This window comes from Pinus tabuliformis, chromosome 5_2 (genome assembly GCF_031772625.1).
Source record: "Pinus tabuliformis cultivar Carrire ecotype Pingquan chromosome 5_2, CPIR1, whole genome shotgun sequence".
NCBI lineage: Eukaryota > Viridiplantae > Streptophyta > Pinopsida > Pinales > Pinaceae > Pinus > Pinus tabuliformis.
Genome location: NC_142306.1, coordinates 620,856,842 through 620,928,930, shown reverse-complemented (window position 1 = coordinate 620,928,930; position 72,089 = coordinate 620,856,842). Strand labels below are relative to the sequence as shown.

Below are 72,089 nucleotides of genomic sequence, written 5' to 3'. Positions count from 1 at the left end.
TGTAGTGGGTGGATCTTCTCTCCTCGCTATCTGTCATGTGACTACTTGCTTTCCATCTTGATGGTTGTCTTGTGGGGTGATGTGGGTGATGATATGTTGAAGTTTTAACCCACGATATATTTTTCTTTAATTCACCCTGTTGTGGTGCCTATTGTGGTGTCTTCTTTTCCAATATGACTTCAACCACTGAACCCTCATCAGATGTGTCAGTACCAGTAACCTGTTCTGCTTCAGCCTCTGTTTGTATTTGATTATCGACCATCAACTGCTCATCATCTGATATGTCAGTCCCTGGAACATCTTCTGCGTCAACCTCCTTGGATTCTACCTGCTTATTAATGGGAATATCCTGTAATGTAATTTTCTTCTTTTTATACCATAGCTTCAGGAATTTCTTCTGCACATTAATATTGATTGTACCCGCAGATTCCATCCAAGGATATCCCAAAACAAGATCCATATTATCCATATCTGAAGCATAAAAATCACCATGAAGCACATACTTATCCATAGAAAGCTTCAAATCCTTATAGAATTGAACATCCTTATCATCAACCTGTGTATGCTCAATTTGTTTTGCTGGGACTTGCAATTTTTTTGTCAAATTAACACTAATAAAATGATGTTTACAACTAGGATTGATAGAAACAATGATCTTCTCTTTCTGAATCAATCCATGAATCTGCAATAAGGATATACCAGTAGGAAGTAACCCTTTAGGTTCCCTAGTTTCCTTCTTTTCTGTAAAAATAAAATCTTTGCTAGGCAATGTGACCTGACGAGCTAACTGGCAAGCCTCCGTCCACGTGGAAGGGTGGTGAAGTAGAACTTGAGCTTTGATGGCTTCTTTAAGACCGTTGATAAAACAGTCCTTGAAGAATGTATCTGTGAGACCCCTAGTGCGGAAGGCTAAGGCTTTAAAAGCGGTAATATATTCCTCCACTGTACCAGTCTGTCGGAGCTTAGTGAGACGACCCAAAAAAGAGTCTTCCTGTTCAAAGCGATCTAGGCCCGCCATCACAAAAATATTGGCGAAAAATTGAAATGGTCACAGATCCGTCAATATTGCTCAGAATCCCTATTATAACCTGTTTTTAGAAATGGAACAACCATTTTGCATCTGCCCATGTGATAGAAATCCTGATTCAGACACTAGAATTTCAGATCTGCGCTGCTACTCTCCCGGCGTCACCCAAAATTTCTGCAGAAAGAGCTGATTTTAAATCAGCGATATCTCCCTCATCCGGACTCCGATTCGACTGATTTTTTTTTTTTAAATCATGTGTTTTTTCACAAAGATTCCAGATCTACAATTAGATTTTGCAGATCTGGTGCCAAGATTTCTAGATCTGCGCCGCAAATTCGCTGCCCTGAAAATTGTCTGCAACCCCACTGATTTTTTTAAATCAGCGATATCTCCTTCATCCGGACTCCGATTCAACTGATTTTTTTTATTTTTTTTTTTGAATTTGGGTATTTTTTCACAAGGAATACAGATCTGCAATTAGATTCTGCAGATCTAGCACCAAAACGTACAGATCTGATATGCAAATTCGCCACCCAAAAAATCCCTGCAAAAAATATAAAAAAAAAATTCTCCACGGTTTGCCCAAGAAAGTGCTCTGATACCAATTGTTGTAGCTCTGATACCAATTGTTGTAGCTCTGATACCAATTGTTGTAGCTCTGATCCAAAAGATATATGATAACAGAAATAAACCCAAGAAAGAACAAGATCAAAATAGATAGAAATGATTCTCTTTATTATCAAAACCCTTATGGTAGGGCAACACCATACATTCACTCCTTAAGGAAGGAGAACACTCCACAAGCCATATGCCTGTTCATACAAGAATACTTCTCTTCATCTTCATATCTCTCCATGTGGAGTCTCTAGCCTCTATATAGGCCTCATACATACAATACCATACATCATTACCATGGTTTCCTCATACCATCAACTAATACCATGGGCCCATTACATTATTATTAACTACTTGTGGTCCCTTACATGACATGGGTTAACCACCTTATTTATTACTATGGCCCATCTTATTATTACATTATTACCTTGGGTACCACCCTTGGTACCCCATATTATCCCCCCTAGGTATATAACAGTTGCCCCCTCGAAGAGGCTGAATTCTAAGGCATTGATCTATCTTTTCTATCTTTCCTTGAGCTGGTTTCATAACAAAATTCTTGAATAATTGTTTAGAATTAATAAAGGAGAGATCGACCCTAGATAAGTAACCAATGGGCACAAGGAAGGGAATTTCCTATCACATAAATCCCCAAATGTATAATTGAGTAGATTATGCACAAGAAAAGAACAAGTAGGTAATTCAGACTTAATGCATAGATCAAAGCATATGATATGGGCTCTATTATCTTGAACCTAGGTTTATGTTAGAAAATTATATATTACAAACCAATGGAACACCTAAAATATTTCAGAAACAAAAACACAGAAAATGCATAAAGCAAGAGAGAGACACATATATACGTGGTTCACCTAATTTGGGCTATGTCCACAGAGAAGCAACCAGTCCTTCCTTGTATATTATCCATAAAATGAAGAGATACAATCTATAGCCGATCCGCTATAATTTCCTCTTTGCTCTCACACAGTCTCCAATCTATTTCTCGCTTAGAATACACATATATTCAGCTGTAATATAATTCCCTCATATATAGTGAGGGGTTTCCTTCTAGGGAAAAAAAACCATAAATTAAACACAACTTCTACTGTTAGATCATCTGCCTAATGAACGACCCAGATTGGCTACGAAATTACAATATCTTACAAGGAAATTTTACATCTATTTTTAGCTTTGGGGGTGCTACCCTCGAACTTTTGCTAAGGGGGGGCTCATAAAAATCGTTGTCATCCCCCTTGGCGGCAAACAAATAGATAATGTTTCTGCCCTGTTACGAACTGGGGTCCAATGCAGTGATACCTCTGAATAAAGAAGATAATCAGGCTCCACACCCAACAATCTCCCACTTGGAGACTAATTATAGCAACTCCACCGGTGCTTCATTTACTGGAGAATGACTCCACTTTGGAACTGGTTGTTTCTCAACTTCATCATCATACTTCAAGACCAATTGAAACTGAGTAGAATCTTAGTTTCTCCTTGGTTACAACTTTTGTAAGCATATCTGCAGGATTCTGGCTAGTGTGTATCTTTTCCAGCTACAAATGTCCATCTTCCAACACTGACAGTATGAAATGGTACTTGAGCTACATATGTTTAGTATTGGAATCTAATGCTGAGTTATTTTCAAGTTGAATGGCACTCTGGTTGTCACTGTATAACCTGCCCAACTCCTGCTTCTTACCCAATTCATTTAGAAACCTTTGTAACCAAATCATTTTTTTACTAGCCTCTGTAGTAGAAACATACTCTGCTTCTATCATTGAGAGTGCAACAACACTTTGCAATTTTGAAACCCAATTGACAGCTATTCCACCTACAGTAAACACATACCTTATGGTGCTCCTCTTGTTATCTCTATCACCTTCCATATCTGCACCAACATATACCTGCAGAGTAATGTTTGAACCACCAAAGCATAATGTTTGATATATGGTACCTCTCAAATACCTGAGAATCCACTTCACTGCCATCCAATGTTCTTTTCCTATATTTTTCATGTACCTGCTTACAACTCCCACTACATGTGCAATATCAAGCCTTCTACAAACCATTGCATACATTAAACTTCCAAGTGCTGATGCATATGGAACTTTAGACATATAATCCATTGCTTCCTAAGTCTTGGGACACATCTCCTTAATTAGCTTGAAATGGCTAACCAAAGGTGTAGAAACTGGTTTTGCATTGTGCATATTAAGTCTTTCCAACACCTTTTGTATGTACTCGCTCTAAGACAATGTTAATTTGTGATTTTTCCTGTCTCTAGTTATTCTCATACCAAGGATTTGTTTTGCAGCACCCAAATCCTTCATTGCAAATGAATTTGCCAATTTTCCTGTGAGCATATTTATTTCCTGCATGTTAGACCCTACAACAAACATGTCATCTACATACAATAATAATATAATATATCCTCCATCATTTTTCCTTTTGAGATAAACACAATGATTAGAGTGACATCTAGTATAACCTTGTTCAAACATAAACCTGTCAAATTTAAGATACCACTGCCTTGGAGCCTGTTTTAAGCCATACAAACTCTTCTTCAACTTGCACACTAGTTTCTCCTTCCCTTTGACCTCATATCCTTATGGCTGCTGCATATAGATCTCTTCCTCAAAATCCCCATGGAGAAAGGTTGTCTTTACATCTAACTTCTCAAGATGAAAGTCTTCTGCTACTACTAGACTTAAAATAGTTCCGATTGAAGTCATTTTAACAATAGGAGAAAATATTTCATCAAAGTGTATTCCTTTCTTTTGTGAAAACCCCTTCACCACAAGTCTAGATTTATACCTTTTTCTATCTCCATCTTCTTCCTTCATATTGTAAACCCATTTATTCTGCAATGTTGTTTTACCCGCAAGCAACCTGACTAAGTCCCAAGTTTGGTTATGTACCAAGGAGTCAAATCTCTTCTTTCATGTATGGCTCCCAGTGCTTCATGGTTTCTACCTGCATTGCTTCTTCATAATAGTTTGGTTCACTAGAATCAGTCAATAATACATAATATAATGAAGGAGAGAATCATTCAGGGGGTCTACTTATCCTGGTAGATCTTCTAACACCACTTTCAGGTGTTTGAGGTGTCTATTGCTATTGTGGTTGCTATTGTTTTTATGGATGTTGATCATTATTATTTTTAGGTACCTTTACTTTTTCTGTGATCTCATCAAGCACTATGTATTCTCTGTTTTATTTTTCCTATTTCTTTTCCTACATTTGGTCCTTATACGAAACCTTTTCATTAAATATGGAATTGTTGCTCCTAATGATTTTGTGATTTTCATAATCATATAAGCGATAACCACAATCATTAACACCATATCCAATAAAGGTACATTTCTTTTATTTTGCCTCAAGCTTTGTTCTATTTCTTTATTAATGTGGACAAAGGCTTCACAACCAAGAGTCTTTAAAAATGAGTAGTTTACCTTTTTACTTGTCCATGCCTCCTTTGGAATACCTCCATCCAGGGAACTTGAAGGCCCACTGTTTATTAGATAAACAATAGTATCTACAACATCTACTCAAAATTGTAAAGGCAATCTTGCATGAAATCTCATGCACCTTGCACGCTCCATGATTGTCCTGTTCATCTTTTCTCACACACCATTTTCTTGTGGTGTTCCTGGAATTGTCTTTTCTCTACGCATTCCATGCTCCGAATAGTACTTATCAAACTCTTTGCTAAAATATTCACCTCCATTTTATGATTTGAGACACTTCAACCTTTTTGCTGTCTCATTCTCAACCAAAGCTTTCCATTTCTTAAAAGTATCAAATACATTAGTTTTATTTCGAATACAATAAATCCAAGTTTTTCTGGTTACATCATCAATAAAAATAACATAATAGCAAGATCCACCGAGAGATGATACCTGAGAAGGTCCCCATACATCTATATGCACAAGCTCTAATTTTTCGCTCTTCTTTTCTTTCCCAACTCTGAGGAATTTGATTCTCTTTTGTTTTCCATAAACACATTTCTCACAGAATTCCATATCAACATGCTTCAAACTTGGAAACAAATTTCTTGAGTGAAGAATCTTCATCCCCTTCTCACTCATGTGCCCGAGCCTATGATGCCACAATGTTGTATCTACTCCTGTGGAGGTTAAAGCATGAACAAAATTAGAAATACCATTATATAAATACAATGTACCAACTTTTTCTCCTTTTGCTATTACCAAGACTCCTTTAGTGACCTTCCAAGTTTTATCTCTAAAATTAGTTACACAACCTTCACCTCCCAACCTCCCCGTTGAAATTAGTTTTTTCTTGAGATTTGGAACATGCCTTACCTCCTTCAATAGCCATTGGTTTCCATTCTATTGTTTTATGAAAACTTTACCCATTCCAATGATTTTATAGGGTTTATCATCACCCAAATGAACCTGTCTAAAATATCCTTGAACATAATCATGAAAATGTTTCCTATCAGGTGTGGCATGGAATGAGGCCCCTGAATCTACCATCCAGGCATCAATAATATTTTCTAAAGAAAGAATCAAAGAATCTTGTAACACATCACCTGTCACATTCACTTCATGATTGTCTTCTTGTTGCACATCTCCTTCTTTTCCCTTCTGAGACTTACAGTCTTTCTTCAGGTGTTCTTTCTTCCCACATTTCCAACACACTATCCCCAATCTAGACTTGGATCTAACTTTCATTGACTTACTGCGATATCCTGGGCTCTTTCCTCTTTCCATTTTTCTTTCCCTAGTAGCTCAAAGAATTACGTGATGTCTCATCGGGGTTTTCCATTGCATTTCCTCGCTACGGATTGCACCGACAACATCATCAAACTTTAAAGTACTAGATCTAGAGACAGAGTTACTAATGGCCATAACTAAACCATTCCAAATTTCTGGCAATGAAGACAGAAATAATAGAGCCCTAACTTCATCATCAAAAGTTACCCCTACAAAACATAACTGACTGGTAACCGTATTAAATTCATTTAAATGATCAGCACCAGATCCATCTTCTGATATCTTCATATTAAATAAACGCTTCATAAGAAATACCTTATTTGATGCCAAGGTTTTTCATATAATTTGGCCAATGTCGACATTAAACCCTCTATTGTCATTTCCATTGAAATATTAAAGGCTACCGACGTTGCTAGGCACAACCGTATTGTTCCAAGTGCCTTTCTGTCGAGAATATCCCATTCTGTGTTGTCATGCTTGTCGGCTTCTTTGTCTTTTTGCTCAATGATAGGTACATATCTTTCTGATACATATAATCTTCCATTTGCATCTTCCATAGTTGGTAGTTTTTGCCATTAAATTTGTTGACCCTAAATCTACCATCTTTTGCCATTGCTCCCACTTGAACTAGGAACCCTTCTCTCCTACGAGTTTATCAGTCAAATAGAACTTCGGCTCTGATACCAGTTGTTAGAAAATTATATATTACAGAGCAATGGAACACATAAAATATTGCAGAAACAAAGGCACAGAAAATGCATAAAACAAGAGAGAGACACAGATATATGTGGTTCACACAATTTGGGCTACGTCCATGGAGAAACAATGAGTCCTTCCTTTTATATTATCCAGCAAAATGAAGAGATACAACCTACAGCCGATCCACTGTAATTTCCTCTTTGCTCTCACACAGTCTCCAGTCTCTTTCTCACTCAGAATACACATTCAACCACAATACAATTCCATCATATATAGTGAGGGGTTTCCTTCTAGGGCAAAAAACCCTAAATTAAACATAACTTCTACCATTAGATCATCCGCCTAATGAATGACCCAGATTGACTATGAAATTACAATATTTTACAAGGCAATTTTAAATCTATTTTTAGCTTCGAGAGCATTGCCCCCGAATCCTCGCCAGGGGGGCTCATAAAAATCATCATTGCCCCGCCTGGAAGCAAAAAAACAAGCGGCATTGCTGCTCCATTATGAACTCGGGTCCAATGTGGTGATACCCTTGAAAAAAGAAGATAATGAGGCTCCACACCCAACAATTTAGATGTTAACATTCTTCCTAAGCAAACATGGGGGATGATGGGTATACCAAAATTGATTTATTCAACTATCCAACTAAGAATGGCCAACCTAACCAGAATACTTCATATTGGTAAAATGGTAGGGGTAGAAGTTAACATTGATGGAGTTAAGAGAGTTGTTGATTTTTAGGTAATAAGATTGTGGATGATACTAATCCTTATCCTATGTTACATAGGATCAACTAGGATTTTCACAATCAAATTATAATCAACCTAAAGAGAAGGAAGGTGATCTTTGAACCTGGGAATTTGAAGGTGGCAACACCATTAGATCCAACATAGGGATATCGGTATCTGGAATGGGTAAGGGATGGATTTAATGCAGAAGATATCAATAAAATTTATATGATTTCGTTCAAGGATGTCTATGTTGATCCAACTATTGATGGAGTGTTACGATGTCGAAGTGTTAATTCGTATGCATCAGTCAAATGAAGTTCTTAGAAATTGGTAGCACAAGTTTCATGAAGTATCCACAAGAAGATACACTTGGATTATCAATGCAGTGCACTAGATCTAAACAGTGGTATGTGATCCCTTGAAGTATGATGGAATGACAGACATATATACCTTTGTGAAATAATTTGAGTCATGGGTACCAGAGAAGCTCAAATTGTTGGCCTCAAATGTAGCTCTTAAAGTGACTCTTGAACAATGTTGGGTTGTGCACAAGTGAAGGATAGAGAACTGACAGACATGTAGATATTTGTTACAGATAAGATTTATATTGAATACAAAGAATGGGGGATTTAAATATGTTGTCCTAGAGTGTCCAACCACTAATCTTAAAGCTTTTGTAGCAACATGGACCAGGAAGAAGATATTAGAAGAAGAGTGGGTACATGGGTTTGTACATACACTAGACACTATCACCAAAAATTGGTGTACAAAACTAGAAGTGTGCAAAGGAACAATAGATTGGGGAGAGATGAATAAAAAATTCAAGGTGAATTTTAGCTTTGAATTAGATGATCCATCCATAGATGCAACATTGAAAATTGTTAAAGAGAATATTTTTAAATTAGGTGGTCATATTCTATAGAAATCAATACCATTGTATCTCACACACCGACACTCTCAACCTGTCAAAAAACTTATGGAAAGTTACAATGTCACAGAGGAACGCGAATAAGAAGATGACCCAAGGAATTTATAAATGCCAAAAACAAAAGGGGAGTGCATGGTAGTAGGTCAAGAACTCAAATTTGTGGATTATGCCAAGACTATCAAGATGCACAAAATAGACATTGGGATTGAAGAGAATCTAAAGTTTTCTATTATTGGAGACTCTTAGGATGAGAATTTTATCAATTTACTATATGAATATCGAGAATTGTTCCTAATCAATTTCTCATAAATGAAGATAATAGTGGGAGAACTCAGAGAAATGAAGATCCCGTCAAATCTTGATGTAGATCTAGTTAAGCAGAGACCTTACATGTTGAATCCAACAAATAAGAAGAAAGTGAAGAAATAATTATACATAATGTTAGAAGCAAGGATTATTGAACCCATAGAATAATTTGGATGGGCCAGTATAATGGTGGTGCAGGATAAGAAGACAGACAAAATCAAGATCTGGGTGGACTTAAGGAAACTGAACGATGCATGTGTACATCAACTATTCCCCACCCTATTCACGGATGAAGTGTTGGAGAATGTAGCAAGACAAGAGGCCTACTTGTTTACAAATGGATTTTCAAGGTACCATCAGATCAAGATCACACCAGAAGACATGCACAAGACTAATTTGGCAATAAAATGGGGATCATTCTAGTATATTGTTATGCCTTTTGGTGTGAAAAATGCACATGCAATATTTTCCAGAGCGGTGGTAGAAGTTTTCAAAGATTTCATATATAAATTCTTGGAGGTATATCTAGATGATTGGACAATGTTTATGTTATTAAAGAAACACATTGAATTTATGTCTCATGCTTAATAGATGTCAACAATTACAGTTCTCATTAAACTTGAATAAGTGCATTTTCTATTTGCAATTTGGTATTTTGTTGGGCCATGTGGTATGAAAGCAAGATCTACTAATCATCCCTGCTAAGATTGCATTTGTAGTAGATTTATCTCCACCAACATCAATGCGACAATTGCACTCAAATTGTTCAGAAATGGCAACAAGAAATTCTAGTTTAATTTGTCCTTGAATTAAACTGTGAATTAAAATCGAATTCTATTCTCATAGCAACTTGTAAATAGTTAATTAAGTTTAATTGACTTAGATTAGGAATTTCAAGTCGAAAGTCTTTCTATAGTAATATATGTGTTCTCCCTAAATTTTAGGAGTCCAGGATGAGTTTATTTAAGTTGTAATTAGATAACTCAATTTGACTGAGTTATAGACAATTAAACTAGTTCTAACTGTCTGTGGAACTAGTAGAGAATTATTAGTGAGTTGGTGCACTGGTGCATCCTCAGTGCTACTCTAGCTAACTGGAGATTCACTTAAGAGAAACTCATGCGTGTCAGTTCAAAGAATGACCCAATTGAGACTAGAGTGCAGGGACAATGTACATTAAGTTGTAGAATTATCCGAGTTGTACAGATCATGCATGCAATCAAAAGAGGACCTAGATTTGGATTGTGTAGTTATGGAAGAAGTAATTCCTAGTTAAATATGGGTTATTCCTCTCAGAAATTGTGCAAAGAAATAGGGGCTCAATAGGGAGCAGAAATTGACTAAGTGTTGGTCAATGTGGGCTTGTGAAGTAGAGAGTTGATCATACTTGTGCAAATTTTTTCTTGAGAGAACAAGCTTTGTATTATCACTCAGATTTCTAATTAATGAAATAGATAGTCGAGGTTTTGAGAAGTGGATTTCCCAAGAGAAACAATTGTGTAATGTGTCTTTTATTATCTTCCTCTTGTAGATTATTTTTTCATTGATCTATTGGTTTCTATTGTTTAAAGAGTAGAGTAGATTCTTGTCTTGTGTTTTAGTACATTACATGAGCTATGAATCTATAGGAAAATCTACATGGTATCAGAGATGAATACATTATACTAGAGGATCTTTCAAAGTTTTGAGTTTTGGGTTACAAGTGAAATTCGAATTTTCAATACATACTTTAGGATTAGCAGATGGCGTTCTATGGTTTACAGCTTGAGTATGCCTTGGAAGGTAACTCAAATTATATAGCCTCGAAGGATAGAATGGAGGTTGTGCTTCAGGATAATGGTTTTAAGGAATTCATTGATCAATAAATTCCTAAGAAAGAAACATTATATGAAAAAAATCTAGTCGAATGGAAGAAGTGTGTGGCAAAGACGAGGTAGATAATCCTTGAGGGAGTTCGAGACCACATTGTCTCCAGTATCCATGGAAAAGAAACTTTGTATGCTATGTGGAAAGCATTAATAGACCTATTTCGGAACAACATTGACCATAGGAAGTTGGAACTAAAAGACAAACTTCGAAAAATCAAGATGGATAAAGGCGAGACCATTCCAAAATACTTGACCAAGTTCAATCACTGTCATGATGAGCATGGAAGCGTTGGAATTGTTATCACTCAATGTTTTTCCCTAGAAGTTTTTAGAAGAAGTAAAAGACCGAGGTAACTACAAACCAATCTTTTAAGTATAGGCTCTAGCCAACCTATGACTCAAAGAGGGCTCTCTCTATATAATTTAGCTTTGTTTGCTGAGATTTTAGGCTAGTTCTTAAAGTTCAGGGGGTTTGGATTTGTATTGGAAGTTGGATGGTGGAATCCTTACACAGATGGATAGAATGATGTCTCTAGCTATTGGGCTATGGAGTCAAAGAAGCGCAGCAGAACTGGGATTAAATCATTAAAGGGAGTGTGTATAAATTCTCACTGTAGATCACCTGATAATGCAATGCACTAAAGCAAAATACTTAATCTACTTCTACAATCAAACTTTGCAGAAGCTTAATAAATTTGAGTAAGATCAATCGAAACACATATAAAAGAGAAGAAGAAATCATACACATGAAACACAGAAGAATACTCTGGGGAAAGCCTCAACTAAAAACCCCGCTATCTGTATTATCATACTAGTGGAAATATCTCAATATTACACAAAACTTTAGCTCACAAGCTATCCAACCCTTAGTACAATACCTCACTGCTACTCATAGACAGAATAGACAACACATATGCCTTCCTTTAGTCTTCCAAGCCTCCTATTTCCTTGCGCAGTTTCTCTTGGGTCCTCTAGCTGCCCCCTGTGTGAATAATCCTTTCACACATAACAATAACCTCTGAAATAAGTGCGCAATCCTGAAGGAGATAATTCCTTCTGCATGGATGAGTTTCCTATATAGGAAAATTCCTCCAACTGATAGTACACTGTCCCTTCCTTTAATCTCAAATTGGGTCTTTCTCTAAACTGACATGCATGAGTTATTTATGAGAGAATATTCAGTTATCTAGAGAATACTAGTTGCATGCATGCATGCATTAACTGACTAAACTCACAATTAGTTTCTCCAACTGTTTGGAACTAATTTAACTGGGCTTAATTCAATTAACTAAGCTAACTAATTACAACTCAAATACAACTCATCCTTATCTCCTTAATTAAGGGATAACTTTGTCAATCAAAGGGATAACTGTTGCATGTCTTCACAAAGACTTCATGTTTGATTTTCACCAACTAATTAACTCAAGATGAATTAATTAATTATTTTTCAAACAACTAGTGAGACTAAATTCTCAATTTTAATTCAGGGACTAATTAAAATTGGAATATATCCCGAAATGCTATTTATAGCAATGCTATTTTTGGCATTTCTATTTTTTACTATTTCCAATAGAGTTGGAGTATATCCTGAAATGTTATTTATAACACTGTTATTTTTAGCATTTCTTGTTGCTATTTTCAACACTCCCTCTCAACAAGAAAGGCATTCAACTCGAACCCGATCCTGAACCTTTGGAATGTTCTGCATGCAAAACTTCTCTCAAATGTTGTTGCTCCAGCAACTCTAGAATCACAAAAAATATCCAACCTGAATCAGAATGATGCCTCTGTCATCAAAGTCTCTGATTGCTATTGCCTCTGTCGACTGAAAGCTCTGCACCTCTTTGCTCTTTAGTATTTGACTGCTCTAGCCTCTGTCACTTTGATCTCTGATTGCATCAATCACACTGATTCCTCCTGCTGCATCCATGCTGCTGCTGGTCTTATCTCCCAGCATTGCATTTGCACTGCATCTCCTCTCATCATGTTGCATCATGCTGCCCACTGTTGCACTACAACTCAGTTATTGAAAAGTAAGTAACCGATCTCCCAACTGACCTCGCTGTTGGGCTAGAAACATCCTCTAAAGCTGAAGCTTCCTCTGCCACTCCATCGGCATCTGTCTCTACTCACTCAGAAAATCTTGCTACTCCTCGTCGAGGCTCCCGTAGCAAGGTCTAATCAAAGAGGCTGGGTACCTCAAGGATCCTTCCCCTATTTCAGCCTTATTGGGACTATCACTTCACATCACCCCACCTCACACCTGGAGGTATGGCTGCATGTGATCCCTCTGCCCACTTGGCTCAAAATTTCCCCCTACTAGAGGCCTCTGCGTGAGTGGATACCTCCACTTAGTCTCCTCTCGACATCTCCAGTTGTGGCTGCTCCACAACCTCCTGAAGCTGCTTCACCAATTGTGTCTCCTCCACAATTGTCTGAGACTTCTTCTAGCACTGCATGTTAAGAGGTAATGTACTCTCCCTCTCAACCACCAAGTATCTAACAGTTGCCTTGCTCCTCAAGGCTTTGCATGCATCTTGAACCTCAAGAGCATATAGGTTCTTGGCTATCACACCAATCTATTTCATTTGTCCCGCCGTCACGAAATTTTCTGGAAAAAGAGCTAATTTTGAATCAACAATATCTCCCTCATCCAAACTCCGATTCAGTCGATTTTTTTTTTGAATTTGAGTCCTTTTCCGCAAGGAATCCAGATCTGTTATTTTTTTTTGAAAATTTTGCACAAAAAATTTCATATCTGCTCTGAAAACTCGTGGCCCAAAACTCAAAACTTCGAAATCTCCTCTCAGTATACTATTCACAGCTCTGATAACCTTTTCTCCGATACCATGTAGAACTTTTTCTACAAAACCTCGCTTTCTGTATTATCATAGAAGTGGAAATATATCAGGATTACACAAAGCTTTAGCTCACAAGCTATCCAGCTCTCAGTACAATCCCTCATTGCTGCTCATAGACAGAATAGACAACACATATGCCTTCCTTCAGTCCTCCAAGCCTCCTATTTCCTTGCACAATTTCTCATGGGTCCTCTAGCTGCCACCTGTGTGAATAATCCTCTCACACACAACACTAACCTATGAAATAACTGCACAATCCTGAAGGAGATAATTCCTTCTGCATGGATGAGTTTCCTATATAAGAAAACTCCTCCAACTGATAGTACATTGTCCCTTCCTTTAATATCAATTGGGTCTTTCTCTGAACTGACATGCATGAGTTATTTATGAGAGAATATTCAGTTATCTGGAGAACACTAGTTGCATGCATGCATGCATTAACTAACTAAACTCACAATTAGTTCCTCCAACTGTTTGGAACTAATTTAACTAGATTTAACCCAGTTAACTGAGCTAACTAATTACAACTCAAATACAACTCATCCTTATCTCCTTAATTAAGGGATAACTTCCTCAATCAAAGGGATAAATGTTGCATGTCTTCATAAAGATTTCATGTTTTATTTTCACCAACTAGTTAACTCAACATGAATTAATTAAATTATTTTTCAAACAGCTAGTGAGACTAAATCCGAATTTTAATTCTCAATTTTAATTCAGGGACTAATTAAAATTGGAATATATCCTGAAATGCTATTTATAGAAATTCTATTTTTTTCTATTTCCAACAGAGTTGGAGTATATCCTGAAATGCTATTTATAACAATGCTACTTTTAGCATTTCTTGTTGCTATTTCCAAGAGAGTGTTCAATGGGCAAGCTAGCAGAGTGAAACACAAGTTTTTAGGTCGAATGGGTGAAATGATCTTTAACTAGGGTGATCAAAGGGCAATTAAGAATCCTTTACTATACACCAGAGGGAAACTACCTAAACTAAGGAGCAATCAAGAATTCCTTAACTTAGATAATTATAGCAGAAAACATACAAAATGCCTAATAGTCAAAATAGAGTGCAATGAAGCAAGTTCTGAGATATCATTCCATATCAAAGCATTTGGATTTGAAATACATTTAAGATTATGAAAAAACTTTGAAAGGAAAGTGACAACACAAAAGAAGATACTTGTCTTTATTTCGCACTACACATGAATCCAATGAAATGACTTTGCTTTATTCAATAATCCAGCTTGCTGGTCCAACAATGATGTAATAGCTTACAGTCTTTGATCAAGAAAACTATAGAAATGTCTAAGAATCCACCCTACATACTTCGAATCTTGAAGTATTTATACAAAAAATCATTACAAAATATCTCAAAACAACTTGAGATTTATTCTAAGAAATACAAATATCTTCTTGCAAGAAGATAGAGATAGCTAATGAACTGTATAATGATGTACCTTTTATTAAGGTTGTGTTGGCCTTTATTGTTGGAATGTAGCCTTTTAATCTGGCTTGCAGTTGTGGAGTTTCACGCTGGAGTCTTCTTTACTTTCATCTTTCAACTGATACTCTTTAACTTTGATACTCTTTGACCCTGATGCCTTGTTTTCATCTATTTTACCTGGTTGCCTTCATTTTTACTGTGTAGTAATTTCATGCTGTCAATTTATCACAATAAATATGTCATTTTCTCCCACCATTTGACATCTTGTAATTTCATATTCACCATTCTCCTGTAGATTTCATCAGCCTCAATAAACTTTGCAAAATTTTGCTTGGTGAGGAACAAATGTTTTACCTCATGCTCAAGGAAAAACAAGTTCTCAAATGTGTCATATAACACTTTTCCTGTTCGCAGGGCTTAATGGATGAAGAACTAGCTTTTTCCTTGGCCAATTTTCTGTGTCTATCACCATAGTCTAGTTGTTTCATGAGTTTTTCATTGATGACCATAGGACTGGGCAAACCTTTCTCCCTCAAAATCTGGAATTTATCCATGAACCTATCAATGGCTACCTGCATATTGTGACATTTTTCTTCCAAATTAAGCATAAGGTTCCTTTTGGAAAGGACCTTCCTTATTTCTAAAATGGTAGCAGTCTTATCTTCTATATTTAGCTCCTGGAGCTCATATCTGTTCTTGTTGTTGAGGAAGTGGATGAGTCTATTTGCATCCTCTGGCTTATTTCCCAACTCTTCCTTCACTTTCTGGATAGCTTCTGTAGCTATCTTTACCAACTCTGTTTGTTCAAAAATTACTTGGATTGATGGCCAAATATCATTGATAGAGTCAATGATATTGGCCCACAGCATTTCTTTGGTTTGTCCAAGTGGTTTCTCCAATGTTAAATCCTTCTCTAGGATTTTGATCCTCTCACCCATTCTCTGGGCCCTTTGTGTTTCTTCTTTCTGCTTCAGTTGGGAAATTCTGTAGTTTGTTTCCAAACTTGCAACCTTTTCTCTTAACTTGTTCATTTCAGTAGCCTGGATAGACATCTCTTCCATGGCTTTGACAAGTTCTGTTGCTTTCTCTCCTAATGCACCTGCTGCTAATGTAGACTCTGTTGTTGCTGGCAAGGCTGTTGCAAGTGGAGTTGTAGGTGCCAAAGATGCTGCTAGTGTGGATGGCACTGTTGTGGAGACTGTGGGGATAACATTTGTTGAAGAAGTGGCCACATCTACCTGTTTTAATTGGATCAAATCATTCAATTACTTTTCAGTTTCTTTAAGTTGGTCATTCAATTTCAAGACAAAGTCTATTAGTTCTCCATGCCCCTGTTGGGCTTCTAGGACTTCCACTGTTTGTGGATGTTGTAGCTGAGGTATTTTTAGTTGTTTCTTCAATGCAACTATGTCATCGTTCTTCTTTTTGATAAGCTGTTATGTAGCTTTTATATCCTTGGGATCGTGTCCCAATTCAATTACTAAGTCCTCTAAGGACTTGATCCTTGTATCCTTGGCCTATGAGGAGGCCTTCTCCAACTGGAATTGTGCTGAGATGTTGTTCAGGGAGTTTTGTAGCTGATGGGTAGCTATGGATTTACCTGTCAAGGTGGAGTATATCATCTCTCCAGCCTATTTGTGTAGCTCAATCTGGTCTATGGGATGAATATCCCTTGCCAACACTTCGAAATCTACCCTTTTGAAATCTGATGCTGTCTTTGGCTGCTGGGTTGTAGGCTTCACAAAGGTCATCTGCAGCTTCCCCTCTTTAATGTCAAAGGCTGACATTAGCCTTGTTTGATTGGTAGGAGTCAGCTTCAGATATTGTGCATATGTTTGGGCCTTAAGCCTCTCATTTCTAGCCTTGATTTCTTTATACCTTTCCTTGATATCTTGGTCTTTGTCAGCTGGAATTCTAAAAGAAGACACTTCAACACTGAGCTACCTTTCCAATATTTTAGTTTGTGATGTGGAAGGCTCTTGCATACCCTCAGATGGAGTGGCAGGCCTACTTCTTTCTTCTCCTGTATTAGTGACTTCAGCTGAGTCTTCAGTAAACTCTTGTTCAGAGGCTGGATTTAGCCTTTACCTCTTGTTTGATTCTTGCTGCAAATCAGAGGTGGCCATTCCTGAAGTGGAAGCCCCTTCTCTATTTCTTTTTGGGATCTTCTCCTCATTCTGAGGAGTTTGCATGACCGAAGGGGTGCTCATAGTAGTCTCTGGTTCTCCTGGTACCTGCAGAAAAGAGTTGTCATCAAGCTGCTTTTCTAAATCAATAAGAGCATTCTCAACATCTACTCTGGTGCTATCCTGGTCTACTAGGGTACCCTCCACCCATTCTATCTGATTTGCATAAGCTTCTATCTCAGGTATGGGATGGTGAATGAAAGGTCCTAGCTTGACCTTTTGTCTCTTCTTTGTGATGAATTCCAAAGGATCATATCTCCAGACAAAACTTCTTTGGAACTTCATATTCTGTAATATCAAGTCTGCCTCTTGGCCAACCTCTCTAGAGTTGCATATGAAGGGGCCTAGTTGGTCTTTTATTTTGAAATTGGCCTTCTTCTTGGCATTGACAAAGTTTATTTCATCTGCATTGATAATTTGCCTATAGTATTCTAATGCAAACAACCTCATTGGGAGGTACCTTGGTAGCTTGTATGGTGCCAATGTGCACCATAAATCCTGATTTTTGCATGATTCTAATAAAGGTACCAGTCACCAAATTTGGTCTGCTTAGACAATTGAAGGACTCTTTTTATTTCTGGACTGATTCTAGGAGGAGGGTTTCCAGTCAACATTGTCATGATTGGATGTACAAATAAATCAATGAAAAAAGAATAAGAGTATGGAGACTGGTATTAATGGATCAATGGGGTCCAAAAAATGACTGATCTGGGCTGACCCTTGGTGTCCAACTTTTGAAGGGTGAATGGGAACTTCTCTGATTGATAATATAAGAACATATGGTATAAAACTGAGGAGTACTTAAAAATCCTTTCATTTTTCATTCTAAGGAATTGCTCATGCATCCTATCAGCTATATATTGGGCATAGTCATAAATGACAACAGGGGGCTACCCTGGAGTGTAGATGGACATGAAGGCAAGGATTATTTCATCAATGTACTCACTGGTGGAGTAACCTAAAACAGAAGATATCATGGCCACAATATTCTAGCCCCATGGAGAGAAAATGACTGATACATATGGAGGGGAGTCCTTAGGGATGTGTTTCTCTTCTCTGATGAAGGTTTGGAATAGTTGGGCCAAATTTGCAGAGATAAGTTTGGTATATAAGTCCAACAAGTCTCCAATTGAAAGTGGGGTTAGGCTTGGTCCTAATTGGAGCTGCAACATTTCATTTATAGACTCAGCAGTGATGGTGAAAAGGACCTTCTGGTCATGAGACATGACAGTTCCGTGACTGGGGACGTAGCAAGCATAGCACATATACACAATTTCAGAAAAAATGTGGACTTGGGGGAACTGGTACTTGGGCAAATTTGACTCCCAAAGGGCAATTTCATCAGCATGGTTCAGGAACTTGTCCCTACTTTGGCAATATACTTTGAGCAGGGGTTCTAGGACAATGGTATCTTTTATTTGGAAATCTTTATCCGCAAAAGGAAGGTGGTCCAGGTCTAAATTAGGTGTGGTGATGGGACTTACATCCATTGCAATTGGGGCAGCCATACTCAGTTCTTATGGATTTGAGTGTGGGGGGTGATTTAGATTTTTTAGGGCAACGGAGATTTTGTAGTGGTTTATGGCTTACAGTGTTAAAATTTAAGTAAATTTGATCATTTTACTTAATTAACAGTGTCAAAGAGGGTGAATTTACTTGGAATTTGACAATGGAGCTAGAATTCCATGGTTAAATACCTGGAATTGGGCGGAATTGACTATAAATGGGGGTTGAAGGAAACTGCAAATGTTTGTACAGTATTGGTATAGATTGATGAACGAGCTAGACCGTTTGCAACGTCTATGGAGCAATGGCAGAGGTTTGTGAGTAATTAGGCTATTTGCAGTGGTTGTAATGGCTTTCTGAGCTCTCAAAAGCAAAATGTGCAAAAAGTGTGAAAAGAGGGGCAAACAGGCTTTTATAGGGAAAACGATTAATTTTGGCGGGTTTCACTATTTGATGAACAGTGACGGTTTTCAGTTGGAAGGGGAAAGTGGTTTGGGAGGTCCATCACACCACTTTTGTGGTGTGAGTGGTATTCAGGAGGGGTCGCCTAATTCCATTCAGCGCTTGACACGTAGCGTCGGGGGCTAGGGGGAAAACTGCCTTATCGAATGGGTAAAGGGCGGACGTCGAGCCGACCCGATATGTTTGTGGGGCGTTAGATGTGGAGGAGGGATGATCGATGCTGATCGGGAGATGGGAGTTGGACGGGGGTGAACGACGTGATTTGATGGGGGGCTTGTGGACTTAATCATCGGTGGTATGAGATTAATTTAGAGCTTAATCTCATCGGGGACTTTTTAACATAGGATTAAGGACTGAGCGCAGGATTTTTAAGTTTTTTCGGGATAAGGGGTAGTAACATAATTTATAAATAAACTAAGGGTGGCGATATTTTTATAAGGGGGTTAAATATATACGGGGTAGTGGGTTTTTCAAAAATTTTAGATATTTAATTAAAAAATTTAATATGAAGTGAAATGAGCGGAAGGGGCATTGTGCCTAGGTGTATGAAATGTTGTGTATTTTCCATATACCTAGTACTTAGGATAAATGTATTTGGTGGGTTTTTTGTACATAAAACATGTTTATAAAGGGGTTTTCCTAGGCAAAAGAACTTAACCTTAGGAAAAGGGGTTTTGTGAGGGGAATGAATGAATTATGATGAAAGTTAACACCTTTCCTTCTTAAGTCATTAAGCCAAGGGTCTGGTCCCACCAGAAGTCAAAGAAATGCTCTGAGCCTTTTTTACTTAAAAACTATAGGTATTAATATTTTTCTTATGGAAGGGGAGTTAGTGATTTTCATGGGGGTTAAAATGAATGAGGGGATGTTAAGTAAACCAAATTTTGAACCATTGCATTTGTTTTGTTTACCACTTATGCATATTTAAATGATGCATTTGGAACAATGACATAAGTACTTTTTGTATCAATTACATGATATTTCTGCAACCTTTCTACTACTTACCCACTTACTCATCCTACCATTTTTTCTTCACTTTATTTGGGTGCATTTAGGCTAGCAAACCCTTATCAATTTTTTCTTTTATTTACAAAATAAACTATCTAAGTCTAACACTATATCATCCAAGGGCTCAGATTAAACTAATGAGCTCCTTTTATTCACTCTACCTATCTAATGATCTGCCAATATTACACTATTAGGTCAGATTTATTCACTACCTATAAACATGAAATTCAAAGCATGAAGTAGCCAAGTTTAAACATTTTGACTATCATGGATTGTGGCACAAATAACAAGCTGCACACAATCATTTATTATGCATAAAATGTAAATAGTAGTGGCATTTTGACTTGCACACTTTCATGGTCTCTTTTTGTCTTTTGGGGTTCATATATTTCATTTTTTTGTGACCTTTTCCATTCTTTTTGTCCTTTGATTATTCTTTTAAGACATACCCTCTTTACATTTTTTAATTTTTTTACTATGGAAAACATTTGCAGAAAGTAAAGGTATGTACAATATTACAAGGCTTAACCTTAGTCAATCAAAATTATGACTCCTATTGGTATAGGAACCTAACAGTGGCTCCACATGGGGATGGCATTTCCTAGTGAAATGTCAAGAACTTTGTAGATCAGTAGCCTTTGAATCGTTGTTGATGTTACCTTGCAAAATTTTCCTCTATGTCTTTGCATTATTGATACTTATGACCGTAAATCCTTAAATCTTATGGCCTTCTCTTCGAGCTGCAACTTCAAGAATCACCATCCAATCCACACTAAACATTTTGAAGAAAAATGAAATGTGTACAATGGGAAGTAAAAAAATCAGTAATTAGGTTCAAAATAGTGTTTGAGCATTCGACCATTCATTGGTCCACCTTCTGCTTATGTACCATCCATTTCTCTTAGGAAGAAAGCATTATTACCTCTGAAAGCATAAATGACATATGGGCCTTTCCATAGGAAATCAATTTTCCCATGTTTACCTTTATCTTCCCTCCTTGAATCCCATTTTAGGACTTTGTCATCAAGGTAGAAATCTTCAGCCTTGGTTATCTTGTCAAAGATCTTTTTAATCCTTTCTTGAACAACTTGAGATCTGATGTATAATTCCTCCCTGGTTTGTTGAATATGTATTGTTTGATTGATTCTTTGAGGGATACTATTTGGTTAAACCTGCAACTCTTGAAGCAACTTCATCACTGGTGTTCCCAAGGAGGATGCAAAAACAACGTACATCCCATAAACTAGTTGGCAGGGAGAGGTACCAATTGACTTCTTAGTGATTAGTCTGTCTTCCCATAAGGCATTGGCTAACTTTTTATTCCATGTTTTCTTATTATCTTCTAACAACTTTTTAATGATGTTCACCAAAATTTTGTTTGAGGATTCTACTAGTCCATTTCCTTGAGGGTAATGGGCTGTGGAGTGACCCAGGGTTATATGATACTTGTTGCAGAAATCTATCATTCTTTTGGATTTAAAGGCTATTGCATAATTAGTAATGAGCTTAATTGGACATCCAAATCTTGATAGAATGTTGGTTTCAAGGAAGGTTATGATAATAGTATTAGTGGCTTGCCTTGAAGGTATGACCTCTATCCATTTGGTGAAATATTCTGTGGCAGTGAGGATCCATTTGTGTTGGGCAGAGGAAGGTGGGTGAATTTCACCAATGAAGTCTAAACCCCAATGTTGAAAAGGTGTTTCAGCAAAGATTGGCTTGAGGGGTAAAGGTAGAAACTTTTTCTTTCCCTAAAAAATTTGACATTTGTGGCAGGAGGTCACATATTTCTTTACATCAAAAAATAAGGTAGGCCAGTAGAAACCGGCTCTAATAATTTTATCAGCAATGGTTTTCTAGTAAAGGTGTCCTCCACAGTCACCTACATGAAACTCTTGCAATACTTTGTCAGATTCATCTTTTAATAAACAGTTGAGGAGAATACCTTCATGATTTATCCAAAACAAAGCATTGTCTAATATACAAAATTTTAAGGATTTCATCTTCAAAAATCTGCTTTTGGTCTTAGATAATTCAGGAGGAGCTTGTAAATTTAGTAAAATATAAATGATATCAGCATACCATGGTGATTCAATAAAGGCCTGGCTAATTAGTGGAGTCGCCATCTCCTCTTCATTATCTATTTGTGCAATAAAGTTTATATCCAGGGCCTGCTAGTTTGATTTAGCCATGAGCTTAGCTAAACCTTGGCCCTTGATTAACTTAGTTGGTTTGATTTCTATATCATATTCTAGAATAGTAGCAATCCATTTTCCCCTCTTTCCATCTGGACCATCCTAAGTTAAGATGTCTTTGACTACTGAATTGGGAACATAGGCTACTATATGAGAATATAAAATGTATACCCTAAAGTCCTTAATTTCTTTGACCAAAGCAAAATCTTGTTTTTCCATTATGTTATATTTTAAGGGTGCATCTCTCAGGGCTTTGCTAAAGAAAGAAATAGGTTGTTCATAGCCCTGGTCATTTTTCTACAGTAAAACTATAGCAATTGTGTGCTCAAAAGCAAAGGAAAATAAGATGAAATCTTTGTCAAATTTTGGACTGATCAAAACTGGTGTTCTAGTTAAGGCTAGTTTAATGTCTTCAAAGGATTTCTTAGCCTCAACAGTCCATTTTATGGTCGAATCTTTTTTCAACATATTGTTCAGTGATCTAATTAATTCTGCTAGATTAGAAATAAATCTTCTAAGAAAGTTAATTTTCCCTAAGAAAGCTTGTAATTCCCTAATGTTCCTTGGATGTTGTATCTGTAAGATAGCTTCTATACTTGAAGGGTCTATTCGGATACCATGTTTTGAGATTATATGACATAGTAACTTTCCTTCTTCTAATCCAAACAAAGACTTCTTGGGGTTTAAAGAAATTCCATATTTCTTGCATTTAATAAAAACCTGTCTTAGATGATCCAAATGTTGGCTATCAGATTTAGAAAATACAGTAATGTCATCTAGGTATATCACAAGGAAGTCATGAATTTCTTTGGAAAAGGCTATATCAATAGCCCTTTGGAAAGTGTCTCTTGCATTCATTAGTCCAAAAGGCATTTTCATATACATGAATGTGCCCCAAGGCATAGTGAAGGCAGTCTTGGCTTGGTCATCAAGATGAACTAAGATCTGATTGTAACCAAAGAACCCATCCAATAATGAGATTCTGGTTGACCCAACTACCCTTTGCAAAATAAGATCCATTTTGGGGAGATGGTAATTGTCTTTAAGTGATACTTTGTTGAGATTCCTAAGGTCCACACAAAGTCCGCTTTCGCCAGTTTTCTTCCTAGTTGGCACCAGGTTTGAAACCCAATCAGAAAATCTGATTGGTGCAATTATCTTAGCATCATACATTCTCTAGATTTCCTTTTCAATCGAAGGTAATAGGACAAGATTTATCCTTCTAAGTTTTTGTCTGAAAGGTTTTTGATTTTCTTTTATAGGGATTGTGTGTTGTATGATGTTGGTGTCATAGGATTTGAGGTCCTCATAACTCCAAGCAAAGACATCCTGAAATTCTTTTAATAACTCAATGTATTTTATTCTTTCAGTGGGAGGTAATGATTTAGAAAGTTTGATCAATTTTGGATTTTCATCAGTGCCAATATTACACTCCTCCATATCAGATTTTAAAGGTTCCATTTTAGGCTTTCTAGGAACATCATTTGAATCAAACAAGTCTTCCAAAGGGGTTAATCCCTTAGGTAATAAATTGTCTTTGAGATTGATTACTTCAATGTCTTCGTTAATTATCTCATCAATCTCAACTTGCTCTTGTTTCTCTGATTTTGTAAATTTAGTGGGATGAAATCTATCTATTTCTTCACCTTCTATCTCATTTATTTCTGGTTTATCTTTAATGTTAGGATCTATTGATGTGTCAGTATCTATATTTCTATTTACAAATTCTTGTTCTGAGATTAAAAAGTTGTTTATCTGTTTGTCATCAACGAATATTTTCCAGTTCTTCAAATTATCTGGAATTGCAGGTCTGTGCCTAACTTCAATAGTGTACTGATAGTTAGGCTGAAAGGGTAACTTGCAGGTGCTGGCAAACATTGCTAAACTATGAGCCTGCATATTATGTTTTCTAGGAATTACAACAACCTTGGTTTCTAAGAAAGTGTTTAATATTTCTACAATGGTTCCTCTATAACAACTTAATCTAGGGTGTTTTTTCATATATACACATTAATTTGTTTTATAACTAGCTTAGAGACTCCCGTGACATAAACTCTTATAGCTCCTAGCTTCCTAACTAATTTAAGACCTAAAATTAGTGCTTCATACTCGGCCATATTGTTAGTACGTTTAAAATTTACTCTGTATGCATGGCCTTCTGAGTGATCATTCTCTAGATTGTATATCCAAACTTCTGCCCCTGCTCCAAACTTATTGACTGACCCATCAAACTCAAGATGCCACAATATCTCATGTTCATAATTAGCATCATCTGTTTCCACCAACTTTTCCTCATCTTGACTACCTTGTTTAGTGGAAAGTTCTAAAGTTTGGACAGTTTCCTCTTGTTTTGAAACTGAAATTTCTTTTGGTTTTGTATCAACATTGTCTAAAAGAGTTTCTTGTGTTTGATCAGTATTATACAGAATAAAAGAATCAATGTCTGAATGTACAGAGTAGATAGGAAAGTTTTGAGGCCAATCCTGGCTACTCACCATGTATTTCATTAAAGTTTCTCGGTACAGCTTCTTGGGTTGTCCAAAAATAGAAATTGTTGCATATGACATATCAAGTTGTAGAGATCCCTGAAGTTTGGCTCCCCATGATCTGGATAACAACATGCCATACTTCGGTGGGATGTCAGCAACCACAATATCCATAAGGATGCTCTTGGTAGGATATTGAACTAAGGTGACACAAAGGTATTTAATCAACCGTAGACACTTTACTTGACTTGAGTCAAATGAAAATAAGTCCTTGTAAGGCCTTGTAATGTCTAGGTTCAATTTTTCCATTACTGATTTGGGCATTAAGTTGTGGGAGGCCCTAGAATCCAACATTGCATTATGAAGAATTTTGTCATGGATGCCAAGGCTAATGTAGAAAGGTGGTATTCCTCCTTCTAGTGGTTTTCCATTAACATCTGGACCAAATATAAGTTCTGGTTGGTCATCAAATAGGTTAATAGAGTCCTCATTTTCAGCAATGTTCAAGGTCTGGTTTATCTGTGTTTTGTAGGTTTCATTCTTGATTAACTCTATTAAAGGGACTGAAATCTTTAACTTAGCTACCTCTACTCCCAAATTAAAAGGAAAAGGGGCTTTCTTTGTTTGAGGGTTTTGAGTTTTCACGACAGGGATTTGAGTGGGATGGTCTTCTTTTCCTTTATTGGGGACCTCTTTTTGTGAATTTTCCAATCTAGTATTTTGAGGTGTGTCCACTGGTTTTTTAGGGGGAATTGAAGTAGAGGGTTGATCATTAGAAGGTTGATTAGGGGTTATATCTTCGATGGTGGGGCCAGAAGGATTCAGGTTTTGTCTGGGGAGAATCTGGAGGATTTTAGAAACCGGGGCTTCTTTGATATTCTTAGGTTGATTTGGCACTGTTTTCTTGGTCTGGTCAGGAATATCTTAATTCTTTTTACTCCTTAGGTTATATTGTTTATGCACTTCAAAGATGGCAGAATAATAACCTTGTTTATAATCAAATGATTCTCCAGACTAGATTTGCAATTGCTGCAGCATATGCAATTCCTGATCATCTTGGGTCAGAAAAACAACACCTTCATCATCTAATCCCATCAAGTTAATCTGTGTGTCTTGCTCTGGGTCTTCAGGATGGGATGTTTCTACATAATTTTCTTGGAAAGGAGGCCTAATATTCTGATCAGGTCCATTTTTCTAGTGTTTTGGTTTTGATTTTGGTTTTTCCTAAAGTTAGGGTTTCTAACTGGAGGCGCCTGTTGATTATCCAACTGGGGTTTCCTCTCTATATTCTCTATTCTATCCATTAACTTTTCCATGCATTTCGCTAAACTATCTATTTTATTGTCAGAGGGTGAAGGCTCATCTTTAGCATCCTCTTCTTTCATTCCTAACTCTAGCTCTTTTAGCTAATAAGTTAGCCTCTACACTTACTGATACACTTTGTATATCTTCTAGGGTTGGGGGGTTTCTTTCCCTGAGCTGGAATGCCATGTCTATGTCAAAACCATCAAGGAACTTTATTAAAGCTAAGTCAGGTGGGAGTCTAAGATTAACTGGAACTACATTGTATATATTGTTAAATCTGGTGCAGTAGTATTGAACAGTCTCATTGGGTCCTCTCCTAATATTTTCATATTCTGAAAGGATCTGTAGAGGATTCTTTTTCTTTTCCCATCTATTCAAAAATTGTTGCTGAAATACTTCTAAACTATCAATACTATTATCAAGCAGTGATCTAAACCATTTCCTAACATCACCAGCTAAAGTCTGAGAAAATAGTCTCATTTGGACATCCACAATATCAATTTCATGAAGTTCAAAGTAGTCTGTCATTTTATTAACATGGTGTTGTGCAGTGTAGTGTCCTATGCCATCAAATTGGACGATTTTACTCTGGTAGTCTACTGGCATGGCACCAAGTGGAGCAGGTAAGACAAGGGGAGCATATCTATTTGCCATGGCTATAAGCTGGGAAGGGCTAAGATGTGGGGTTGAAACACTAGAAGATGATATAGTAGTGGAGGATAAACTAGGACTAGTAGGTGGTACCTGGGATATGATAGGTTGGTAAGGGAGTGAGGGTATGAAAGGAGGTGGGGAATGGGCTTCAGATGTTGAAGGGAATAGTGGTGAACTAAGAGTAGTGGACAATTGTTCAGAAAGCTCAGGGATCTTGGCAGTACTAAGGGATGATTGTGGTGAATTCAAAATGTACTCATCAATTGATTTGTTGGCTTTTTGGACTTCAAGGTCTGCAATAAACTCAGGATCTAGGACAGTATCACAAATTTCACTTTCAGACTTTGACTTAAATAATGACAAATCAAATTTCTCATCAAAGGGAAGATCTTCTAAAAACAACCATTCATCAGGGCATGAATTAGCTTTAACTAAGGGTGTGTGACTAGATGAACTTTCCTCTGTTTTGGATTTTCTTGAAATCAGGTTGGAATTATCAAATAATGGGGGAGGGTTTGGATCTGGGTTGGCCCTATTATAATGAGTTCTCTTCGAAGCCAGAATTTCATAAATTCTTTAATTTTTTTTCTTTTTGTGAGAAATAACTCTAATAAATAACTTTAAGAGGCTCAAAATACATAATTAAAAATTTCTTAAAGATTTATTAGGACTTAGGGTTGTCCCCAGTATGGTCGCCACTATGTTATCACTCAGTATTTTTTGCTAGAAGTTATCAAAAGAAGGAAAAGACCGAGGTAACTGCAAACCAATCTTTTAAGTATATGCTCTAGCCAACCTATGAATCAGAGAGGGCTCTCTATATAATTTAGCTTTGTTTGCTGGGATTTTAGGCTAGTTCTTAAAGTTCAGGGGGTTTGGATTTGTATTGAAAGTTGGATGGTGGAATCCTTACACAGATGGATAGAATGATGTCTTTGGCTATTGGACTATGGAGTCAATGAAGGGAAGCAAAACTGGGATTAAATCATTAAAGGGAGTGTTCAATGGGCAAGCTAGCAGAGTGAAACACGGGTTTTTAGGTCGAATGGGTGAAATGATCTTTAACCAGGGTGAGAGAGCACTTAAGAATCCTCAAACCGGGATTAAAAGGAGGAATAGAAGGTGATCATGAGCAAAGGGCAGTTAAGAATCCTTTACTATAGACCAAAGGGAAACTACCTGAACTAAGGAGCAATCAAGAATTCCTTAACTTAGATAATTATAGCAAAAAACATACAAAATGCCTAATAGTCAAAACAGAGTGAAATGAAGCAAGTTCTGAGATATCATTCCATATTAAAGCATTTGGATTTGAAATACATTTAAGATTATGGAAAAACTTTTAAAGGAAAGTGACAACACAAAAGAAGATACTTTTCTGTATTTTGCACTACACATGAATCTAGTGAAATGTCTTTGCTTTATTCAATAATCCAGCTTGTTGGTTCAATAGTGATGTAATAACTTACAGTCTTTGATCAAGAAAACTATGGAAATGTCTAAGAATACACCCTACATACATCGAATTTTGAATTATTTAAACAAAAAATCATTACAAAATATCTCAAAACAACTTGAGATTTATTCTAGGAAATACAAATATCTTCTTGCAAGAAGATAGAGATAGCTAATGAACTGTTTCATGCTGTCCCTTTTATTAAGGTTGTTCTGGCCTTTATTGTTGGAGTGTAGCATTTTAATTTGGCTTGTAGTTGTGGAGTTTAATGCTGGAGTCTTCTTTACTTTCATCTTTCAATTGATACTCTTTAACTCTGATACTCTTTGACGCCGCCACCCTGTTTTCATCTATTTTACCTGGCTGCCTTCATTTTTACTGTGTAGTAAATTTCTGCTATAAATTTATCACAGTAAATCTGTCATTTTCTCCCACCATTCTGCATCTGGTAATTTCACATTCACCATTCTCCTATAGATTTCATCAGCCTCAGTATACTTTGCAAAATTTGGCTTGGTGAGGAACAAATGTTTTACCTCATGCTCAAGGAAAAACAAGTTCTCAAAGGTGTCATATAACACTTTGCCTATTGGCAGGGCTTTAATGGATGAAGAACTGGCTTGTTCCTTAGCAAATTTTCTGAGTCTATCACAATAGTCCAGTTGTGTCATGAGTTTGTCATTGATGACCATAGGACTGGGCAGACCTTTCTCCCTCAAAATCTGGAATTTAGCCACGAACCTATCAATGGCTACCTGCATATTGTGAAATTTTTCTTCCAAATTGAGCATAAGGTTCCTTTTGGAAAGGACCTTCCTTATTTCTAAAATGGTAGCATTCCTATCTTCTATATTTAGCTCTTGGAGATCATATCTGTTCTTGCTGTTGAGGAAGTGGATGAGTCTATTTGCATCCTCTGTCTTATTTCCCAACTCTTCTTTCACTTTCTGGATAGCTTCTTAGCTATCTTTACCAACTCTATTTGTTCAAAAATTACTTGGATTGATGGCCAAATATCATTAACAGAGTCAATGATATTGGCCCACAACATTTCTTTGGTTTGTCCAAGTGGTTTCTCCAGTGTTAAATCCTTCTCTAGGATTTTGATCCTCTCACCCATTTTCTGGGCCCTTTGTGTTTCTTCTTTATGCTTCAGTTGGGCAAGTCTGCAGTCTATTTCCAAACTTGCAACCTTTTCTCTTAACTTGTTCATTTCAGTAACCTGGATAGGCATCTCTTCCATGGCTTTGACAAGTTCTGTTGCTTTCTCTCCTGATGCACCTGCCGCTGATGTAGACTCTATTGTTGCTAGCAGGGCTATTGCAAGTGGATCTGTAGGTGCCAAAGATGCTGCTAGTGTGGATGGCACTGCTGTGGAGACTATGGGGATAACATTTGTTGAAGAAGTGGCTACATTTGCCTGTTTTAATTGGATCAAAGCATACAATTTCTTTTCAGTTTCTTTAAGTCGGTCATTCAATTTCAAGACCAAGTCCATTAGTTCTTCATGTTGTTGCTGGGCTTCTAGGACTTCCAGTGTTTGTGGATGCTATAGTTGAGGTATTTTTAGCTGTTTCTTCAATGCAGCTATGTCATCATTCTTCTTTTTGATAAGTTGTGTTGTAGCTTTTATATCCTTGGGATCGTGTCCCAATTCAATTACTAAGTCCTCTAAGGACTTGATCCTTGTATCCTTGACCTGTGAGGAGACCTTCTCCAACTAGAATTGTGCTGAGATGTTGTTCAAGGTGTTTTGTAGCTGATGGGCAGCTATGGCTTTACCTGTCAGGGTGGAGTATATCATTTATCCATCCTGTTTGTGTAGCTCAATCTGGTCTATGGGATGAATATCCCTTACCAACACTTCGAAATCTAGCCTTTTGAAATCTAATGTTGTCTTTGGCTATTGGGTTGTAGGCTTCACAAAGGTCATTTGTAACTTCCCCTCTTTAATGTCAAAGGCTGACATTAGCCTTGTTTGATTGGTAGGAGTCAGCTTTAGATATTGTGCATATGTTTGGGCCTTAAGCCTCTCATTTCTAGCCTTGATTTCTTTATACCTTTCCTTGATATCTTGGTCTTTGTCAGCTGGCATTTTGAAAGAAGACACTTCAACACTAAGCTACCTTTCCAACATCTGATTTTGTGATGTGGAAGGCTCTTGCATGCCTCCAGATGGAGTGGCAAGCCTACTTCTTTCTGCTCCTATATTAGTGACTTCAGCTGAATCTTCAGTAAACTCTTGTTCAGAGGCTAGATTTAGCCTTTGCCTCTTGTTTGATTCTTGCTGCAAATCAAAGGTGGTCATTCCTGAAGTGGAAGCCCCTTCTCTATTTCTTTTTGGGATCTTCTCCTCATTTTGAGGAGTTTGCATGACCCAAGGGGTGCTCATAGTAGTCTCTAGTTCTCCTGGTACCTACAGAAAATAGTTGTCATCAAGCTGCTTTTCTAAATCAATAAGATCATTCTCAACATCTACTTTGGTGTTATCCTGGTCTACTAGGGTACCCTCCACCCATTCTATTTGATTTGCATAAGATTCTATCTCAGATATGGGATGGTGAATGAAAGGTCCTAGCTTGACCTTTTGTCTTTTCTTTGTAATGAATTCCAAAGGATCATATCTCCAGACAAAAATTCTTTGGAACTTCATATTCTGTAATATCAAGTCTGCCTCTTGGCCACCCTCTCTAGAGTTTCATATGAAGGGGCCTAGTTGGTCTTTTATTTTGAAATTGGCCTTCTTCTTGGCATTAACAAAGTTTATTTCATCTGCATTGATAATTTGCCTATAGTATTATAATGCAAACAACCTCATTGGGAGGTATCTTGGTAGCTTGTATGGTGCCAGCATGCAACCATAAATCCTGATTTCTGTATGATTCTGGTAAAGGTACCAGTCACCAACTTTGGTCTGCTTAGACAATTGAAGGACTCTTTTTATTTCTGGACTGATTCTAGGAGGAGGGTTTCCAATCAACATTGTCATGACTGGATGTACAAATAAATCAATGAAATCAGAGTAAGAGTATGGAGATTGGTATTGATGGATCAATGGGGTCCAAAAAATGACTGACCTGGGCTGACCCTTGGTGTCCAGCTTTTGAAGGGTGAATGGGAACTTCTCTGATTGATAATATAAGAACATATGGTATAAAACTGAGGAGTACTTAAAAACCATTTCAAAATTTCATTCTAAGGAATTGCTCATGCATCCTATCAACTATATATTGGGCATAGTCATAAATGACAGCAGGAGGCTACCCTGGAGTGTAGATGGACATGAAGGCAAGAATTATTTCATCAATGTACTCACTGGTGGAGTAACCTAAAACAGAAGATATCATGGCCACAATATTCTGGCCCCATGGAGAGAAAATGACTGATACATATGGAGGGGAGTCCTTAGGGATGTGTTTCTCTTCTCTGATGAAGGTTTGGAATAGTTGGGCCAACTTTGTAGAGCTAATTTTGGGATACAAGTCCAAAAAGTCTCCAATTGAAAGTGGGGTTAGGCTTGGTCCTGGTTGGAGCTGCAACATTTCATTTATAGACTCAACAGTGATGGTGAAAAGGACCTTTTGGTCATGAGACATGACAGTTCTGTGACTAGGAACATAGCAAGCATAGAACATATGCATAATTTCAAGAAAAATGTGGACTTGGGGGAACTGGTACTTGGGCAAATTTGACTCCCAAAGGCCAATTTCATCAGCATGGTTCAGGAACTTGTCCCTACTTTGGCAATGTACTTTGAGCAGGGGTTCTAGGACAGTGGTATCTTTTATTTGGAAATCTTTATCCGCCAAAGGAAGGTGGTCCAGGTCTAAATGAGGTGTAGTGATGGGCCTTACATCCATTGCAATTGGGGCAGCCATACTCAGTTCTTGTGGATTTGAGTGTGGGGGGTGATTTATAGTTTTTAGGGCAACGAAGGTTTTGTAGTGGTTTATGGCTCACAGTGTTAAAATTTAAGTAAATTTGATCTTTTTACTTAATTAACAATGTCAAAGAGGGTGAATTTACTTGGAATTTGACAATGGAGCTAGAATTCCATGGTTAAATACCTGGAATTGGGTGGAATTGACTGTAAATGGGGGTTGAAGGCGACTGCAGAGGTTCGTACGGTACTGGTATAGACTGATGAACGAGCTGGACCGTTTGCAACGTCTGTGGAGTAATGGCAGAGGTTTGTGAGTAATTAGGCCGTTTGCAGTGGTTGTAATGACTTTCTAAGCTCTCAAAGGCTAAATGCGTGAAAAGAGTGAAAAGAGGTGTAAACAAGCTTTTATAGGGAAAATGGTTAATTTTGGCATGTTTCACTATTTGATGAACAGTGACAGTTTTCGGTTGGAAGGGGAAAGTGATTTGGCATTTGGGAGGAGTCACCAGATTCGATTCAGCACTTGACACATAGCACCGGGTCCAGGGGGAAAACCACCTTATCGGGCGGGTAAAGGGCGGGCGTCGGGCTGGCCCGATATGCTTGTGGGGCGTTGGATGTGGAGGAGGGACAATCGACGATGATTGGGAGATGGGAGTTGTGCGGGGGTGAATGATGTGATTTAATGGGGGGTCGGGGACTTAATCATCGATGGTATGAGATTAATCTAGAGCTTAATCTCATCGGGGACTTTTTAACATAGGATTAAGGACTGAGGGTGGGTTTTAAAAGTTTTTTCGGCATAAGGGGTAGTAACATAGTTTATAAATAAACTAAGGGGTGGGGCTATTTTATATAAAGGGGTTAAATATATATGGAGTAGTGGGTTTTTGGGAATTTTAGATATTTAATTAAAAAAGTTAATATGAAGTGAAATGAGTGAAAGGGGCAATGTGCCCAGGTGAATGAAATGTTATGTATTTTCCATATACTTAGTACTTAGGATAAATGTATTTGGTTGGTTTTTTGTACATGAACCATGTTTATGAAGGGGTTTTCCTAGGCAAAAGAACTTAACCTTAGGAAAAGGGGTTTTGTGAGGGGAATGAATGAATTATGATGAAAGTTAACACCTTTCCTTCTTAAGTCATCAAGCTTAGGGTCTGGTCCCACCAGAAGTCAGAGAAATGCTCTAAGCCTTTTTGACTTAAAAACTATAGGTATTAATATTTTTCTTATGGAAGGGCAGTTAGTAATTGTCATGGGGGTTAAAATGAATGAGGGGATGTTAAGTAAACCAAATTGTGAACCATTGCCTTTGTTTTGTTTACCGCTTATGAATATTTAAAAAATGCATTTGGAACAATGACATAAGTACTTTTTGTGTCAATTACATGATATTTTTGCATCCTTTCTACTACTTACCCACTTACTTATCCTACCATTTTTTCTTCACTTTATTTCGGTGCATTTAGGCTAGAAAACCCTTATCAATCTTTTCTTTTCTTTACAAAATAAACTATCTAAGTCTAACACTATATCATCCAAGGGTTCAGATTAAACTGATGAGCTCCTTTTATTCACTCTACCTATCTAATGATCTGCCAAGATTACATTGTTTGGTCAGATTTATTCACTACCTATAAACACGAAATTCAAAGCATGAAGTAGCCAAGTTTAAACATTTTGACTATCATGGATTGTGGCATAAATAACAAGCTTCACACAATCATTTATTATGCATAAAAAGTAAATAGTAGTGGCATTTTGACTTGCACACTTTCATGGTCTCTTTTTGTCTTTTGGGGTTCATATATTTCATTTTTTTGTGACCTTTTCCATTCTTTTTGTCCTTTGATTATTCTTTTAAGACATACCCTCTTTACATTTTTTAATGTTTTTTAATATGGAAAACATTTGCAAAAAGCAAAGGTATGTACAATATTACAAGGCTTAACCTTAGTCAATCAAAATTATGACTCCTATTGGTATAGGAACCTAACAGGAATAACCATTGCTGAGGATGATATGGTGAGCCTAGCTCTCTTATGCCTTCCCAAGAGTTGGAATAGCTATCAGGACTCTGTCAATGGGAGGGAGAATTTTCCATATTGGGAATGATTGTGGTTGGATTTGGTGCAAGAGGAGATTAGAAGGAACAACAGAGATGGCTCCTCATCAAAGACAGATGATGAGGAAAATTGTGCCTTAGCGAGTAAGGTAAGGAAAGGGAAAGGAAAGGCATCCCATTCCAAATTGGATTCTTGCCATGGAGGCAAGAAGAAATACATGACAAAAGTTAAGTGCTTTCATTGTCATGAGCTGGGCCATTTTGCTACAAATTGTCCACTCAAGAAGTCCAAGAAGAAGTCCTCAGGAGGAGTGGTGGGTGAGACTTCGGCCTCTCAATTCGAATTGGACTTCACTCTCATTGCATGCATGGTGTCATCAATGATGGGTAGTTTATGATACCTTGACAATGGAGCTTCGTTCCACATGACTGGTGACAAGGAGTTATTCAGTGACCTAGAGGAGAAGGATCTCTATATGCATATCGAGATGGGTGACAGGAGGTACGGTGCTACTGGATTGGGCACAATTACTTTTCAGAGGGAGCAGAGTGCTCCTCTCACCTTAAGGGATGTTATGTATGTGCTCGGGTTGAAGAAGAAATTAGTATTAGTCGTCATGCTTGAGGATAGAGGCTATGATGTGATCTTCTCGAAAGGAAAGGCATTCCTTCGACACATAGCCATGGGTCAAGTAAAGAAGATAGGGATTCGAGTTAAGAATATCTATAAGTTGGAGGTAGAGGATTGTGCTACTTTGAGCACAAAAGAAAAGAAGGTGCAGAGCCGAGATGTTGGTGAGTTGTGGCATAGGCAATTGGGTCACTTACATCATGGGGCTTTGAAAATCATGTAGTAGATCTCTACCAATCTTTCCAAAGGTATGCTAGAGAAAATTGATACATGCAAGGGGTGTACTTTGGGAAAATACACCAAGGCTTCCTTTCACGACAGAGACAGTCAAGCAAAGGAAATTCTAGAGCGATTCCATTAAGATGTGTGTGGACCATTCTCGACAAAATCCATGGACAAACACAGATATTATGTTATATTTGTTGATGACTTTTCTCGTAAATGTTGGATATTTTTCATGCAGAAGAAGGATCAAACTTTCAAAAAAAATTATGAATTTAAAGCATTGGTTGAGAAAGAGTCTGGCAAGAAGGTTAAATATTTGAGGAGTGATAACGGTGGTGAGTATGTCTCAAATTATTTTAAGAACTTCTGTGCAGCAAAAGGGATTAAATGAGAGTTGACAGCACCCCATAAACCACAGTAGAATGGGGTGGAAAAGAGGAAGAACATAAGCATTGTAGGGGTAGAATGGGCGATGTTACATGATCAGGGCCTACTACTACACTTGTGGGTTGAGGAAAGAAAGACAACAGTTTATTTGAAGAACCATATCCCGCATCGAATACTTGGGATGAAGACACCAAAGGAGACTTATTCCGATAAGAGGCTAGATTTTGGTCACTTCATGATTTTTGGGTCATCAGTATATTGTGATGTGACCAAAGATGCACAGAAGAAGCTTCAGCCGACAACAGAGTTGGGGATACTTGTGGGGTACACTGATACACCTCACAACTATCGGGTGTACTTTCCAACCACCAAGATGACAGTGGTTCCTAGGGATGTCAAATTCATTGAGGAGAAGGCCATGCGAGTTTCCCTTGAGAGGGAGCTTGAGCTACATGCGATTGAGGAGCTTTTAGCTCCTATGGTTGAGGAGCCTCAGATTGATGTTGAACAGCCACATGCAGAGGATCCAGGAGTGGAGACATCCACTTAGTCAGAGTCTTCCAAAGATGGGAGAAAGCGCACCAGAGAGGCTGTCAGGTTACTGCATGATGCACAGGAGAATGTGGGAGCACCCACATCTCAGTGTAGATAGAGGAGGTCACTTGAGAGGTACACTAGATACATGGCTCTTATGAGAAGATGTGTTGAGACAAAGCCATCTTCCTTTGAGGAAGCAGTGCAGCAACCGGTTTGGGTTGATGCTATGGTGGAGAAGTATGACTCCATAGTTCGTAACAGTGTTTGGGATGTGGTCTCGAGGCCACAGGACAAGTCAGTGGTGAGCTCTCGATGGCTTTACAAGGTAAAACAAGCTGCAAATGGTAGTGTGGAGAAGCGTAAGGCCGAGTTTGTGGCCCGTGGCTTTTCACAGGTAGAGGGGATTGATTATGATGAGACCTTGGCTCCTATTGCAAGGTACTCATCGATCAGATCTATATTGGACTATCAACATATATGGGTTGGAAGATACATCAAATGGATGAAAATATAGGCTTACTTAATGTCATGATTGAGGAAGAGGTGTACATAAAGTAGCCTGAAGGTTTTGAGACCTTCGACCATGAGTCGCATGTGTTGGAGAGGTAAATCCCCTCTGCGGACAGAGGCGATCCCACTAGCCCAAAATGGGTCTAGCAACAATCAAATCACGCTACTATGCAAGTTCCTAGTTGCATACTGAAAGTGGATTACGAGAACCAACCTGGAGTCCAACGCTAATGTCGAAGAAGAGTTGATACTCCCGTTCCCTTACTCTGGCAGGTCACAATCCTTGCGATCCCCGCGTATGGATACCTGCACATGCAAAGAAAGAAACGAGAACAAGCATAAAATCCACTAAAATACAACTATATTTCAGTCAGAAAGGAAATAAATCAAACATTATCATGATGAACAATGAGATTGGAACCATAATAGTAGTCGTTTATTAATGAATAATAAACAAAGAAAGATACAACCAAGGTTCTGACGTTGAACCTCTCCTCTGGCTGGGCGAGCAGCTATGTATGTCTTGCAATAGACCTTCTCTCTCTCAGACTTTCGGCAGCATAACCTCCCTATGCTTCAAGACTCTTACTATCACTCAAGACAAGCATAATCACAACTAGCATTACTCCAAAACTAGCTTGTCTAATGCATGAGGACAGACTTTTATAGATGGAGAAGGGAGGAAGATACAATGCATCAGGACACCCATTGTGGATTGGCATTATCTCCGAAAAGCCGCTGTGGATAGATGTCAAGGATAGATGATGACTCTCGACCTCTATCAGATAAACTTTATCCTCAAAAGACTTCGTGATCTGAAGGGAAAAAACATATGGGCGTGCGTTTGTCAAAAATCATTACCAAACTTGGTTGGCGCGGGTGTTGTTCTAAGACAGAGCGCCAATGGTCGCACCCTCTTTTGAGGATCTCAGTGATTGGCACGGGTAAGACATTGTGGACCCACGCTAATGGGAAAATGGCACTTTTCAGGGATATTTTGCAGAAGGTGTCTTCAGGGAACATGAAGTACATACTCAGGGGAACATAATGCAAGTGCTTTTAGATTATGTCACTGCTCACAGGTCCCGGAATGCGTCCTCCAACGTACGGAAACAGGGGTAACAGGGACGGTGACTAATGGTGAAAAATTACTGTGTAACAGATGCCCCCTAAAGTATGAGGCCCGAGAGAGAGAGAGGGGTGAAATGCTTTACAAGAACACATGTAGCTGTCGCCGAGAATCTGCATTGAGAGATACAACTGATAGCCCAAGTACATGATATATGTGGTATGGTCGCAACCATCCATAAGAGTGTACATAATAATCTAGATCCATAGTATGGACGCAGCCATCTAGTTAGGATCAATGAATTGACTCAGGTATGGTCGCAGCCATCCAATGAATGAGTCATGTATCAAGAATCACGCCTGGATTACAACAGACACAATCCAGGGTCTTGCGCTCCATCTCGACCCGAACAAAAGTACAAGTTCAAGCATGCGAATATGTGAGCTGAAGTCGAACATGCATGACCATCGTCTGATTACCAGTCAATATTGAAAACTGTTAACAGACGCGAGAGGTACCACCAATAATGACAATGGCCCTCAAGGTACTATAGGTACAATCTACGGCGTGCGAATTAGTGATCTGACGTCGAACACCCGTAGAATCATTCGATCGGAGGCCAATGATGAAAACCTCACGTCGAACACGAAGAACCTGCCATTGAGGCATGCAGGCTCCAAGGCACCGGAAGGGAGTCTCTAGATCAGCTTCCTAGATAATGAGCTGAAGTCGACAGGAAGTGACCTTGATCGAAGGTGGGCCATAATGTTTCCCACATCATCGACACGAGACAGAGAGATAATGTTGTGAATCAAGATTGTGCGAGCTATCAGAGGGAGGTTGTTTCTTTCCAAAAGTCAACTTCTCTTGAACATATCGACGGCACGATAGTGGAATTGGCAGTATTTGACATCAATGGATCAGAGGTCATGGTGACGAGGCAATGAGCAGATGAGAGGTCAAATAGGATTATCCAAACCCACAGAGGCAAGTGAAAAATGAGATGAGATATCCCCACCCAGACACGAAAGCAGAGAAGTGCCATGTTCAAGAGCGACATACTGTCGACACGACAGTAATTATGGTTCCTTTTTTTCCCCCGCCATTTCTGGCGAGTACCCCAATTATTTTTATTTACAAGCTTGATGGGGATAGCATATGCTTGTGAGGCGTCATTTTGACGGAATCTGATGTCATCAGGTTTTAACGAGTTTGACAAAGGAAGAACTCGGCGTCTTTTCATGTTTAGAGAGTTTGAAAAGACAGCAGAAAAGGAAACTCCAGGGGTGTCCTTTTTCATAGAGTTGTGTCTCTCGAGTCTGAAAAAGTATAAAACAATGCTCGAAAGAATCGCCCGACCATTACGATCGAGGAGTACTTTTCATAATTAGTGACTTCGACCTGAAAAATTAAAAAAGCGATCGAGATCATGTCGTTTCGTAACCATTAACGAGTCTGAAACGACAAAAGCCCGGTAATCTTTTTATGTTTTAACGGTCAAGAGGGAAAACTCGGCAATCTTTTCGTCTTTAAACGGTCAGAAAAGAGCTGAAAGTAGACCTCCATTTTTATTCTCTTTAACGAGTCAAAAAGGGAAAAATACTCGGCAATATTTTCATATTTTACGAGTCAGAAAAGAGCGTAAAGGCGACTCGTCCTAGAGGAACGAGTGGTATAAAGGGTAGCAACTGGTTCCGGTAATGGTGGAACTGCTCAAAACATGTAATGGTCAAGAGGCTGGCTAATAAAACCACTCATCGCTGCGGTTCCTCAGGAAAGGATAAACAACCAAGTGAAAGCATATGATCGGCCAAAGAGATGGTGGCGATGGAATGAAACAACCAAGGCTCATCTAACAGAATTTAGCAGATAGGCGGCAATCACAAGATGTGAATCGGGTATGGGTTCATTTTTACACAAGCTTGAACCATGGAGAACTCTGCTTGGATTCGGTTTCATGTTTACACAAGCTTGAAACGAAAAACTATGCTTGTTATAAGTTCGCATGCCCCCAGCATGATAACGCAAATCGAGGTACATGCCCCCCAAGCTTCATTGCATTCAACGAGGTGGATGGAATGAAGGTTCATTCTCGAGATCTGTGAAAGACTCGACTTGTATTTTACGAGATCTTAATCAAAAGATTCGATTTGGAAAGGGAGTTGTTTCATTTTTTAATGAGGTTGACACAGTAAAAGAACTATCCTCATAACCCTTGTTTCATTTTTTAACGAGCTTGACACAAGACAAGGAACTATGCTCCACCCCAGACCCAGTTTCATTTTTTTTAAGGAGCTTGACACTGGAAAACGAACTATGCTCCGACCAAGCCTAGTTTCATTTTTTAAGGAGCTTGACATAGGAAAAGGAACTATGCTCCGCCCGAACTTCATCATAATGAACAGGAAGTCGGGGCTTCCAAGAGTGCCACTCCCAGTGGAAGGACAACATCTCGGAAGTCAGGACCCAATGCCCCCAGGACACTATGCACAACGGTGGCATCACTGGATACAGGCACGGGATAGGTGGCCACATAGTTGATCTGTGGTGGGGCAGATGCAACTGGTGGATGAAAACCAGGAGGGGATGACGACTGCGCAGGAGGGACCCGTGGACGAACGAACGATAATTGATCGATAGTCACAATTCTTCCATCGTGTGGAAAGCAAACCACACGGAAAAGTGAAGAGACAAGGGCCCCCATGGCATAAACATAGTCACGTCCAAGGAGAAGACTGAAATCTAAAGCACCTTGGGTAATCGATACGTCTATATAGACGGTTTTTCCTCCCAAAGTAATAGGGAACTTTGGAAGGATCCCTAATGGTTGACTAGTTCCTCCGTCAAAAGCCATCAGATTCGGTGCGACTGGCACAAGCTGTGGGGAACCCAAAGCTTGCCAAGTAGTGGCAGGCATAAGACTAACAGATGCACCCTCATCCAAAACAGTGCCAGGTATCGCCTTATTATAGGCGTGTACCGTAACCCAGAAAGGCACATGGGATGGGATGCGGGAAGTGGTCAAACGACTCCAGTCGAAGGAAACGACTGAACTACTTGGTGGGGGAATCGTATGATTGCCCCCCTGCTCTAAAGGGACCGAAGCAGGACTCTCGGGAGCAGCTGGGATAGGAGAGTCATTTCTGGACTCAGGAGAATCTGAGGAGACGAGAAGAACATGGGAATTATGCTCTTCTGAAACAGAGTGATCAGGTGGTGAACTCGAGTCGACACTCTTTCCGACCAATGGTTGGTCTGGAACAGGCTTGGCAGAGCCAGGTTCAGGAAGAGGAGGCTGGACAAGAGAGGAATCTTGGTCGATCTCTTTGTCAGCAGGGGAACGATCTGCGGTTGCAGAGAGACGTTGATAGCCAATGGGTAGTTGGGGTGAAGGAGCTGTAAGACTTTCCAAGACAACAGAGGCTTTATCCATGAGCGGACAAAGGTGAAGGGGATGATTGCCTTCACAAAGTCTACAAGGGATTCGAATCTTCCCTTTTCCCTTACCATTTCCAGCTAATAGAGTAGCATCGCCGTGAGCTTCAGAGGACGATGAGGGGTGGGCCGGATCGCGAGACCATACTTCTAAGACCTTGGGAATACCAGGACAATCGCGAAGAAGATGGTCCTCCTTGCACAACCTACAAGGAAATTTGACCTTCCGCGGAGGAGCAGAAGGTAGCTCGACTTGAGTTGTACTTTTAACCTCTCGCTTAGGAGTCTTCTTCTTCTTCGTCTTCTTCTTCTTCTTCTTAGCCACCTGGTTACTTGAATCCAGACTTTCGCCAGGCGAAGTAGAAGATGAGGACGCAGAAATAGGCGAAGAAGGGGAGAGGTCCACCTTAGAATCAACATGATGTTGTTCGGGTGGAGGAGACGGTGGAACAGGAGTCATCACACTCGGGACTACCGAGGTCGAAAACAACCATACGGGCAAACCGATGGTTAACCCAGGCAAAGACAAAGTTGCCATATACGGAGCACCGACATTTCCAAAAGAAGGAAATGGACTAGGGTTTCCATCCAGGGGAACACCTTGGCCGGTAGACTCAGGGAAGGATGCCATTGAAAACGAGAAAGAACCCTACTCAAGCTAACGCAAACAAGATCTAACTGGGTAAATGTGAATCGTGGCCGAATAAATTTTAAGACGCACGGACTTAACTTGACCTTTTCATGTTTTCAGAGTCAAGAAAACGACGAAAAGATGACTCTAGTCTCCTTCGAATATTTAGTGAGCTCGAAGTGACAAAATGCTCAGGTGAACCTTTTCTTTTAGGGAGTCCGAAAAGGATCAAAAGTGACTACTCTGGAGAACTAGGCAAAGGGTTTACCAAACAATTCGTAAAACTGCTTATACACCTTGGCAATCAGATGAAAACCAAGGACTTCCCGTACTACAGTCAATCTTCCCGAATGCTGTGTTCAGTGCATTACGGCTTGTAAGGCGGCAGACTTGGCTTCCTGTGGATAAAGGATGATAACCTAGTGGGGTCTCCCGTATATACGCGACGGTACATGGGAGCTCAATCCGTACTGGTACTTATTGTCTCTCAGGAGGAATCACCCAACCATCAGTGAGGCAATAGTTACCAGGTTTTACGACGCCGGAACACGTCTCTAGCCTAGACCTCTAGAATATGTGCGTTAGGTTCCAATGTGTTGTTAGGTTCATTCGGTTTATTTTACAGTTGATCTTCAATTAAGTTTCAGTTTTTTGGTCCTACCGTATGTGATCTCTCAAAACTTCCTAAATGCAAACTATATGCCAGAATTATATCATTTCGTTCAATGAATTCTAACTACAGGAGAGTTGAGATTTTCAAACAAACAAGATGAACAATAAACAAACAACAAAGATCCTAATGCAGCTAATAACAAGAAATGAAACTTTTTCTTTTCTTTTCTTTTTAAAAGCAACAAGTAACAATAAATGCTAACTAATATAATGCAAAAAGATCTTTTGTTTTTTCTCTTTTTAAAATGGCAATGCATTTAAGCAAATCTCAAGAGATATTAACAAGCATAAACAAACAGAATTCACTTAATGCAAAGAGAACCAAATCTGAAACACCAAGATGAACTGTCAACACAAAGAAAAGCGCAAAGACCTTCAATGAACCATGTGATCTAAGTTCAAATGAAGTCAAGCAAAATCCAAACAAGCTAGAGGTGAATTGCTCGAAGCAGAGAATAACAAGCTTTAACAACTACTAGACAGGTGCGGAAAACAACCAAAAAGTTGACTGGACAATAAAAAACCAAAAACTCCCATAGAAGGCTCGACATGCAAAGCCACTAGATGCTCTAGGGTTGGGATACAAAATCGATAGAAATAAGCAAACAACTGAAGGACAAAGGTAACAACCAGTCAAACAGAGGTCCAACACACTTCCAGAGGCTGCAAAAGATATACAGAGACAAAAATCTGAGTTTAAAGAGCTTCCAACAAACACACTGGCAAAATTCACAGGGCTGGCGCGACTGTCAGCCTGCAACTTGCGCTATTCAGGAATTGGCGCGAGTTGCTGTGGTGCAACATGCGCCAACTGGCGCGACTGTCAGAAATAAAAACGCGCCAACCGCGTTTGCTGGCCCAAAAAATAAATACAATAGCCCAGGGTCTGGTCAACAGTATTCAGACAGATCTAACAGCAAGAAACAGCTCTAAAGCTGACCCAGAAAGCTCATTTATGCAAGCAGGCAAGAGAAAACTAACAGGCAAGAAAAACTCCAAGCCGTTCGGTTCATAAACCAAACCGGAGATCGACTGAAGTGGCGTTGATCTACTCCGCTAATGCAAATCAATAGCATTTCAAAGGCTGCCTGGCCGTGCTTCAGACTCCGTCCAAGGTTTATGAATCAAACAACAAATAGCTCCTCCCCAGTGGAGTCGCCAAATTGTTGGAGAGGTAAATCCCCTCTGCGGACAGAGGCGATCCCACTAGCCCAAAATGGGTCTAGCAACAATCAAATCATGCTACTATGCAAGTTCCTAGTTGCATACTGAAAGTGGATTACGAGAACCAACCTGGAGTCCAACGCTAATGTCGAAGAAGAGTTGATACTCCCGTTCCCTTGCTCCGGTAGGTCACAATCCTTGCGATCCCTGCGTATGGATACCTGCACATGCAAAGAAAGAAACGAGAACAAGCATAAAATCCACTAAAATACAACTATATTTCAGTCAGAAAGGAAATAAATCAAACATTATCATGATGAACAATGAGATTGGAACCATAATAGTAGTCGTTTATTAATGAATAATAAACAGAGAAAGATACAACCAAGGTTCTAACGTTGAACCTCTCCTCTGGCTGGGCGAGCAGCTATGTATGTCTTGCAATAGACCTTCTCTCTCTCAGACTTCCGGCAGCATAACCTCCCTATGCTTCAAGACTCTTACTATCACTCAAGACAAGCATAATCACAACTAGCATTACTCCAAAACTAGCTTGTCTAATGCATGAGGACAGACTTTTATAGATGGAGAAGGGAGGAAGATACAATGCATCAGGACACCCATTGTGGATTGGCATTATCTCCGAAAAGCCGCTGTGGATAGATGTCAAGGATAGATGATGACTCTCGACCTCTATCAGATAAACTTTATCCTCAAAAGACTTCGTGATCTGAAGGGAAAAAACATCTGGGCGCGCGTTTGTCAAAAATCATTACCAAACTTGGTTGGCGCGGGTGTTGTTCTAAGACAGAGCACCAATGGTCGCACCCTCTTTTGAGGATCTCAGTGATTGGCGCGGGTAAGACATTGTGGACCCGCGCTAATGGGAAAAGGGCACTTTTCAGGGATATTTTGCAGAAGGTGTCTTCAGGGAACATGAAGTACATACTCAGGGGAACATAATGCAAGTGCTTTTAGATTATGTCACTGCTCACAGGTCCTGGAATGCGTCCTCCAACGTACGGAAACAGGGGTAACAGGGACGGTGACCAATGGTGACAAATTACTGTGTAACAGCATGTGTGCTGGCTCAAGAGGGCGTTGTATGGGCTGAAACATGTACCCCGTGCTTGGTACACTAGGATCGATAGAAACTTCACTGGGTTGGGTTTAACCAAGAGTGAAGCGGATGCAAACCTGTACCACATAGTGGTGGAAGGATTTTTTTTTTATCATTGTGTTATATGTCAACGATTTGATTTTGACAGGTGATGATCAACTGATCAAGTCTTGCAAGGAGGACCTTGCTTGATAGTTTGAGATGAAGGACATGGGGCTCATGCATTACTTTCTAGGCATGGAAGTATGGCAGGGTGATGGGGAATTGTTTGTGTCTCATGGAAAGTATGCCAATGAGATACTCAAGAGGTTCCGCATGGAGAGCAACAAACCCATGGAGACTCCTCTAGCAGGTAACTGGAGGAAAGAGGATGCTACTTCAGGGGAAGTAGTGGAATCTACTATTTACAGGTAGCTTATGGGTTCACTCATGTATTTGGTGAACACACGATTGGATATGTGCTATGCAATTAACCAGCGTAGTCAAGTGATGGTTAGGCCTACCAAACTATATTGGAAGGCGGAAAAGCATGTGTTGAGATACCTCAAGGGCACTACTCAGTATGGATTGTGGTATAGATGGATAGAGGGAGTGAAGCTTCAAGGCTTCACCAATGCAGATTGGGTAGGGAGTCCATCCGACAGGCAGAGCACATCAGGAGGGATCTTCATTATTGGGTTAGCAACATTTTATTGGTACAACAGGAAACAAAGATCGATTGCACTTAGTTCGACAGAGGTAGAGTACATGGTTGTAATTTAGGAAACATGTGAGGTCGTTTGGATGAGGAAGATCCTGATTGGTTTGTTTGGTCAACAGATGGATCATCCAATTGTGATTTACAGTGCTAATTAGAGTTATATCAAACTCTCTGAAAATCCAGTTTTTCATGATCAGTCCAAGCATATTGATATCTGATATCATCATCTCAGAGATTGTGTATTGAGGCAGATTATGTTGTTGGAGTACATTCCCACAAAGGAGCAAGATGTTGACATTTTGACAAAGGCATTGTCAAGATGTAAATTCAAGTTTCACAAAGGATCAAGGTAGATGATAATCCTTTTCTTATTGAGAGGGAGTGTTGAGAAATGTCAAACAAGAAATTCTAGTTTAATTTTTCCTTGAATTAAATTGAGAATTAAAATCGAATTCTATTCTCGTAGAAACTTGTAAATAGTTAATTAAGTTTAATTGACTTGATTAGCTTATGAATTTCAAGTTGGAATTCTTTATGTGGTCGCGTATATGTCCCCCCTAAATTTTAGGGGCCCAGGATGAGTTTATTTGAGTTATAATTAGATAACTTGGTTTGACTGAGTTTAGAAAGTTAAAATAGTTCTAATTGTTTGTGGAACTAGTAGAGGATTAGTAGTGAGTTGGTGAACTGGTGCATCCTCAGTGCTACTCTAGCTAACTGGAGATTCACTCAAGAGAAACTCATGCATGTCAGTTCAGAGAAAGACCTAATTGAGACTAGAGTGCAGGGACAATGTACTATCAGTTGTAAAATGATTCGAGTTGTACAGATCATGCATGCAATCAGAAGAGGACCTAGATTTGGATTGCGCAGTTATGGAGGAAGGATTTCCCAATTAAATATGGACTATTCCTCTCAGGAATTGTGCAAGGAAATAGGGGCTCAACAGGCAGCAGAAATTGGCTAAGTGTTGGTCAGCGTGGGCTTGTGAGGCAAAGGGTTGATCATACTTGTGTGGAAATGTTCTTAAGAGAACAAACTTTGTATTATCACTCAAGTTCTGATTAATGGAATAGATAGTCGGGGTTCTGAGCAGTGGATTTCCCCAGAGAAACAATTGTGTTATGTGTCTTTGATTATCTTCCTCTTCTTGATTATTATTTTCATCGATCTATTAGTTTTTGTTGTTTAAAGAGTAGAGTAGATTCTTGTCTTGTGTTTTAGTACATTACATGAGCTATGAATATACAGGAAAATCTAGACAAATTTGGGTCATACAAGTTACTATATAAAGTTCATATGGGAATACACAAAGATTATAGCCCCCTTGGAGAAAATGGTGAAGAAAGAAGTTAAGTTCCAATGGAATGTTGAATGTCAGTAGGCTCTAGATACTCTAAAGGAAAAACTAGTTACTGCATCAATTTTAGTCTTTCTAGATTGGGGAAAGGACTTCTATATTCATGTGGATGCCTCATCCATAGCCTTGGGAAAAGTGTTAACTTAACTAGGATAGGGGGATCTAGAGCACCCTATTGCATTTGCTAGCTAGAAATTATCCATAGTTGAATAAAAATACACTACTATAGAACAAGAAGGGTTGGAAATGGTATATGCACTACAGAATTTCATACATTACCTACTAGGGTCACATTTCATAATGTATATAGACCATTCTGAACTAAGATGATTTTTAATAAGCTAGTGTTGGGGAAGAGAATATGCAGATAACTATTTCTCTTTCAAGAGTATGACTTTGAGGTCATCATAAAACCAAGAAGACTCAATGCAGGGCTAGAACATTTGTCACACATTGTCACTAGGGAAGATGAAAGAAACCTTGATGACAATTTACTAGATGCACACTTATTTGCAGTAGAAATGGTCAATAATAACTTCATAGAGATTATTTAATTATCTAGTATAGGAGTAGCCTCATCAGATTATCATTAAGGGAATTTTGAGGTCTAAAATGGGCCTCCTAAGAAAAATGTACAACCAAAATAAACTTTATAAGAACCAATAGGATTCAAGATGATGGTGTCAACCATAAGGGATGATTCACCATTTTTGGAGTAAAAAAGTAAAAAGATTAAAAATAATAAAATAATAAAACTACTTTTTTTTTTTAGCCCCAAGGGTTAGCTCAGTTGGTCAAAAACCATGCCTTGCCATCGGGAGGTCACAGGGTCGAATCCACCCGGAGCCCTTGGGGTCAGGTCTTGCAGTAGGCCGAGGGGCGATTTAGCCTAGCTATCGCCCAGATTTTTCCGTGGACGTAGCGATCACTCACTGACCAGGGTGCTCGTGAACCACATGCAAAAAAAAAAAACTACTTTTTCAACTTATCTCCCTAATGTTTTACTCAAATTTCAAGCAGGAGTACTCATTGGATGCAAAATTTAATTCCTCATCCAAGGAGTACCCATGTTGCATACTTTCGATGGACCCTACTACACAAAAAATGAGAAATACATGAAAAAACGTGATTGCAATCACGTTTTTTCATGTATTTCTCATTTTTTGTGTAGTAGGGTCCATCGAAAGTATGCAACATGGGTACTCCTTGGATGAGGAATCAAAATTTTCATCCAACGAGTGTTTCTTCTTGAAATTTGAGTAAACCCATAGGGAGATAAGTTGAAAATATGAGTTGAAAAAATAGTTTTTTCTTTTTTCCCTCTAAAATTTGATGATGTAATCTAATCTTGTCTTATTATTCCCACTATTATTTTATAATTTCCTTTGGAGGCCCATTTTAGACTTCAAAATTCCCCTAATGATAGTCACACAGAATAAATAACTAGTGGTGAAGCCTGTAGATTACTAACTACTAGTAGGATGCTTGTACAAGCTTCATGTATATGGCATACTCTAGTAGTGTGTGTTGGAACATGAGATGTCATTAATAATGTTAGAAGCACATGAAGGATTTTCAACAGGCCACTATGTGGGGAAGGCTACCACATAGGACTATGGTGGTGCACTCTTGACAAGGATGGTGAGGGATTCTACCAAAAATACAATGAATGTCAAAGGGTTGGGAATCCATCTAGGAGGGATGAGATTCCATTGCTTCCACATGTAACACTAAAAGCATATGAAAAGTAAGAAATAGATTTCATTGGACCTACCAACCCACTTGCAAAAATATGAGGAGCAAGATACATAATAACTATAATGGAGTACCTTACCAGAAGGTCTGAAGCAGAACCTATTTGCGACTACAGTGCAGAGACAACTACATGGTTTCTATTTGAAAATGTGATAATGAGGTTTGGATGCCCTAAAATATTGATGACTGATCAAAGTACTCACTTTTTTAATAAGAAAATTGTTGCTATGATAGAATAATTTCGGATATATCACTAGAAGAGCACCCCCCATCATCCTCAAGCAAATGGAACTATCAAGGATCTCAATAAAATTTTCGAAAACACTCCGACAAAAGTCTGTAATGTAAACATATTAGATGATTGGGATCTACAGGTTCTAAAATTTCTATGAGCATACAAGACCATATGTCAAAAAATAACAGGATATACACCCTTCAAGTTGGTATATGGACAAGAAGTAGTAATGCTTATGGAATTCATAGTGCCCACTTTGTGCATTGCTACATTGGAAAACCTAACTAATTCTTGTGTGATAGAGAAGAGACTTTCATAGATGCTAAAATTAGAGGAAGACTGGATAGTCATAGGATTTCATTAGAATGTCCAAAAAATGTGTGATAAAGCTTAGCATGACAAGTGCATAGAGAAGAAGAAGATCTAGCCAGGAGATTTGGTTTTTCTCTACGATATTAAATTTCTGAAGCATCCAGAGAAGTTTTAGATGCATTGGTTGGGTCCTTCTGTGATCATATGTGTAACAAAGGTAGGAGATATCAAGTTAGAGAAGCTCAATGGGGAACCTGTGGAGGGATTTGTCAATGAAGCTGGCTAAAAATCTACAAGAGCAATTGACTTACCACATAGTGAGGAGGACCGCATAGTTCTAAAAAGAAATGAGAGAGTATCTTTATGTTTTGCCTAGATAGTTCAGGAAATAGATTGTTCAAAACACACAGGAGGGAGCAGATAACATATTTTTTATAGAAAGATAGAAATAACTAATAAGAGGGAAAAAAAATAGAAGAAGAAAATGGAAGAAGTTCTAGAATACATCACATTTATCCATGTGGAGGGGACACCATGGCCACATAAAGGACAAAAAACCATATAATTAATGAACAAATGAGTTCATTATCATGATGATGATCTATTCAAAGAAGCAGATCTAACATGAATGGTTATTGATAGAACATTCATTTTCCCAAGTATGCACACTAAGGTAGTACACATTGGGATAATTAAAGGGGATGACATATGGAATTGGGTCTGACACATTTCAAATTATGACATAGTATGGTAGTAACTTCTATATTTTAGAGATTTTTCAAACAAGTTCATTGTGTCTAAGATAGAGGGAGAGCAAAGAGCGATTTAAGAAAGTTAGAATGGTAGAGAATATGAGTTGCAGAGTTAGAAATTGGTGGAAAGCTCAAACAATATCCACCAAGAGAGGAGCATCAAAGAATAATGCCATAATTAAGACATCAGGGGTATTCGTAGCATTTGTGTAATTTGTAGAAAGTTTAGTAAAGACACCAAGTCTGGATGATGCAATGTAGTTTTCAAAATTATATGTACCACTGAGGAAGTCGAGTGTAACAACAGTTCTTAGATTTCATGGGGGGCATTGCACCTAACCAACAAAGGAGTATAGTTACTGACATGTAATGTGAAGATGGTCGAAGTTGCATTGATTACAACATTCAGAAGGAGTCAACCCAACACCTTCTAAGAGGTTCAATACAGATCTTTGTGTAAAATATAGGTGCATTGGTTTGGGCCAAGAAGGTTTTAGAAGATGACGAGGGAGGAAAGAACTTGTACTTGCAACCTTGAGGCCAAGTTCTCGAAGGAAGAAAATTTGAGGAAGTAGGAGTAGTGTACGAAATTTTGGGTAATGCAATGGAACTAAGGCAATGATAGGGAGACAAAATAATTTCAAAGAAGACAGAAGCATGAAAGAATAACATAAGTACTAAGTGACTCAAGATGAACCACATGTGAGTGTTTGGGGCCAGTTGAAGAGATGTTTTTAGAAACAATTTGGGATCTATGCATAAAAGCACCACATAGAAGGATACCATGTAGGAAATTCAGCTAAGGGTTACCATATGGAACGTGGAAAATAGGGAAAGATGCTAGGCTTAGGTTATGGGTTTTGGCCCATGGTAATAGTTAGCACCAATAGTAAAATAGGTTTCTTTTTGGCTTTGCACACAAATGTAAATCTATAAATAAATAAAGTTGTGAAGTAAAAGAGAGACATAGATACTAGTGCGTGTGTTTTGATGATGTAGTTTGATGTTCTATAAGAGATTTTGCAATGTAACAATTGATCTAATACGCTGGTGAGCTGTGATAGTTGGAATGTAATGTAGACTTCATAGTAATAATAAAAGATATTGTTTGGATTAATTTGTGTGCCCACACATAATGTGATAAATTGTATGCTTTCTATTTTTGGTTATATTAAATACATTGGATTTTATGTGCATAATAGGGGTGTATTTAAATTTTATGTTTCAAATGAATAAATACTAATGGAAAGTGTATAATCTACACCTCCATCACTGTAGAACTATCTAGTTTCCTGCAATCTCACATAGATGCCTTGGATGAGACATCACTTGCTCGCAGGTGATGTTGAAAGGGATGGTGGTTGAGGGGTTTTGTTGGCTAATTCACTCTAAACCCGGGCCTATCTTTGCACACCAATAGAGAGAGAGGGGGGGAAAGAGAATGGAGAGTGAGAGGAAGAGGGAGGAAGAGGGAGTAAGAAAGAGATAGATATATATGGAGAGAGAGAAGTGGGGGGGGGGGGATAGAAACACAACTGGAGAGTGAAGAGAGAGGGAGAGAAGGAATACGAGAGTGAGAGAGAGAGAGAGAGAGTAGGGCACTTTTGAGACCATAATCTTTATGAGCTCACCCTTTGATGATGTTTCTATATATTATTTTTTATAGTTATATATTTAATATTAAATTAGATGACATGAAAAAGATTCGATTGTTAACTTTTCTAGGAATTTGTAAGGACTATAATTTAATTGTATGCAAATTTGACACATTATAAGACATTAATATCTTTTTTCATAAATATCATTAGAGGAATGACATAGTTATTTAAAAATTGTTATTTTCACTGAAGATTAAAATGTGAGTTTTTAGGATTTCAATTTAAAAAAATATGTAACATCTAATTTTTCATCATAATATTTTACTAAAAAATGTTATGCGTGTTCATGGGCTCATCCTATATCGCATGTTTTTCCTACGTAGTTTTGCAAAGAGTTGGAGAATCTCACAAATGAATGATTAGGGTATTCTATTAAAGAAGCTATAAAAGGATAAATAGAAAATTCTATAGAACATTACTTTTTATTATTACATGTGATATTTACATAACAAGAAATGTTATTTCTTTTTACAACATGGTAAGTACGCCAATACATTTGTGCAATTCAAAGCTTAAACATATTTAATAACCTATAAACAAATAAAATCTCCCAAACCTCATAGACATATTTGTGAAGGGATAATGGATAAATAAGAATAGGGGTCTTTTATGATGAGGCCTCTCAAATTCACCCTTTGAAAGGAAAGGTGGTTGGAATATTAAATATATTTATGATACTCATGCTATCCATTTTAAAACATCATTAAGAAGTATAACACACAATTTAGCAAATATAAAGAAACTAAAATATACATTAGAAGCAACCATCTCACTTGCAATTAAGTATGTTCAATCAAAATTACAAATAATCATAATTTAACAAAATCATGATATATTGGCTGACTTTTCACAAATCTTATACAATCATAAGTAAAGAAAGGAATTCTCTCTCAAATGTTAAGATATAAAACCCGAATTCTCAAAACCCCTATACAATATAAAAAGAAGAAGGAATCAATGGACAAATTCTTCTCATAGGAGGGAGCTAGTTCAAAGTGTGTGGTGGATTAAGGAGACTAAAAATAAATGCAACACAAAATATGAAAACTTTTCCTTCCTATGAAGCAATTATAATGACCAAAACAATTCCAAAGCTTTGAATAACTTTAAGAATATTTTGGGTAAGGCATTTTGTAAATAAAACTAGTAGGATTGTCTCTATTCTTTTCTTTTAAGGAACAATAAGTTCTTGGCACTGAAAGTATATAACATTTATTAGATGTTTTTACTTGCGTTGGAAAAACATTTTCATGGAAGATAAATTGGATATCTGGTGATTTTTTTTTAAGTTGCTGATATGTTTATCATAGACAAAAAAAAATGGTATAACAATATTACAAATACTATAGAGTGCTATTAACAAGTTTTTATCAACCAGATTTGATTGATATATTATTTCTTATTATGAATTACTCGTATTAAAATAAATTTATAAATTTTAGATTCCAAACACATTTATACTAAAATTTAATTGATGTAAATAGATCTTCTTAATTAACACAATCATATTAAAAATATTAATGTAATTATATGTACTATTGATAAATATATAATAATAAGAATAATTTACAATAAAAATATTATTATTACCAATATAACTAATAATAATAATTATTTTTTTATTAATTATTATTTAATATTAAATGTAATTTATTATTATTTAATTTTAAATTACGTAATATAAATTAATAATTTAATAATAATATCTATTTGATAATAGTAGTAATTATTGAATTTAGGATTCTGTAATCTATATCAAATTTTTGAAACAAAAACTTTACTTAATAAATAATTATTTTAATAAACAATAATAATCTTAATAACAATAATTATTTTAAAATAATTATAATAATCTTTAATTATTTATTAATAATTATTAATTCGTTATTAAATTATTAATTATTAATTATTAATAACTAATAATTAATAAATTAATTTATAATTTATATTATTTATCAAAATTTATTATTAATTAATAGTATTTTGCCCATAGGTTTCACCTACTTGCGGGAACTCTGCAACTCAAGCGCGCATCAGGCAAGCAGGAGATCTATCCAGAGCGGCGTAGGTTGGCAGTGACCTGCGGATCGGCTGGAATCGGCATCGCCCTCGTATGGGGGCCCCGTCTACGACTTAACTCGGGCTGGTTTCACCCTCGAGGAACCTCAGACATGGAACGGGGCGATGGCTCCGAAACCCCATCAGAACTGCAGGCATTCAGTGCCCTGGTGGCAGCCTCAGGAAAACGCCAGCCTTCCGGACCTCAGCTCAAGTTTGTTAAAAAACTGGGAAGCATTCCAACGGTGTCCTTGCCGGTGGAGGACACATGCAGATCAGCACTGAATCTCGCCGAAAGAGGACTAATCGGTCAGTTCACAGGGTTATGGCCCTCCCCGAAAGGAGTTGAAGAATGGGTAAAGCGCAACTGGATCCCCCTGGTCAAAGAAGGAATAAAAAGTCATTTCGTGGGCAAGGGTTTTTTTGTGTTCGTGTTCGAAAATGCAGAGGATAGAAGCCTGATCTTCAGAAACGGGCCATATTTCATGGGCCCTCAAGGACTGTACCTGAACAAATGGTCCCCCGACTTCGACCCATCCCAAGATGTGCCCAAGGCAGTGCCAGTCTGGGTGCGCCTTCCACATCTTCCACTCCACTGCTGGAGCCAGAAATCGCTGCAATCTATTGGAAATGCACTTGGCAGATATATAGATCAGGCGCCAAGGAAGGATCAATACTCTTGTGCGAGAATCTGCGTAGAGGTTGACCTAGAAATCGGGCTCCCTGAAGCCATCAAGCTCTCGGTGGCAGACTGGACGCATATTCAAGAACTAGACTACGAGCAGCTTCCATTCAAATGTCGATACTGCCACGAATACGGACACTTCGCAAGATATTGTAAGAAGAAAAATGAGGAATCCACCGAGAGAGAAAAAGGAAAGCAGCAAATAATAGGCAGAACAACAAAAACAAAGGCAAGGAGACAGGGAACAAAACAGGACAAGAAACTGAAAGTCAACAAAATGCCGGGAGCAAGGAAGTCACCAGTGCAGCGGAGGACAAAAACCCATTCGAATCTCTCACACCACCCACAGAGCCTCTGGAGAAAGAGCAAGAAGATCCACCCCAGCACAAAGACAGCGATATTCAAGATCCAGGTAACACATCAAACCCGAATCCAAGCAATAACTCTTCCCCTTCATACGCAGACATAATTAAGCAGAAGAAGAAAAAGACAGAAAATGCTGGCTCCTCGGATGATGAAGAAAGACCATCCAAGCGAGCTGGAAGGAGATCAAACAAGGAGGTAAGGGAAGAAGAATCAGAAAAGCAAAAAACCCTAGGAAGTCAAGCTACCATAGAAATGACTCTGGGAAGGAATATCAGGCCAAGGGCATCCAAGGGAGGAGGCCCCACACCAACAAGTTGTAAATGATGAACCTGAACTTGGTATCTTGGAACTGCAGGGGTCTGGGTAACCCCAACAAGGCAGAGGCCATCAAAGATTTAATGAAAATGGAACCCATAGACGTACTCATGCTCCAAGAGACCAAAATAGAAGGGGAGACCCTTCTAAATACCAGCACCACCAAATGGAAATTTGATTCAGGGAAGGTAATCAGTGCAAGAGGATCGGCTGGAGGAATAGGCACATTCTGGTCAAAGAACCTATTCACCCTTGGCAGAACACATGAGACTCAACATTGGATATATACAGAACTATGGCACACAGCAGGCAAAGTTAAACTAGATTTGTTTAATATGTATGTCCCGGTGCATTATGAGGAGAAAAAAGAGTGCTGGAAAACTCTAACAGATTACATAGAGCAATGCAGCCCTACGAATATAATCATAGGAGGAGACCTGAATATAATCCTAGATCCAAAAGAAAAACGAGGAGGATCCTCTACAAGAGATCCCTTCCTCCTCACTGTGGAAAATCTCATCCAGTCATGGGACTTGGTTGACTTCAAGCCGGTGAAAGGAGCATACACTTGGACAAATAATAGAACAGGGGAACAACACATTTCAGCAAGGCTAGATAGATTCCTCGCCAGCAGCGCAATTATGATGGACAATAGAATAGTCTTCTCTAAGATCCTGCCAAAATTAACATCGGACCACAAGCCAATTCTCCTGCGCATAAAGGAGGAAGAAGACCTCGGTCCTCTTCCATTCAGATTTAGTCCCCTCTGGGCCAAAAGAGAGGGGTTTCTTGAAACTGTACAAACAACTTGGGAAAAAGATATCTTAGGCTCCCCAAGCTATGTGTGGGAGCAAAAAATTAAGAACACCAAAAAGGCACTCAAAGAATGGATAAAGAAAGACGCCAACTCCCCCACCAGCCAGAGGAAAGAAGCAACAAAACAGTTGGAAGAACTTCAATTGGGGCTGGAAGAGAAAGCCATCTCAGCCATAGATCTAGACAAAGAAAAATATGCCCAAAGGAAAGCATACAGCTCCTTTAGAAATGAGGAGGAATTCTGGAGATTAAAATCCCGCAGCCTGTGGCTCAAAGCAGGGGACAGGAATACAACATATTTCCATAGACAATACAGGGCACGGATCTCGCGAAATCACATTGCAGAAATTACTACTTCCAATGGACAGGTATGTAGAGGATTTGAACAGATCAAGGAGGCAGCAGTAAATCATTTCCAAAATCTCCTCAGCGCTGGAAAAGATGGGAGCGAGGAGGACATAGAAGAATTCCTCACAAATATTCCCCAGCTAGTAAGCTCAGATGACAATGAAATTCTTTTAAGGCCAGCCTCAGAAGAAGAAATAACAAATATAGTCTGGTCCATGGAGCCAGATAAAGCCCCAGGGCCCGATGGATTTTCAATCCACTTTTACAGAATCTGCTGGGAGATAATCAAAACTGATCTTATGAGAATGGTCCAGGGTTTCATGAGGAAGGCAAAAGTCGGAGGCGGCATAAACTCAACTTTCCTCGCTCTAATCCCAAAGGAAGCCAACCCAGGCACATTTGATAGATATAGACCTATATCATTATGCAATTCATCCTACAAGATACTGGCCAAGTTGATGGCAAATAGAATTAAACCATTACTCCAAAAATTAATTACTCCAGCACAAGGAGGTTTTGTGAAAGGACGACACATCCTGGACAACGTCATCCAAGTGCAGGAAGCTCTGCATTCAAGTCAGTTGCGCAGAGAACAAGGTATGTTAATCAAACTGGACATGTGCAATGCTTTTGATAGAGTAAATAGATCCTTTTTATACAGGGTTCTATCAGCTTATGGCTTCAACCTGAATTTCATTGATTTAATTAAAGCCTGCCTGGAAAAGATATGGATAGCACCAATGATAAATGGCAGACCTGCAAACTTCTTCCCAGCCACAAGGGGCCTGAGACAGGGCTGTCCCCTCTCGCCCTTCCTCTACATTCTGATGGCTGACTCCTTAAGCAGAAAGTTAACTATGGAAAAACAAAAAGGCAGTATACCAGGGATCAGAATAGAGAAAGGCATAGAACCAATGAACCACGCATTATTCGCTAATGACTCGCTCCTGCTGGGGGGGGCCTCCTCAAGAATAGCATCAGCTTTCAAAACCATATTACAGAAGTTTTGCAGCATCACTGGCGCTCTAGTAAGTGAAAAGAAGAGTGCAGTCTATGGTTGGAACATAGACCAGCAATCAATAGGGAAAATCGCAGAAGATTTGGGATACAAAGGGTATGCAGAATGGGAAAGAATTAAATACCTGGGACTTCCCATAACGTTGGGCTCAAACAGGAATCACCTGTGGGACGAAGTAATAGCAAAATACAAGAAGAGGATAACAGCGTGGGGAGGCTTCTGGTTATCTACAGGAGGCAAACTCATATTAATCAAATCCGTCCTCTCAGCACTGCCAACATTTCAAGCGGCTCTGATGATGGCACCCAAACACATCTCCGATCAAATCTCAAGGTACATACGCAATTTTCTGTGGAATGGTGGGCGAGGGAACAGCAATCGACTCCATCTAATCAAATGGGAAACAGTTAAAAGGCCGATGGTGGAAGGAGGCCTTCAGGTGCGCGATCCTGGGTTAGCAAACGTGGCCCTGGGATGCAAATTGCTATGGCAATTATGCGTGGAGCCCAACCATCCTATAAGTAAGATCCTTAACGAGAAATACCTCAAAAACCGATCCATCATGAACTATAAACCGGAGAAGCATCCCAAAGGCACGCAGGCCTGGAAACTGTGCGCCAAAGGAATAGAATTTTTCAGAAGTGAATTATACCGTATTCCAGGCAATGGGAAGAATACGAATCTCTGGAAAGACCGCATAATGGGACATCAGCCGCTAAACCAAAAAACAGAGATCGCCGAGATCAGAGATTGGCTCCGAGCAAGAGGTATTAAAAAAATAGAGGATTTAACAGAATGGGACAGTAAAGGCAATTGGTTGAGATGGAAATGGCCCAGAATTCCAGAACAGTTAAAAAACCAGCTCGCTGTCCTCATTGAAGAAATCGCTGATTTTACACCAGTCCACATTGATGAGGAGGACATTTGGGGATGGGGCAAGAATGGAGTATATACAGCAAACCAGGGATACCATCAATTGCAAAGCCAGCAAGATTCACCACATCAGGGATCTGTCTGGAAGCAGATTTGGGACAGCTTCAGCATCCCAAAAATCAACTTCTTTTTTTGGACTTTATTTCATAACAAAATCCTCACAGGAGAAAATCTGAGCAAAAGGGGTATAGCAGGGCCACACAGATGCATCCTTTGCAAAAGAGAGCTAGAAACAGCAAGCCATATGTTCATAATGTGTGAGTTCGCGAAGGAGGTATGGTCCATTTTCTTGTCCGGACTAAATGTGAGTGCCCCTTCCCAAAGTACAATAACCTCCATGTTTACATCCTGGAATGACAACTACCCTCACCGAATTGTCAACAAATCAATTTGGCACAAAGTATGGACAGCTGTGCCTAAATACGTTTGTTGGAAAATCTGGTTAGCCCGGAACGAGATCATTTTTAATAACATTGAGCTACCAGCTATGAAAGTGGCGGAACAGGCAAAGAAGCTTCTCCTAGAAACTCTAAATCATCATACAGCAAAGGAAGATAACTCACTAAGAAGAGAAGAAAGCGCGTGGTTGGAAGACTACACAGGAAAAGACAGACAGCAAGCACCTACACGACCAATCCACAAGGAAAGATGGCAGATTCGTGAAACTGAAGACAACTTTCAAAAGTGGAGGAAATCCCAGGACATATGCACCATCTTCTTTGATGGAGCCTCAAAAGGCAATCCAGGGAGATCAGGAGCAGGAGGAGTGATCTTCTATCAGAATGGGAAAAAAGAAGAATTCAGCTGGGGCCTGGGAGTGAAAACAAACAACCAAGCTGAAATACTTAGCCTCTGGAAAGCTTGCCAAATTGCAAGTAAAGAAAACCCAAAGGAAATCTTAATAATAGGAGATTCAAAACTGTTGATAAAAACAATGGTAAAAAAGGAAAAGCTCAAGGATCCGGCACTGAACAAGCAGCTAGCAAGAGTAAACAGAATATTGAAAGACCTCTACTCGGTTCAAATATACCATATTCTTAGAGGATTAAACAAGGATGCAGACAGATTGGCAAATATAGGATGCTCTCTTCAGGAAGGAATGATCAGCATAAATGCAGGAACTCCAACTAAGGCAAACATCCCTTAAGTGAAAGAGTGTTGTAATCAGCAATGGAAATTGTAATGGTCATTCAGGCTATGCCCGATCAGCTTTCTATCAATAAAAATTAACCGTTTCAGTTAAAAAAAATAAAAAAATTTATTATTAATTAATTAATCTTAATTAGTATTTCCAATTATTATTATTATTATTATTAGTATTATTTAAAAATAATTAGTGTTATTATTAAATATTTATGATTATTATTAATAAGTAATATTACTACTATTATTAATTAATATTATTATTTTAAATCCAAAGGATTGATATTATAAACTTAATGGATTAATTCTAAAACCCTAAGGTTTTATAAACTCAATGGAATAATATTAAACCCAAGGAATTAATATTATAAAACCAAGGTATATAAACCCTAAGATAAATATTATAAACCCAAAGAAATAATAAACTCAAGGGATTAATACTAAAAACCCAAGGGATTATAAACCCAAGAGAATAATATTAAACCCAAGGGATCAATATTATAAACCCAAGGTATATAAACCCTAAGATAAATATTATAAACCCTAAAATAAACATGGTTGACTAGAGTTGACCATGGTTGATTTTCATATTGACACAAGCTTTTTCACAATGCAAAGTTGGACTATGGTTGACCATGTTTGATTTTCATATTGAGAGAACCTTTGTCACAATGCGACATGGGACAATGGTTGACCATGGTTGATTTTCCTAGTGAGACAATCTTTGTCATAATGCAACGTTGGACCATGGTTGACCATGGTTGTCACAATGTGACGTTGGACCAAGGGACAATCTTTATCATAATGTGACCATGGTTATTGACCATGATTGATTTTCATATTGAGACAATCTTTGTCACAATGCGACTTTGGAACATGGTTGACCGTGGTTAACCATGATTGATTTTTATGTCGAGACAATCTTTGTCAAAATGCGACGTTGGACCATGGTTGATATTCATATTGAGATAATTTATAACAATGCGACATTGGACCATGGTTGGTCATGATCGATATACGCCACAACCACATATACACCACAACCACATTAGTAAATATGGATTAATTATAAACTTAAGGGATTAATTCTAAAACCTCAAGGTATTATAAACCAAAGAGACTAATATTAAACCCAAGGTATATAAACCCTAAGATAAATATTATAAAGTCATGGGAATAATAAACCCAAGGGAATAATATTAACCCAAGAGATAAATATTATAAACCCAATATATATAAACCCTAAAATAAACATGGTTGATCATGGTTGATTTTCATATTGACACGATCTTTGTTACAATACTATGGTTGGCCATGATTGATTTTCATATTATGACAACATTTGTCATTTTAAATTCTGAACACATTTATACCAAAATCTAATTAATATAAATAGATATTCTTAATTACAAATTAAAAAAAAAAAAAATCTAATATTTATATAAAAAATACATAATTTTAATTTTTAATTACAAAAATTATTATATATATTTTCCATAAAAATGAACAAAATTGACCAATTTAAAAAGAAATTAATTTACCTTTTCTATAATATATATATATATATATATATATATATATATATATATACATTCTTGTAACAAAATTTAAAATATGGCGATGACACTAGAACCATATCATACATACATTTCTAATATCAATGTTATCTATAAAAACCAGTGATACAAAAACAAGGATCACTGATTAACAGAAAACAGTGATGCCCCGGTAGTCGAAGAGAAAAAAAAATAGAATATCAGTGATACCTGCGTGCTAACCCAGTAACAAAAACAAAAAAACAAATAAAAATAATTATAAAATAATCATTTGGTAAGAAGTTTGAAAATAGCTATTTGGTAGTTCGGCCTCGTGAATCTACAGCTTGTTTGAAAAGTATCAATTTCTTCCGGCGAAAAGTATGAAATGAGATATTTTCACTTCGTCAGGTAACTCCGCTTGGACAATAGTGCAAATTTCATGTCATTCCATATTTATATAACTCATTAAGTCGGGTTGAATTGTATAAATTTTAAAAATGTATATTTTAATTTATAGATGTAATGATTTTTTTAAAGTATTTTTTTTTAGTTAATTTTAATAAAAAAATTGATAGAGATTTTTAAAAATTTGAATTTCGTTATTTAATATGTAGAATTCGGTTCATTGGTTTTAAATAGATGGTGATTAAGTGTTTTTTTTTTAAGGCACTCCTTGATCTGAAATCACCAATTCTATTCCTCGCCGGGGTAATATATTGGACATGATGAAGATGTAGTACCACCAAACTTACAAAAAAAAAAAATGTAGAATTTGAGTGGGCTGTGTTTTTGAGGATGTTGAATCTATATATGCATTTAAATATGTATTTTCACAATCTTGTTTCAAATGGAGTAGTCTTTAAGTGCGACTTTTTAGAGTTTTTGACAAACTCCATATATAGATTCAGCGCCTCAAAAACTCCTGGGGCACTTCAATTCAAACTTGTGATTTCAATAACTCCCTTCTTGATTCTAGACAAATTAAATAGAAAATAAACTTAAAAACTTTCTAAAAAATTACATAAAAACTACTCTGCTTAAAATTATATCTCTTAATTTCTATAAAAAAAGGTACCATTTCATCTCTAAATTAAGCTACCCTTAAAAAAAATAAATCTAATTAGAATGTATCCAATCCTCTCAATAATTGAAAACATCGTGAACCTCAAGTCAAACATTTAACATTATTAAATCTCCAAAAAAATAAAACTTTAATATTTAACATTATTAAATTTCCAAAAAAATAAAACTTTAATGGACCCATGGAATCCGTGTCCTCTTAGTAGGTACAAATTGAAAGGCAATCTCCCGTAGTAGTTACAAATTGAAAGATGTTCATGTGGTCTATACGGAAACAGTTGAGTCCAAGCTCCATCTGTAATTATCGTTACCATCATTGTCCCTGCAAGCTTCAAATATAATTTCCTTAGGGATTTCCATATTATTAGTTAGTTTTTTTTATTAAAAATGACTTTGAATTATTTTTATGCCAAGCTTAGAACAAATTTCTCTTTATTGAATTGAGGCTTTTGTGATTCATATCAAATTTACGAGAGATTTTTCGGTGTAAATTACAAGATATATCATTTGTAGACGCATTTCGAACCAACCAGTGTGGTTCATCGTCAGGACAAATTGAAGAATTAGATCCAGCTGTGCATGTTAAATAGTTGGATCTGATACTTCAACTTGTCCTGACGATGAACCACACTGGTTGGTTCGAAATGCATCGACAAATGATATATCTTGTGATTTACACCGAAAAATCTCTCGTAAATTTCTCTTTGTTTGTTAAAGTTTAATAATATAAAAGAGAAGTGTTTATCCATGCTAAAGTTTAATGGGATTTAATAATTTGTCAATTTTTATCAAATTATGTCAAACTCAGGTATTAAAATCTGAACATATTGGTGAAAACCATTATCCACAAGCGGAACCCATATCAAGATTATTCTTCCTGCATAGCAAAAATAAACCATTTCTTCTGAAATTCTATCACCCGGCTGAGACAAGCCCTGGCCTATGTACCACCATTTCAATTTTGAACTGCAACTTATTCATTCACTACATGAGACTCCCTGGACGAGGATTGTGAACAACGCCCACGTGATCACAACTTTCTCAAAACATACTCTTCCTTTGGGAGAATTATGAGAATGGACGGGCTATGGTTAAAAAGAGAGAGATATCCAGGCTGGAAGAAGAAACACTGGGTCTAATGTAATTGGATTTTATGGAGAAAATTGAAAGGTAATTCTTTCATTTTTTAAGTTATTTTTCTCTGAAAGGATTGGTTACTTTTAAGCATGGTTGAGTGTTCACAAGATTTGGTTGTCGAAAATCTACATTTGAGAGGGTATATCAATTCGTTTTTAGTTGTATTTTATGACCGTTCTTTATTGATTGTTGTTAATAGGAGATGGTTTATAGAAAGCCAAATTCAAAAAATGAACAAAGGAGGAGGAGAGGGAGAAAGTTGAGGGTGTAAATATGAATAATAGGTAACATGAGAAAGATCCATGTGTATTTAACATAGGGGAATATAGGGGAAGAGATATTAGAGAAAGTAAAACATAAAAAAGGGAAAGTGAAATGAATTGAGAATCTTATTTGAGAAGAGAAGAGAAACATTTTTTTTTACAAATTGTTGTTGATGTTGAGTTTTTGAATTGTAATATATATATTTTTTTAAATTAAAATTCTTCATATTTTAGATTGGTGAAGTTTTAATGGTATAGCAATTTTATAGTACTCTTGGGGGCTAGGTTGAAATATATGATCTCTTGCTCAGTTAAATCTAGCAAAAAAAATGGATATTACTAAGATTCTAGTATTGGAACACTCTTCTTCAACCATCCAATATTTATTCAAAGGCTCTTTTCGTAATGACAATCAATTAAAGTTACTCCATAGAATTTTGGGTGCCTTTAACCACTTTCATCTTAACATCCCATGATTCAATTCTCTTCACTTATAGCCTAAAATTTTTTAGATCCCCATTGGTAGCCCTATTGAAATTATATAAAAAAAAATGTAGCCACATTTTATATCCCGTAGCCCTCCCCACCACATTGGCTCCTACTATATGGTTCGTGACTCATTCTATTGGTAATATATTAGAGGTGATGTGGCTAGCAGAGAGCATGCATGTCATGTGGAGGTTTGTCTCCCATTGAATTTGCATGTGTCCAGACCTTTGGTCGAGCGATGCCGTAAACGATATTTGGATCCTACACCTGAAACTTTGATGGCTCCAAGGAGGTGGATGATCATGGAATTTAATGGTGAAGAGAGGTACAAAATATGTTGATTCTTTAGCCTTGGGATTAAATCTATGGGTAGTATCTAGTTGAATTGTAGCTAGCCTCCATGGTGGTTGAGCTTGTTATGGTGTCGACTGATCATTTCTTTGAGATGGGAAAATAATTTTGATATTGATAATGTCACTTGTTGTGAATTGGGGATTTTTGGGGAAATTGTCTGGTCATTCACTCAACTAGTAGAAAGTGTAACCTATTCTGGTTCGTGGGGGGTTACTTGAGAAATGTAAATAAATCAGGGGCATTGTGGTTTTCTCTATTGGATTATGAGGCCAGAGTCTTCCTCAAACCTATTATCCTCCACAATGTGCACCGTGGGTTGTTCGGTGGTTTTAGAAAGGCACAATTCCTTGTACTTTTGGACGTGGTGGTGCAATTGGTTATAGGATGTGTTTACATGAGAGTCTTTGCTATCATTCTGGCTCACTTCTTTCTCTCAGGTATCTTACAGTGCTTAGGACCGAATTCTTCTTTGTCATCTGTAACCCATCTTCAATCCAGTACCTTGTGTATCTTTTTGATGCAGGGAACCCCTTCATGGCGGAATATGATCATAAAGGTAGTTCCCCCTTCATTATTCAACTATCGGGTCTAGACTTATGGTTATGTCCATACTCAATATCGAAAGCGTTGTTAATGCTCTGTTGCCTTAAAAACCCGATATATAACTTCTATTCGAATTACAAAGGAAAACCCACTCAACACCCATAAACTGAACTTCAAAATATGTAAACCCACTTCTATAAATATTTCGGGTCTGCCTCTTCCATATGCCTTATTGCCTTTTCTCTGATCTCCGCTTTACACAGAAATACAAAGAAATCCGCCCACAAACGCATAGGCCAGATCTCAAATGGATTTAAATCCGCTTTATAAAGTCCATCGGGTCCAGATTGGGAATTAACCCTCGTGCATGTTCGCGCCCGATATCCGTCCGATCGTCCATTCGATGGACGGTCCTGATCACCCCAGATTTCAAATCAATATAAACCACAACTCATTACCTCATCGGGTCCGGATTGTAAAATCTGCTTACGACTTTTAAGGCTGCCCGATAACCGCTTACCACCGTTTGGAAACCACCGTCTAGTCAATGCGCGCGCCTTATCTCCGCCGTTGATCAAATAAATGATCCAACAGTCCACATTATATCGTAATGTTGCAATCAAAGTTTACAAAGGGTTAGGGCCCAGTTGTTCCACAATTACTTCCGCCGATGCGATATATCGGCGTGATCACAATTGCAACTCTTTAAACCTTAAGGCGCCCCTTTGTAAAACAAGTTTGCCGATGCGATAAAGTGCTCGGCCTTCCCTGATTAGATCTGGTCTGTTGATCTTCTAGATCCAACAGCCACGATTCCTTCTCGCCTCTATTCCTTCTTATCTGATTACGCTTGTTTTTCAATGGAATTTGCATTAAAAACGACTCTCTGCCATATTCTGTTTTCAATCATGATTTCTTATATAACTTCTCCTTGATATCTTTGGATAAACGACTGGGTATTAAAGTGCTCAAACACTGCTATTAACACTAAGGATTCCCATTATGCTTTGAACACTGTTATTCATAACTTCAGGCGTAGAAATAGAGAAGAATGCCTCAGTTAATCTGCAACCAACAATATAAAGACAAGCGAGGGACTTCAATAGAAATGGCCATTCACACACACAAAAAAATCATTTATTCAATATAATGAATTTACAAGGTTTCGCCCTCTGGCCCGATTACAACAATAAAAAGACCCTGGTTCGGTCTTGAAATCCTCGCTCTCTCCTCTATGCTTTGAACCTCTAACTAGCCTATCTAACCTCTCTAGCTTCTCTCTTGCTAACCTCTCCAACCTCTGAATTATACAAAAAAGATCACAATTTATACAAAAGTGGATTCATGAACCAGAATTGGTTCAGATCTGGAAATCTCTCACTCTCTCCTAAAGAATCTCTTCAACTCCATTCTTTTCTAAACCAAACGCTATATTAAGCTTTCAATCCCTCATATTTTATTTAAACCAAATAAATCTAACTGTTTGGCCTGATCTCCACACAAGGAGGATCAATAAGCCACTATACCCTTTTTAATCATTTTTGACAATAAATAAAAACTCTCACACATTTAAATAAAATTAACTAAACTCTTGTCTTCCAACCCCTTGCTAGTCACAACATGTGATCATGCTATCACATTCCTGACTAGGCCTGAATGCTCCTGTATCACTTTCAATCCTTTTGGCATAATTTCACTTTTCCATTGAGGAATTCTCCTCTTTGTTTGTTGTATAATCAGTGCCCTACTCAATTGGGCTCTCCTATTCAGTCTTGTATATTGTTCACTTTGCCACTTGAGTACTCTTCTCTATGTTTTCTATATAATTAGTTCCTTGTGCAATTGGGTTATCCTCCTCCTCCCCCATGGGTTTCTTAGTTGTTCCCAACTGACTTCCTGAGACTTCTCTCGATCACTAGGCCTTTAGTCTTCCTTTGCAACCCTTTCCTTGACCCTTAAACTTCTCAACTTTAGGACCTCACTGGAAATTGGTTCCCTCCTCTTGGTAATTGCACACTATCATTTAGGAAACACCCTCTAGCCATTGCAGGTAGTAGTAGCACAAGTAGCAAGTGTCCACAACAAGTTGAGGATTATTGGGATAACGATTGTTGTTAAACCAAAACCTGTAGGCATCAATCTCCGCTACAATCGCCAGATTTAGGATCCATGAGAGGTGGTTAGTCCATGTTATGAAACACATGGGGAGCGTTGAACCCAATGTCCAACAATCTCCCCCTAGCGCGAGCCAAGTGAGTTTCGAACTCGAGACCTGTTGCTCTGATACCATTTGGTGGGATCACGATTGTCGTTAGACCAAAACTCGTAGGCATAAGTGTTTGCTACAATCGCCAAAGTTAGGATCCACGAGAGGTGGTTAGTCCATATTGCAAAATACATGAAGAACGTTGAACCCAATGTCTAACAAGGATTTGCACTTTAAAAATTTAGATTTGCAATGGAAAGTCCATTAACAAACAAACATAATCATATTTATTGTGGAAGAACTCCAATCTCTTAAAAATAAAGTTAATCGTCAAAATAACAAAATTAATGCTTTAAAAAAGCCATTAACTGAATTACAAATGCAAATGGATACAAGTGAAAATCTAAACTCTATAAACAATGCATTGAACCAACCTCCTAAAAATTTGTTGTTTGATATAAATAAGCCCATCCGTAGATGACCACTCTCCCTTTTGATTATGAATTCCCACCGTAATTTTTTTGGTAAACTAATTTTCTAAATTGTATTTCTGTAAATCATTTGTGAATGTCGAAAATCTATAATAATAATATTTCAGTTTGAAAATTTGGCACCACTTTCTAGTACTCCTTTGAACCAGCGAATGTATAGAAAAGCAATGTAATTATTTTCCAACTATACTATTATGTCGGAGCACAAACTTAATAGAAGAATTACTTATTTGCGTAAAAAAAAACACCAAGGTTATTGTAAAGCTCTAATGGCATAACAAGCTAATTACTATATAGGTTGTTGAAAAAAAAAACGCAAAACAGATCATTATTTAAATCAATTAAACTTCTTAGATAGAAAATACACTAATTAAAATTATGTGGAAATCAACGTGATAATGGAGAAACTAGATGAAAATGGATAAAAAAGGATAGACTCCCGAAGTTAGGATATGGGTGCCATAATTACTTTGTCACTGTACATTTATGTAAGTTTTGTTAGTTTTGTTTGGGAAGATAAGCATTCACCACCATGATAGGAGGTTTTTGGGTTTTGCCTGTCAATTTATTATAGATTTTTTCAATTATAGATATTGATAATTATAATATATATTCGTTTAATAGTTATATTCGTATTTTTTTTCAATTTTATTATATTATTTTGAAAATTGTGAAAGATATAATATAATTAATTATATGAATATTTTAATAATTATAAGGGGTATGTATTGAATTTTTTTTATTTTAAATTAAATTATTATAAAGAAATAAAGATATAAATAATATATTTTATCATTATGTTTAATGATATTATTATAATTTAATTTAATATTTATTGGAAATATTAGTTCTTATTTGGTTTGTGGTAATATTGGATGTTTCCCCTTATAGAATATATAGATTAACATAATTTTTACCTCAATTTCTTGGTTAGAAGGATTTTAGCTAGCTCTTAGTTTTGGGTGTAATTGAAAGATTCTTTCAACTAACTAAATGGTGGATAAGATAATCAATCTAGCTCAAACTTGTTACACTGTAAATATATGATATTGTGTAATATTAAAATATATAAAGAAATTTATTGTATGAAATAATTTATGTATTAGTATCAATTAGTCTCTAAATGTAACTCCCTTATGGGAGGGCCCACAAATATATGAGAGTAGATCCATTTGTGAATGATTTCTAGGTGTGGCCATTGACTTTCCCTGGCATTGTGCAGCGTGACATGATATCCAAAATCTACTAGAGTTGTAAGATCTAAGGAGCATACCCCTATTTTAATGAAGATAGCCTTGAGGAAGTTAACTCTCTTTGCAATCTTAGCATTTAAGATGAGTTGGAAACTGATGGGCCAAAATAATTGATTAGTCATTGAAGATTGCATCAAGCTCTTGGGATATAACTCCAGAACATTGAAATAATTGTAGTTGTGTCATGTATAGAGGGGGCCATGCTATCTTGGTGGACAGATGGAAATTAAATTTTGAAAAGAGAAAGTCTCATGAAATTGAAAAAGGATAAATAGAGTGCATGCTACCATATATTAGAACTACTTACATCAAATCTAGGTTTGAAAGAACCATGACAAGGAAGAAGTGAATGAGATATTGGAGTGATTTTATTGGCATCCCATATGCTAGACCTTACAAAAATGGAGATGCACACTTATTATGGTTTGGTAACATTGTATATTATAGAGAAGATAACCATGTTATTGTGGTTTTGAACTCATAGAATTATAGTGTCTCTTTTGCCATGGACTTGTGGTTTTCAGTGTTGTAAATCATAGTGATAAGATGACTATAACCTTGTTGCATCACATTGGATACCATCAATTAAAAAAAGCTATTAGTGGTGGTATAGTTATTTTATGTTTTTAAAAAGAAATTTTGTTATATTTATTTTTTTATAAAATTATTTGATGAAGAAAATTAAAAATCAAATGAATGTCATATTGCAATACTCGCTTTGGGTATATTCAATATCTAGGTTGTTATTATATATAAGTGGAAAGTACAATGGTGGGCCATGTATCTCGGTTGGTGGAAGTATGTCAATAGAATAGTTAGTAGTTCAGTCCTTATAAACATGAAATTGATTTAGTATTATGAAGAAATTGTATCTTCAAATGATCAAGTAGAAGTATAGCCCAGTATGGATGGTTGTGATGGAGCTCAATTTACTAGATTTTAAAATGGATAAAGATGTTAATGAAGATGCAAGGTAGTGGTCAATGAATACTATTGTTGTTGTCATTGGTGCAAACAAAAAAATTGGGTATGAAAATTTCCACAAAGATCAAGAAAATTACTCATTAAGGGAGGGTGTTTGATATTCCTCATTATAAAATGTATTCGTTAATGTAATCTCTGTATGAATTATTTGGTTAGGAGATTGTTAATTAGTTCCTAATTTTACGTGTGGTTGATATATTCCCTCAACTGAATACATTGTGACTAAGATAAGCAATATATCTTAAAGCCCAACGTATTGTATAAGTACATGATACTATATGATAATAAAATATTGACAAAACTTTATTGTGTACAACAATTTATATCTATATTAACATTACTCACGGATGTTTCAAAATATTTAAAAAAGACAATTAGATTCAATTTATCTTTAAGATATGAGTATATTCTTGGAAAGTAATATAATCCATGAGTTTTATTTATTTATACATACAAATAATAGATAACATAAGATAAGAGGACCATGATAATGTTGGAATTATGATGCCATTATACTTTTTGAAATGGTGTTAATTACTTTTTTTCGTTTCAATAAAACTAAGAGTTTTTAGATGAAATTTTGATTCAAGAGTTTTTTAAAAAGAATTTAGGAATATTTTGATGGTTCGACATAAAAGATTAATTATAATATAGGAGTTAAGCAAGGTTTTCCCCTATCTTTTATTATTTTTGGTGTATACTTTGATGAGCTAGAAGATTTCTTGAAAGAAACAAATTTTGTTTCCCCAACTCTCATTGGCATAGTCATCATCCTTGCAAGTTGTCCCTATAATATTTACAATATGGGTATGATTGTTAGCATTGAAAAAATAAAGATAATAATTAAATCCAAAAAATAATTTTGTATATGACAACAACATATTGGAGGAAGTGTCTTTATACAAATATCTTGTTACTGGTATAATTACAAGCTCAATTGAAATTATAGCCTCGAGAAATTGATAAATAAAGGGTGGAAAGCATATTATAAGGTTGAAAAAAATTGTGTATCAATGGACCTTTTACTAGGGGATAAGAAAAACATAATCCTCTTTTAGACTCTAATTACAGGATGTGAGGTTGTGGATGTGGTATGTAGGGGAAAAAAAAAGAAAGATAGAGAAAATATAAAATAATTTTATAACTTATAATCAAAAAATGAAAGGAAACACACCCTATCTCATCATTTTCAATAAAGAAAAGATTTCCTCACTGAAAGCATGGCTATGACTAGGTACTTAATGTATAAAAACAAGATAAAAACCATTGAACTATGACTAGATACTTAAAGTGTAAAAGTAAGTTAAACAACATGGAAGACAAAAGGCTTCCAAAAATTTCTTGTATGTCATAAAAAAGCCAAGTATTGTCTAAATCATTTGGGAATAAAGAAAATTTTCATTTTACAAAATAAAAATAATATTAAAAATATCACTACATCTAAATTTAAGGTGAAATTGTAGTGCTCTAAAGAATCAGAAGATAAAATAAAACTATGATTTTATAAGTAGGTGATAAATCCTAATCTATAATATCAAAAGTATCTCACTTTTCTAACTAATGTAAAGAAGAAACTTAAAATTCCTAGAATAACAAGAAACTCTCACTAGCTCCATAGTGAAATTGGACATTGGACAATTCCCGAAAAATCATGGCTCAAAAAAATTCATCATATTTATAACACTAATCAAGTTGAAGATGAAAAACACTTTCTCTTATAAAGCTATAGATATACCTAAGTCACAATTTTAAAATATTTATTGATCTTCTAATTCATCAAAATTATTATGATTCTGAAATATTTCTCTTATTTCTCTTCAAACACATAATTTTAAAAATATATATATTATTAATTCCTTATTTTTATTAAAATTTGATGAATCAAATTTATCTCACTAGATGTTAATCATCTTTATCACTAAGACCATATCTTATATACTAGTGTTAAATAACACATCTTTAGAAATTTAATTTTTTAATATATTTTTCCCAAATATTAAATGAATTTTGCTGAAGGTCATAGTCACATCTAATTTATGGCAAGTTAAAAATAAAAATATATAAACTATAATAATTAAAAATTTAAATGAATAAATATTTATATATTAAAAAACAAATCTTTTAACTAAACAGTATTTAATTTACACTTTGTTTATAAAATTTTGATAAAAAACTGTTTTTTTTTAAAGGAAATTGAATACTTTATATATGATGTAATTTAAATATAATATTATTTTTTACCGTTATAAAATTCTAGTTTTCAGATTTGTGTGCTTGGGATGGTTTGTATATATAGGAAGTTTCACAGACATATTTGAGTCAACGTTTCAGAACTTCCATTGAATTTATCTTGCAGACGTGATCCATGTAAATAAATAGTAAATGCAAAGAATATGAAACATCAATAAAAGTCTGGAAAGGCCAACTGACTAAGAGAACAATGCGTTAATAATTTAATGTAAAAATTTAAACCTAAA

The 72,089-nt window shown here is 37.2% G+C and overlaps 1 protein-coding gene across 1 annotated transcript; it reads left to right on the top strand.

Annotated features, from left to right (window-relative positions):
- The first annotated feature begins 16,286 nt into the window (after nucleotides 1–16,286).
- On the top strand, nucleotides 16,287–59,278 carry LOC149160573 (uncharacterized). The gene is made up of 5 exons (XM_089434645.1): nucleotides 16,287–16,427; nucleotides 16,601–16,605; nucleotides 53,586–54,747; nucleotides 54,829–54,896; nucleotides 55,057–59,278. Exons 1-5 carry the CDS (start codon nucleotides 16,287–16,289, stop codon nucleotides 59,276–59,278), a joined length of 5,598 nt encoding a protein of 1,865 aa, XP_089290771.1.
- The last annotated feature ends 12,811 nt before the right edge of the window (nucleotides 59,279–72,089 follow it).

Excerpts from the sequence above, each read along its gene's own strand:
- LOC149160573 (XM_089434645.1), top strand. The coding sequence starts at position 16,287 with ATGGCTTTGACAAGTTCTGTTGCTTTCTCTCCTAATGCACCTGCTGCT. Across the intron at positions 54,748-54,828 it reads CAGCGATATTCAAGATCCAG|AAAATGCTGGCTCCTCGGAT; the intron begins GTAACACATCAA and ends AGAAAAAGACAG. Across the intron at positions 54,897-55,056 it reads GAAGGAGATCAAACAAGGAG|GGGTCTGGGTAACCCCAACA; the intron begins GTAAGGGAAGAA and ends TTGGAACTGCAG.